The sequence below is a fragment of the Cebus imitator genome, unplaced genomic scaffold (assembly GCF_001604975.1).
Source record: "Cebus imitator isolate Cc_AM_T3 unplaced genomic scaffold, Cebus_imitator-1.0 Scaffold76, whole genome shotgun sequence".
NCBI classification, from domain to species: Eukaryota; Metazoa; Chordata; class Mammalia; order Primates; family Cebidae; genus Cebus; species Cebus imitator.
The window spans coordinates 10040326-10111878 of NW_016107391.1; the positions used below are offsets into that span (position 1 = coordinate 10040326).

Sequence of the window (71553 nt, forward strand, 5' to 3'; positions counted from 1 at the left end):
CTGGATTACCTGGGTAGACCCTACAGCCAATGACAGGTATTTTTATAAGAAACAGAAGGGGAGAAGAAGCAGACACTGAGGCAGAGGGCAGGTGAAGACAGAGGCAGAGATTCATGTGATGTTACCACAAGCCAAGGAACTCCTGAGTCACGAGGAGCAGGAAGAGGCAAGGAAGGGTTGGCCCCTAGAGCCTTCAGAGGGAACATGCCCTGGTAACATTTTGATTTTGGACTTCTGGCCTCCAGGACTGTGAGAGAATAAGCTTCTGTTGACTTAAGCCACCCAGTTTGTGGTAATTTGTTGTGGCAGCCCCAGGCAATGAATAGATTAGGAGCCCACATAGAGTCTGAGGGCCTTATGCTAAGGTACTGGATGGAGGAAGTGAAGCCACAAAGGCAGAGGTATCTTCTGGGTGGAGGCAGGTAGAGGAAAAGGAATATAAAAACAAATGAATGACCATTTCCTGCAAGGCAGGAAGACCAAAGAGACATGATCCTCAGAAGTTCTACCCCTTCTCAAGCCCTCAGAGTTTTAGGAAGATATCTAACCAATGCTGTGGTCCTGAGCTGCCAAGACTCCGAGAACCTGTGGAGGTATTATTTATGCCTTTGGAGATATTATTTATGCCTTTGGAGACTAATTCCTACAGTGTGAAGCAAGGTATTGAGGAAATATCTGTCCATTCAAGTAGTTAGCAAATATTTATCGAGCCCAGTTCTGTGGTGGGTGCTGAGAACATGGTGATAGACAAAGGCAGGCATAGTTTATGTACTCCTAGACCTCCCGGGCAGTGGGGGAAGACATTACCCAAGCGATCATTCAATTTTATCAACCGTGGCAAGTGTTATGAAGCACACAGGGACATGAAAAGCTGTTATGGGAGGTTTTTGTTGTTTTTTTTGAAACAGTCTCACTGTTGTCACCCAGGCTGGAGTGCAATGGCGCAATCTTGGCTCACTGCAACCTCTGCCTCCCTGGTTCAAGCGATTCTCCCACCTCAGCCTCCCAAGTAGCTGAGATTATGGACACTAGCCATCATGCCCGGATAATTTTTGTATTGTTGTAGAGGCGAGGTTTTACCATGTCAGCCAACTCCTGACCTCAGGTGGATCCATCTGCCTCGAAGTGATGGGATTACGGTCATGAGCCACTGTGGTCTGTTATGAGAGGTTTTGACCTACTCAGGGAAGTGAGGAAAATCTCTGCCTCTGAGGGGATCTGAAGATTTTAATCAGGGAGGGAGAAATTTTTTTTCTAGACAGGAAGTACAGCATGTATAAAGGTCTGTGGTGGGGAGGAGGAATGGCCAGTTAGAGGAACTGGAGGAAGTTCAATGTGGCTATAGAAGTGAGCAGAGGCAAAACCATGTGGAGCCTTATAAACCACTTTTCGATGTTTCAAGAGCAGTGCAATTTCCTAGCTTCAAGTAATGGGCTCAAATCTGCATTTTGAGATCATCATGGTTGTAGTGGAGAGATGAAAGGGAACAAAAATGGAGGGGCAGCCAGTCAGGAAAGTGTTGCCATTACTCAAGTGAAAAAGGATGGAGAGAAATGGGTGGATTAGAGGAGATTTAGGGGTAAAATTGAACAGACTTGGGATATAGATGAGTAGGGTCTGGGGGTGAGGGAGAGGGAGCTGCCAAGTATGACTCCCAGGCTCTGGTTAGGTAACTCATGGGAAGTATCTCCTTCAGTATAGCAGGGAAGACAGCATGTGTGGAGTGGGGAGATGTGGGGAAGAACAATAACTCTGGTTTGGACATGTTGTCATTGAGGTGCCTGTGGACACTCAAGTGGGGATGTAGACTGAACAGTGAGTTATATGAATCTGGAGTTCAGCAGTAAGGATAAGGGTAAAGAGAGAAATTTGTGTCACCTGTGTGTATAGGAAAACAATAAAGAGAAAAGGGAAATGGAAAGCCTAGACCTGAGCCTTGAGGAACCCCCAACCTTTACTAATGGGGAGAGGAGGATGCTAAAGAAGCTTGAGCAGAGGTGGCCAGAGAGAATGAGGGGAATCCAAGGAAAATGAGTGATCCAGGGGGGCAGTGGTCATCACTGGGTGTCAAGCACTGCTCAGGGACCTGGCAGATGAGGTCTGAAGAACAGTCATTGAATTTAGAGATTAGAGGCTATAGTTTATTGAGACCTGGTTTGTTGCTGTTAGGGGACTAGAAGGCTGACTGCAGGGCCTGAAGAGTGGGAGAGATGTGAGGATGAGGCGGCAGCTCTTTCGAGGAATTTTGCCGTGGTTGAGGACAGAGACACTCAGTGGTGTCGAATGAGGGTTTTGTTCCCATAGTAGAGGCTTGAACATATTTATAGGCCAATGGGAAAGAGCCAGTTGAGAGCAGGTGGTTGAGCCTTCGGGAGAGAAAAGTGATGACCCATGAGGCAAGCTCCTGAGAAAGGGGAGATGGAAGGAAGCTTCTGTGGATGTAGCAGATGCAGGAGGGTTTCTGCGTGGTTTTAGCCCGGCTTGGGCCAGCGGCTGACACAGGCCGGAATGGAGACTTATCCGTGTTTTATGTGTATTTCCAAGTGCGTGCTCCTTTCCCCAGGTCTGGGCCGCCTGCCTGGCCCGTGTGCCATAGGGAATATCCACACTGGGCCCGGGCGGAGGCTGGGCAAGCTCTGGGCTTGCTCCCTGATGAGATTCTCAGACCTTGTTTCCCCTCATTCATGAGAGGAATGTTCACAGAGCAGGCGTGGGAACCTGCCTGGCCGCCAGGGCCTCCTCCGGCTCAGGCTGAGGTGTGCTGCATCTCTGTTCTTATTCCGTTCCAGACTGGACTGGCTGAACCAGGTGTCCACTTTTTGACCGATGGCATAAAGAAAGGTTTGGGCAACCCAGTGCCCCCCAGATTGTTACCGCCCCCCTCCACCCCTACCCAGCCTTTGATGGGCCCCCTTATCAATCCATCATCCCTGCACATTATACCAGGACTACCTGAACAGGATCCCGGGACTCTGAACCCTTCTGGGAGCTCGACCCTGAGGATGGGCCACCCAGTCTTGGTCTCCAGGGTGTGGGCCCCAGGTCCCTAGTCTTCCTCAGAGTCTTCTCCACTGGTCCGCCTCCTCCCCTAATACCCAGTTCCTAGCCAGGGTGACCCCAGTCTCCTGTAACAGCCTCCCTGTGGTGGTGCTGGGAAGAAGGGGCCCGTGTTCCCGGCAGGGCACCCCAAGCAATGGGCATGAGCGGAGGCAGGGAAATCCGTCAGCCTCCAGGGGACGCTCTCCTCACAGCCCCGGCGCGGGAATCGGGTCGTGGCGACCTCACCAGGGGCCCGGGGGCTGGGAAGGAGGGCGGGCCAAGGCCCGCAGGTGGGGGCGCGCCAAAGCCAGGCGGGCGCGGACTACGTGCGGTGGGCGGCAGGCGGCATGAAGGGTGCAGGCGGCCAGCTCCGGCTCCGGCTCCGGCTCCGGCTCCCGCTCCTACGCGGTCCAGTAGCCTGGGCGTACCCAAGGGTCGCAGAGGACAGCGACCCCCACCAGGGCCCTCGGAGCTCGGAGCCAGGACGCAGGCGGGCGTGAGGAGCGTGAGGTAGAGACGTGGCTGCGGCTCAAGTGGGCGGAGCCCCGGCCGCGGCGGGAGGCGGAGCCGCCGAGGGAGGAGGTGCCTAGTGGACTGGGCGACGCCGCGGGAGGTTCTGGAAACGCCGGGAGCTGTGAGTGTTCAGGTGAGCGCCCCGCCGGCTCAGCCGCCAGATCAGCCCCGGGGCTGGGGCGTGGGCAGCGGACGCTGGACCGTGCGTTCTGCCCACGCGGGGCTGAAAGTTAGGGACCCGGGCCGGGGGTCGCGCCGGTAGCCTCCCACAGCGCACTCCGGGCCGCAGCCCCGTGTCCTCCGCCCTGTTTCTGCAGCCGTCTGGGTTCTTGTCCCGCTGCGCGCACGCCTTCCCGAGCTCAGGGTGGTGAGGTCAGCGGCACCCTTCGTGCCGTCCGCTCGGCTGTCGGGCGGGGCTGGGAACTTGGCGGTCCTTCCTTGTCGGGCTCCCGGGAAGCGGCGGCCTGACCTCCGGCTGTCCGCTGTTGGGAGCGGGGGCGCGGCGTTCGCCTGGCCCTGAGGGGCCGGTTCTTGGTGGCGAGGCCCGCTCTGCTCCCTCCCAAGGGCTGGGAGTCCGAGGTCTTGTCTGGGCAGGGTCCAGCTTGGAGCCCATTAGATGGGCATTGGATCAGAGAGACTTTTCTCATCCAGACATCCCTGTGGAACCTGCGTTGTTTTTCCTTGGCAGCCGCAGAGACCCGTGAAAATTCGTTAACTAGTTCAACAAACGGGACCTTTCTGTGTGCCAGAGACCGCAAGCAGTTGCTAACCGTGGGACAGGCGGACTGGAAGAGCTAGCGGGAAGGTCCAGACCCAGAGCAGTGTGGTGAGCGCTGTGCTAGAAGGGAATAAGGGCTGTGGGTATTTGGTAGAGGACTGGATGCCTCCAGCCAGAGGACTTCTGGAGGAGGTGACCCATGAGCTCAGAAGAAGGCTGGCAAAAGGGCAGCGTGGACAGAGGAACAGCCTATGTGAATGGGAGCAGAGACCTTGGCCAATGTCATGCCTTATGGCATTGTAGTGTAAGCAAGGTGATGGGGAAGGGACACTGTAGGGGATAGCTGTCCATGAATGCTGTCCACAAGACCCTGGAGTGAGAAGACAGTGGTGCCTGGTACTGTGTCCTGCATGTGTAAGATGCCCAGTTGACCCTTGCATCATGAGCCTGGATCAGGGCATTTCCTGCCTCAGGTATTGCTGGGCAGCCCGGGTGGGTCTCTGGCCTTTGTATTCTATTTGACCCTTTAAGATAGTGTAGGAGAGCAATGGAATCTCTCCCAAGACTGAGATTGTTGTCTTTTACTGTAGAGTGACACCTGAGATTTGTGCTTCTTGATAATAGACCACCTGGGGCCTCAGCCCCAGCCCTCTTGTAGGAGATCCTGGTCCTAAGAGCAAGGGTTGGAGAACGTTACTGTGTAGCTTGGGGCATTATTAAATGTCCCAGACTTTGCAGAGATCCATTGTTCACCTAATAATTTATAGGATGTTTTCGGGATCTGCTGCTTGTTCTCAGCCTGTATCTCATCTGACACAACAGGTTCCATAATTTAGTCTCTGTTAAATGAACCAGGATTTCCTTTGGCTTATACTTAAACTGCCCCTGAAGTGTCCAAGGTGCAGCCTCTCACTGTGGTTCAGGGCCTCAGGGCCCAGTCTGTCTGCTTCTCCCCACTCACAGAATATTTGGTCTCTGAATTCTTTTTTTTAAAGGCCTCTTTGCTCTTACACAGCCAAGAGTGTCCACTCTGTGGCCCAGCCAGTGAAGCCACGTAGCAAGGATGGAGTAAGTTGGCTGGGGGCCTCATCCCAAAGATGCTGTCGTAGTGGATCACCCTAGTTCTCCGAGAGCTCTGTATGCAGACTCAGTGACAATTAAGCTGAGGCATTGTCTGTGGCATGTGATATGCCCTTGTATCCTGTAGAAAGCTCTGCACTGGGGTACTCTAGACAGTGCTTACTTAGTCACCTATTTAGACTTGCCCCAGCCGATCAGTTCATCCCTTGAGTGCCTTCTGCCTGTTTGGCTTCTGACTAGAGTGTGCCTGGGGCTGGAATGAGGGAGGAGAGAGAGGAGGTGGCTGAGGCACTATTCTTGCCTGTGGGTAGCTCATGCTCTGAGATTGCTGCTTCATACTGACAGCTGGCCATGTGCCAGGGGAGGAGCCTGGCTGTGCTAATCAAAGGAAGAGACTGTGTGGGTGCAGCTCTGAGGAATGAGTCAGGTGAGGGAATCTAGGGTCTCCTCATTTCCTAAGAAGGCCTCTGTTTTTCACTACGCCTTCCCACATCCTTGGGAGGGTCCGAGGCTAGAGGCAAGGCCTTGGCTGATTTGTGGCCACGCTGGCTGATAGTGTGCAGAGGGCTTGGGGGTGTGTCTCTGGCTCCTGGTATCTGTCAAGAGTTTACTATTATGCAGATGGAAGTTGGCAGGAAAAGCTGTGAGGCAATCACGTGCAAGCCCAGCAGAGTGCTGGAGTGAGAGTTAAACTTCGGAAAAGTTGCTCACATCTAGCAGTTTGGACATTTGACGTTCCCTAGGGTAAGACATCAGCCTGTCCTAGAGCAAAGAGGGCTGGAAGGGCCTGTGGTCTGTAGGCTTTGTGCTAGGGACTTGGAATGAGGGATAGAAAGACAGTTTGTGTGTGTGTGTATTTTTTTTTTTTTTTTTTTTTTTTTTTTTTTTTTTTTTATCCTCAGAGCAGAGGAGAATGAAAAGTCTGGACGATATACTGGAGCCCTAGAAGAGAGGTCTTGTTCTGTGGTGTCATTGAAGGGCAGAGGATTAAGTGTTTGGGTAGAGTGATCTGTAGCTCAGATGGAATCTGTCTTGAGTCTGGTAACAGCCCAGCATCTGCTTTGGGCCTTTCAGGAAGTGCTTGCTTAGACTGTGGCCTGTTTTGTACCTGGAACTCTGAGGGCCAGGGTGTAGTGGAGATCCTCAAGCCTGGGTACTTGTAGGAGTCTGGAATGAGCAGGTCAGAGGCATATAAGTGCATGAGATCCTAGAGTATTGATCTAATCCCCTGCCTTTTGCTAGAGAACGTTCCTTGATGAGCTTTAGAGCCAGTGATTGACCAGTTCCAGCGTTATCCCCTGATGATGAGTGTACTTACATTATACCTGACTCCAGTCTCTCCTGAATTAAATGTTTCATCTCTTGTGGTGCTTCTGGGATGTGGAGATTGCCCAATTTCTGTCTTGTTTGCATCTACACTGTCCCCTAGTCTGGATCTTCTTTCTCACCCAGGAATCAGCTAATTTGGGCTAGGCAGCTGACTGCATTAGGTCCACTGATGTTTCTCTGATGCCCTTGTTACTAATGATTGACATAAATTATGCCTGGTGCTGGGCTACCTGCCAACATCTGTCATCACATTCAGTCCTCACAACAGCCCTGTGAGATATAGGTCCTAGTATTGTCTAGGACCTATATATATATGATATATATGGGGAAACTGAGGAATCCTATAATTTATCCAAGGTCACAAAGCCAGGAAGTGGCTTAGAACTGGGGTTTAACTCTTGGTCTGTTTGACCCTGGGGCAGGAGTGCCTATCCATTTGACTATACTGCCTTGCCCTGAGCTGGACTGGTTGGTTATTTGTGAGTTCTGTGATGTCTAGGGTAGAAGCGACTGCCTATCTGATCTTAAGGGACCATGTTGCTGTTTTCTGGGTTCATGTCTCATTCTTCCTCCCTTTGGTGAGATCCAGCCAGAGATGTTGTGGACCTACTGTATGAATCTTTGGTGTAACCCATGATAATGTCCTTAACCTAGGCAGGCATGCTCTTCCCGGGCAAAGTGTGGCTCCCTGTTTGGGAGTTTATTTCACTGTAAGGTAACAGATATGTTACTGAATAGGACTGGATGGCCGCAATATTTAGCAGAGTGTGTTTTGGGTTTGAGTCTTGGTTCTGTCATTGATTTGCTGTCAGATGTCAGGTATGTAGGAAACACTCAACCTTAGCTGTTTGTCTTTTATATCTCTCTTATATCTGAAATAGTTATCTAGCTTACAAGGTTTTGGTGAGAATTAGATGGCAGAAATGAAAGATTTTTGGAAACAAATAGTGGTTATCTCAGACTAGGTTCCCAGGAAACAGCCTGAGGCAGAGCTTAAGTACTTAATGCTTTATTGGAAGGTGTAATTGCAGGGCAGCCAGGGTGAGGGAAAATAAATGTGAGGTGTAGGCGGGGTGTGGTGGCTCATGTCTATAATCTCAGCACTTTGGGAGGCCAAGGTGGGTGGATTGCCTGAGGTCAGGAGTTCAAGACCAGCCTGGCCAATGTGGTGAAACCCCATCTCTACTAAAAATGCAAGAATTAGCCTGGCATGGTGGCAGATGCCTGTAGTCCTAGCTACCCGGGAGGCTGAGGCAGGAGAATCCCTTGAACCTGGGAGGTGGAGGTTGCAGTGAGCCAAGGTCTCACCATTGCACTACAGCCTGGGCGACAGAATAAAAGAAAAAAAAGTGAGGTATGGAGGAGGATGGAAGGTGGTGTTTTAGCAAGCTGGCTACTCTACACAGAGATACACTCAGTTCACTATGAGGGCCCTTTGGTAGCCACTGGGGAGGCCAGTCTGGTAATTCATCAGAGTCAGGAGATAGTGAGAAGAATCAGAGATTCTGGCATGGGCCTGCATGGTCTCCTCTACTGGGCCGAGGCAGAGCAAATGGCCTGGCACCTGGGAGATGGGTGAGACCAAGAGGGTGCAAGGTGGGACTCAAGATGCATCTTAAATATAGTGGTATATGGATTTTATCCTTTTTATGAATTAGTCTAATCCAGACTGCCAGGTCTCTGCCAAGACTGTGACCGAAAACCCAACATGGCTTTTGCGTGTCAGTTTTAACAGCCTTCTCTGCTGTTTCATTGTCTAGTTACTGAAGCATGACTTTGTGATGTTGATGGTATCCAGGTGGGGAAGTGGAAGTCAACCACTGTTCATGTACCAGATAGAGAAAGTATGTAGATAGACAGAGATAAACATCTTGGCCTTATGAGGTTCTTGGTGAAGGAGAATATTTTTCACATAAAGTAGTTGTCGAAGATACGAAACCTGGCTTGGTGAGATGAGGCTGGAGAGGGCAGCAGGGCCAAGTGATGCAGTCAAAGGACCCTTTGGGCTAAAGAGTTTGGACTTTATCCCGATGGCAGTAGAGGGCCAAAGGAGAGCTTTGATAAACCATGCTGGCTATTTGTAGAGCAGAGGTGGGAGGAAGGCCAGACGAGATGTGGAGAGGCCAGTGTAATGGGGGCCAGGATGGCTGTAGGGGAGATTAGGGGTGGCTCAGATCAGGGTGATGACTGAGGCTCAGGAGAGTAGGATGCCCTCCATGACAGAAGCTTGTGGGCCTGAATGGACATCCACATGCTTTGGTAGTGGAGTCTCCTGGAGCCTCTGGATCCTTTTAGATGGAACACACAGGTTCTTTTAGCTCTGTTGTCCTAGAGTTGAGGGTGGTGGGGGGGCCATGTCCAGTTAGATTTTCCCTCTTCACAGAAGGCAGGCAGCTTCTTGTTCAGTGCCAAGCAAGACCAGTTTGTTCTCAGCAAACTCATGTTCTGTCTCTAGGCTGTTAAATACATTGTTAAAACTCAAGCTGTTGCATTTGGGTTGCAGCTGGGAGCTTGGCAGAGGGTCTGCCTGATGAGGTAAGGAGAGAAGCTAAGGACGTTGCTGGTTTGCAGCTGGAAATATCTTTCCATGGCCATTTGGCCAGCTTGTAAATGTCTTTTCCAAAGAGCAGGCTTGTTGGGACCTCTGGTTGTATGTCTTGGAATTGCCCTGTTTTTAGAAACAGTGCCAGTCGCCTGATGGGTGAATCACTGTTGCTGGGGTGTTGGCAGGTTTTGCAGGACTTCCCTGTGGGGTCCAAACACTGGGGCTGGCAGACCCCCTTTGGAGTCTATTTGAGAAGGGCCTGCTTTGGTTTTTTTTCATTTTAAGCATATTGTAATATAATTTTTAAAATTGCTGTAGAATTTCTTACAGAAAGATTAGAGAAATAAATAAGCATAAAAAGAAAAAGAAATTACTTCACTAAGATTTAGCAAGATGTATGACCCTTTTCTTGCATCTCTCTATATGTACACATACATTAATTCTTCCTTACAAAAATGGAATTACAGACTGCATATTATTTGGGTATTATCCACTTTTCTCACTTAACAGTATGCTTTGATCTCTCCATGTTGATATACAGTATTCATTTTTAATGTACTCCATAAAAACTCATCGTATAGAAGAAATGTAAAATCTTCTATTGTTGTAGTTTCCTAATTTGAGCAAGCTTGTGGTGAAGTATTTTTTGTTGTGTTTCAGCGTGGACAGACATTGTTCTACACTCTGAGGATGCACCACAGATAAAACTCAGTATTGGTTTTATGCTCAAGGTTGGTGTTACTTTGTTTTTCAAAAAAGAGAGTTTGACATTGCTTAACTCCAGATTTATTTTGCTTGGATTTTGAGGGTTTCTGAGAAGGCTTTTGGCAGCACTAGACACTTTGTAGGGGAGCTGGGCAGGTACACATACTTTCACCTACTCTGTCTTAAGCTGTGGACATAGTTATAAGGTGGGATGGGATTTGGCCTTTCCCACATTGTGGGGCACAGTCCCTCTTGGATTCTGCCCCTTTCCATTCTGACCCTAATTAGAGGACCTTTTATACAAAGCCTTTTGAGTTAAGGGGCCCATAATTGGGAGAAATGGGATAGGGCTCCAGAGTAACCCTGCCTGAGATGGCAGTGTTGATGTGGCAGTCTGGGAGCTGCTGCTTGGAGGTGCCCAGCTCTCCAGGCTAGCAGAGTTAGTTATCCCCTTCTCCCACCAGAGCAAGACTTTGCAGGCTCTTGGTTGGTAAGTCGTCTGTGATTACCTGTGATTCTTTGAGGCTCTGCCCAAGCCCCATCTGTGATCCTTTGAGGCTCTGCCTTCAGGCTGAGATTCAAGGATGGGCTCAGTCTAAGCCAGACAGCACATTCCAGAGAAATGACAGCTGGTATTCATGTAATGAAGAAACCTGGCTTTTCCCTGAGTGCTGTAAGGTATGAACCATAGACGATAGAAGCAGAATGATTTGAAAGGAATGGACAGACTTCTTCCTCCCCAGAATTTATCTGGCCTCTAAAAAGGTATGCAGCTGGAACTGGAGACACACCTGGGGAGAGATGCTGGGTTCCCTACTTCCAACCATGTCTAGTTTGGAATTCTGCCTGAGCCCTGCTCTCCCACCACCCCAGCTCTGAGGAGCAGTCAGCTGCTCCCTTTCTGTCCACAGATAAATCCTCCCAGCTTTATGTTTTTACTGTCCCCTCCCTATACACATATAGAGGTGCTGAGCCTGAGCCAGTCAAGCCTTTTGAGGAACAAGGAACAGACACCCAATCCCTTAGATGTAAGGGGCTTGTGTAAGCAAGGAGAGAGGACTTCTGAAATCCTGGGATAGAGAAGACAGTATAATAAGGCCTTGGAGCAGACCTGTGGCTAGAACCAGGAGGGTCTGGACGACTCTGCCTTGGGGCCAGCCCAGGCCTACTCACCTTCTCTTGATGACTTGCTTTATTCTGCTGCTCTAACTCCCTAATGGACCCCTTAGCACAATACTCCCTACCCTGCAGCAGGATGCAGGTTGAAAGATAATTGTCCTGTGTATCTTAGGACCCCCCCACACCTAGATTGTGACAGGAAGGCTTCAGCTCTGCAGACATTTGGCATAGGCATGAACACATGGGGCCGTTCACTTATTCTTTCCTTCTGATAGAGGATCCCATTTGGGGATGGGAGTTGTGGTTGGCCTTCTCTGGGCCTAACCTGGAATCTCAATGGATTAGGATTTCTTCTGAAAGGGTAAGTTGAGGAATGGTGGGTGTGCTGTGTGTCTAATCAAGTGTGTCAGGCAAAAAATTGATGAACCGGCATTAGCTTGGTCTTAGAATTCTGTCAGATAAGGCTTATGTTTTTTGGAGAAGCATTTGTATTTCCTTTGTTTTGCCTGTTTTTCTCTTAGTATATTTCTATTTGAGCACTCCATTGGGATTTAGCTAAGTAGGGCAGGAGGAAGACCAGCAGAGCTAGGGTACAGATGAGTGCTCGTCCTCCAGCACAGTCTAGGCTGCATGGCTGAGCTGGGAGACGATAGCTGAAGCTTCTGTTGTGGACTGAGGTACTGCCCGTGGGGCTTGTCTCAGGTTGTGCCCAACTATTTCTGGGCTGATGAGAAGACAGTAGCTGGCCTCTCGCCCAGCCTTCGTTTTTGGCCATGTGTGGCATATTCATTTTTGCATCCTGAGTGCCTAGATCAGTGCCTGGCATCTGTAGGTCTTCAGTAAATATTTGTGAATGAATGGTGACTGGCCAGTGAGGACAGTGTCTGCCAAGGAGCCTTACTACAGGAAGAACACTGTCTGCCCAGGAGACTGTTTCCCCTGACTGCTCTCTCTCTGGCAGGCGTTAGTTTTGTTCCTCTTCTGGCTGGCCATCTATTGTACACCTTAATTTGGATATTGGTACCCTGGAGGATATTGTGTCAAATTGTCTTTCCCTTATTGTCTTTCCTGTACTGTCACCTCCTTGGGGCAGGGACTGGTTCCCCAGAACCTGGCACTGTCCTAGCATATGTGTTAGAAGGTAGGATAGAAACAAATAGCAGTCTGTGAAATAAGGAGTGGGCCAGAATCTTGGACTGACAGACCCTAGGAACCAGACCCCACTGTGATTCTGCCTTCTCATGGTACAGGTGGTTGCTGAGAGTTGCGAGGATGGACTTTCTCCATAGGGCACATAGCCTTCCAGAGCAGGGACCAGAATTGAGCACACATCACTGGCTGCCTACCCTTTGTTCTTTCTGATGGTGATCCTGAATATCCTTTTTAGCTTCTGTGTGCTAGGCCAGGATCTTGGTATGTTTGAATGTATGCATATGTGTGCACATGCCTATGTGTCTCCTCACCTAAATTATTCTTTTTCACTTTGTTGATTCAGCGATTGTCTCTGAATGCCTTTCAGACACTTCCTCTGTGACCATGAAACTCTGGGTATCTACATTGCTGATGGCCTGGTCTGGTGTCCTGAGCTGTGTGCAGGCTGAATTCTTCACCTCTATTGGTATGTGCCAACAGGACTATTGTCTGCCTGACACCTTGGCTCACATGCCATGGATGTCACTGGCTGCAGCCTATTCTCATTGAGAGTGGGGTGGCCTTAACTACTGTTTTTGACCAGTTCTGAGGAGAGTGGAACTTGAAGAATTGCGGTTTTTCCTACTAAGATCCCAATGATCTGGATGTTTGGGGAGCCAGCTGTCTGAATTGGGTCTTTCTCCTTGGGAAGTGCAGGTGGCACTTGGACTCTCTGGTCTTCTTGACCACCTTGCCCATGGACCAGAGAGTGGTTCTGAGCAGCAAATCCTTTGTGTCCTGAGGATCAAGCTTTCCTATCCTTCTGAACTTAAGTTCAGAGCTTTTTATCGTGTAATGAGCTCCCAGGATATCCATGCCCCAGTGTCATGACCAGCTGGGTAACAGTGGGAGAATGAGATTTAGGGCTGCTTTTTGAGTGGCGTCCAGTGCATTTATCTCAAACATCTCATTGGTGCCTCTGCCTCTTTATTCCTGAAGTTGAGAGATAGGATGCCATGAGTGCCTAGGCCCTCTTTAACTTCAAGCCCCCATGATCCCCAGAGAGCTGACATGTTCTTATCCCAGGGGACTTGCATCTGTACTGGTGTTCTGTGTCCCAAGGAAGGAGGCTGAACATCCCTCATCCGAGTCTCACTCTTTCTTCTCTCCCTTGCAGGGCACATGACTGACCTGATTTATGCAGAGAAAGAACTGGTGCAATCTCTGAAGGAGTACATCCTTGTGGAGGAAGCCAAGCTTTCCAAGATTAAAAGGTGTCCTAAGTCTAATTGTCCCTTTTTCCCCTCTGCCCCTCAAGGAACAAGGAAGCCATCCAGGATACCTATAAGAGGAAGCCCTTGAGAGGGTGATGTGGGGCTGGCCTGGTTACTTCATGCCAGTCCTTGAAAGTAGCTAAGTACATGGGCTAAGAAGACATTGTTTATTTTCTTTCTATTTAAGACTTTTCCCTTACGTTGGGGGTCCCAGCTCTTATCTAGATTAAAGAGCTAGAAATATCTGTGGGGAGTTACTGTATTCATTTTTCATTGCTTCTTGATGAAAAGCGCCCCAGAACGTGGCGCCAGGGAATTCTCACCAGGGAAATTATCACAGGTCAAGACCTATGTGGGATGCATTAGCCTTCCTTTTCCTCTGGTTCCATAGCTGGGCGAACAAAATGGAAGCCTTGACTAGCAAGTCAGCTGCTGATGCTGAGGGCTACCTGGCCCACCCTGTGAATGCCTACAAACTGGTGAAGCGGCTAAACACAGACTGGCCTGCGCTGGAGGACCTTGTCCTGCAGGACTCAGCTGCAGGTGAGGGACGGTGAGCAGATGCTTGAGTGAGCCCATATGTTTGTGTGTTCATGCCTGGGCTGTTGTGTCTGAGCCTGTCCTGGGTCTGGGTGTTGGTGGGCAAGTGCATTGTGTAAACAGGACCCTGCTGGTTTCATGGCTCTCTTCCTTCTCTGTGGGAACCTGGAAGTTGACTGTCCTTGGCGTTTAACATGTAATGATGGTCAATTCTTTTTTTAGTGTCTGTCTTTTCTTTTCTTTTTTTTTGCTAATGACATTTTCCCAATTGTACTTTAGTGATATATGTTTATGGGAAAGTCAGAAAACACAAAAACAAGAGAATTATAATTCTTAATGCAATTTCCCAGTAGTAAGCACTATTAAAATTATAGTTTTTTTACATAAGCATATACATTTTAAAAAATGGAACTATACACATATACCAGGGCATGCAAACTCAGTTGTTTTGAGGGACAAATGAATTAACAAGTGTCAGGTGGGCTGGATGATAGGACCAAGGCATGTTGGGGAGCATAGGTCTCATCTAAATTCATTCCTATTCACATCTTTTACAAACAAAGCATATCTGTTGGTAGATTTGTGACATAAGGAAAGACTGTTGCCCTTAATTTCCCAGCTTCTTTATATGCCATTTAATGTTCTTCTGCAATGTGATTTTAATGGCTGGAAGGTGATTACCTGTCAGATGGTGATAATCTGTCATACTGATAACACTGTCAAATGGGTCAAGTCATTGGATATGGGATTGTTTCTGAATTATCAGCACCTTTTTATACATCTCTTGGTGTATACTTCTGAATTTTTTTAGGGTAAATTCTTAGAAGTGATATTTACAGATCACAGTGTGAACTTTTTAAAAGCTTCAAACTGTACTTGGTGCTTTTATTGTGATAATACTTTTTATGACTTTCCTGTCAAGAAGAAGAGATGGTAGGGTGGGCTTGGAGGTGGGCTTTCCTAACTCCTAGCCCTGGGCTTACCCCCTGGACTCACTGGCTTTTTTTTTTTTTTTTTTTTTAAGTGACAGGGTCTCACTGTATTGCCCAGGCTGAAGTGCAGTGGCTGTTTATTCACAGGTGCAGTTGTAGCATACTACAACCTCAAACTCCTGGCCTCACGTGATCCTCCTGCCTCAGCCTCCTGAGTAGCTGGGACTATAGGCACAGAGCCACTGTACCCAGCTCTTCATTGCCTCTTTTCCCTGAGCTGTGAATGCTGATTAACTTCAGACTAGCTGTCTCTCTGGCTGAGACATTTTAGCCCATGTGGCCAGACTGGGTTGGGCTTGGGGGCAGGGTGGCCTCTGGAAAGGGATTGGTGAGCTCAGCCAGGTTGGAGCTGTGCCCAGTGAGCTCACTGCCTCCAGAAACCACGGCTGCCTTTCCCAGACTCCCGCCTCTCTGCCTGGGCCTGCAGCTCAGGACGGGCTGTTCTGCCTGCACGGAAGGAGACTAAGCCTACCCAGATGACCTCCCCTCTCCAATCTTGTTCTCCACACCCTATACTCCCACCATCATGTGGTTCCTTTGGAAAACCTTATAATTACCTGGAAGGAGATAGGACAGGCCCAGAGAATAGTTGGTTGTTTTCATCTCTGACTTTGAGTTCTTGCCACTGAAATGAGTGGGGTATGCTAACAGTGTGGCTTTTCCTGGCAGCATGTTCCCCTACTCCCACCCCACCAGATCCTAAACTCTTTAGAGTTCCTTACCATGTAGGCATGAGAACATGAAAGGCAGGGTTACAGCTTATTGGTCCCTAGTCCTAGTTATGGCTGTAAATGGATGTTTAGGTCTGATGTCATAGGTGGCAGTGGATACAGCTACTCTTGGGAAGAGGTTGGGGAAGGAATGGACTTGTTGTTCCTCTCTGATTTCTCAGAAGCAGAATCGAAGGCCCTAAGTCAGCCTGGAAAGGCCTGGCTCCCACCTGGAGCCCTGAGATTGTAGGAGGTACACATCTTACTTTACAGCTAGGGCTTGGAGTCCCAGAAAAGCCTCCTTGGAGTACTTCTATGGTCAAAGACTCTCCCAGGCTTCAGGCTATGGTCTTGAGCACCATAACTGGGGAGCCCATGACCTGAACTCATTGCAGGTCTGAGTGGTGGGAGTACAGAAGAGAACAGGCCCATTGTGGTCTCTTAGGGGACCAACTTGCTGGGCTGATGCAGCCCCACCTTGGTGCTTGGCCAGTCCAGGTGGTCCCTGAGCTGTCAACCTGGGGGGTGGGGGATGACCCCCAGGACTTTTCATCCTCACCTTTCTGGATGATAAGTGCCAGTGGTCAGTAATAAGTGGCCAGCTCAGCTGCATTCCCTTGGACTCCTCAACTTGAAATGTGGGCTGGAAGTCTGTGCTTACCTGACTAGCCCAATTATTCTGGATCAGTGTTTTCCATGGGATTCATTTTCTACTGAGTAGTTGACAGTTCCTCTCTGAGTCCTTTCCTGTGCTAGACTCAGTTATCCTCTCTATCCTCTGTTTCTTTTGTCTCCACCAGCTCTGACTGAATGCTTTGGAGCCAAGACTTCTAGACTCCTAAATATTAACCAATATGCGGGGCTGCTTCTACTTAGTTCCAAAGAGTAGTACAGGCAGTAGGTACAGTGAGGAGTAAGAAAGGAAACATTTCCATAGACTGGAGTCATTGGAGAGAACTTCCTGGTGGAAGGGGCAATAGCCTTTGAGGGAAGGGGGAGGGAAATTCCAGTAGCCAAACCCGCTTTTTGGCTGCCTCTCTGGTCCCAAGTGGAATTCTGCCCCTGGATCAAGGGTAATCTCCTGTTCTGACTCTCATTTGGAAGGTTTTATCGCCAACCTCTCTGTGCAGCGGCAGTTCTTCCCCACTGATGAGGATGAGATAGGAGCTGCCAAAGCCCTGATGAGACTTCAGGACACATACAGGCTGGATCCAGACACAATTTCCAGAGGAGAACTTCCAGGTAACTCACCACCCCAGGTGTTGCCTGTCCTGCATGTGTCTCTTCAATGGCGGGACAGGTTGGAGTCACCACCAACTTGTGGCCTCTATCCTCAGGTGCACCTCTGGTGGTGATCCTCTCTTGGTTCACCAGTTGGTGCTGGTCTCCCACTCCTATGACAGGCGTCTCCCTCAGCCCCTGCCCTGCCACCTCCCTCCATGTATTAGCCAAGGCCCTCTCCTCTTGTGTCTCAGAGAAAGCCAAAGTTGCTGCTCAGGAACCCCCTTTGCCTCTGTCCCTAGAACACCACACAGATGTGCATTCAGACCTGCTTTCGTCTCCCACCATCCAATGTCTTTTCATCTAAGGATGATCTGGGCTTACTGTCCCTCTGTTCTGAGTCTTCTTAGTTACAGTCTCTGTTCCTATGCATTCTGTCTCCACCTCTCTGGGTTCTCCCCATGAGCTCACATATAGGCTCTATTCTTGCTCACCTAACACTTGCCTCCCTCAATATCTGAGACTCTTTTGAGTCTTTGCTGCTGATTCATCTCTTTTCCCCTCCTGGTTAGGCTACTGAATAGAGTAATCTATACTTTATCCACTTTCCTGGTTTCCATATGCTCCTGAACTCATTGTATCTGGCCTTTTCCCCCACTGTTCACTGATCTGTTCTTGCAAGGTCATCAGTGGCCACTTGACTGGTAAACGCAGTGGACAGGGTTCACACATTATGTTCTTTAACTTCACAGCAGCATTTGATGGATGGATTGCCCCATTCTTTGTGATGTTCTTTCCTCCTTTGAATTTTGGGATACTAATAATCTGCTTCTCTTTTAGCCTCTCTGGTCATTTTTTCTGTCTCTCAACTGGCCCCTCTTCCACTGACTTCCCAGTGTTAGTGTTTATAAGAAGATGTTTTGAGGGCCACTAGAGACCAGTAAACACAGTGATTCCCTGTGTGAGGCCCATACAGACCCAGGTTAGTCCAGCTCCAGAGTCCCAGCTCCTCCCTTTAGACTCCATTAGAGAGAGGTCAGTTCAGGGCATCTGCAAGATCTGTTTACCCTGTAGCTTTCAGATTGGTTGCTTGGAGGAGGGAACCACACCCTGGCGTTGACCTTTCACATTCAGGTAGCAGACTGAATGAGTGTCCTGAATGGGGATATGGGGCAGAAGGGAATTATTCCCTAGGACTCCATCCTTACCTCATCTTCTCCCTGAGCACCTTCCCCAGGTGAGCCCAGCCATTTCCATTACCTAGGTGGATGACATCCAAATATGTGTCTCATGCCAAGGCTCGTCTCTTGAGCTTCTAACCAGTGTAGGCAGATGCCTGTGGGACATCTCTACTTTGATCTTCCATGGACTTCTTGAACTTCATGTGTCCTGAACTGAAATCCTCATCTCTTTATGAACACTTTACCTTCCCACTCACCCCTTTATCTCAGCAAAAAGGACCTCCATCCTCGGGCTGCCTAAGCCAAAATCCTAAGGCCCATGGATTCTACCTCTTTATCTCATGTCTTCTGTACTTACCCCCTCACTCCAGGCTCACACCCCTTTTTTCTCAATTTGATGATCAAAATACCATTTCAACTTGTCTCCTACCGCCAGCTCACTGCCTAAGGCTATCTTCCGTATGGTCTTAAGCACACATTTGTTCACATGAGTTCCTGATTACTGTGCTTAATTTCCAAGGCTAAACCCAACTCCTCCTGTGTGATCTTTAGGGTCCTGCATAACCCCATTTTCTTGGCGTCCTTGCTCATTGTATGCAGCTTTCCCTATCACATAGCTGTTTTGTCTCACTCCCTCTGTAGGAATACCTTTACCCATGTCAGCTAGGCTGCTCCATGTTTGATTGCCTGTCAGCAATCAGTTCAGCTGTCACTCTTCCAAGTGCTCTCCAGGGAGCAGACATTCGAGTTGGCTTCTGGGGAGGATGCTGAGTGCCGGGGAGCCATTCTTAGCATTCTTGGCATCTAGGAGACGTTGATAATAGCTACTGGTCATTAACCTCCTGGGGAATCATAGGAGACATCTTCATATGTCATCTCATTGAATTCTTGGCACAAACTCTTTAAAATTGATGGTGTTATATTTATTTAGAGAGAAGGGGACTGAGACTTAGAGAGGTGTGGTAACTTGTCCATGGTCACACAGCTGGTGGGCGCCCTAGTGAGGCCAACACAGATCTAGCTGAGTCCAGCTCCAGAGCCCCAGCTCAGTCAGCTGTGCTACACTGGCCCACCAGTGCAGGTTCCTGGGCCTGCAGAGCCAGAGGAGACCTATGGAGAGGGACGGGGGCTCCAGGAGCCCCCTAATCCCTGGCCTACCTATGGACTCCATCTTGTGTTTACTCTCCCCAACTTCCTATTCCACGTTACTGGTTCCTGAGCCACCAGGGTAAGCAGACCCTGATCTTTGAAGCATTTAGCCTACTGTGTAGGGGTTTTATTCCAGGCAGAAAGAGGCTTCTCTGATTTCTTTTGTGTCAGTTTTGCCCAGGTTGCTGTTAATGGAGCAGTGGGGAGTCTTCCTTGCTTTCCAGGGAGAGTCATATCCCCTACTTCCCATCCACGGGATCTGCTGTCTCGTTATTCTCCGAGGAACCACACACATAGTCTTTCCCATCTTGAGCCCACCTGAAATCCTGCATCTCCCTATAGCTGCTTCTTCATATTGGCTTGAAACTATCTTCAAGGTCATTTTCCAGCACTCCCTCTACAGCAGATGACCTTTGGGTCACAAGACCCACTAAACTGATACTCAGCAAGGTCCCTGCCACTTAACAGGCAAAGCTGGCACTGCAGCCTTGGCTCTTGGCCTCCCTTGGTGTCTCTCACACTGCTCCCGCTCCCTCTGTTTCTCCTATCTTTAGTTATTTCTCAGGGTTATTCGGTGTTCTTTCTGGGTAGATGCTCCCTGGAGCTCTGGCCTCAGCTGTCTTCTCCATTCTTTCCGCAGAGTTTCCGCAAGTGATTTTCCTCACCCATGGCTTGGTTGGCACTTGGATTTATGTTTTATATATTCGACTAATTTTTCCATCCTTCAGACTCATATGGCAAGCTGCCCACCAGACATCTTCTCTGTGGTCCACAGGACCTTCCCACTGTCCTCAGCAATGCTTCCTGGTGGGTTTCTGGGGCTCCCCCTTAAAAAGGTCCCTTCCTACTTGGGAGACAGGGAGTCTGAGGCTAGGAGGTTGGCTGCGAACCCCAGTCTGGGGCAGAGCCATCTGTCTGTGCTCACTGTGTCAGTGGCCCTTTAGGGTGTGCGGTCTAAATGTCTGATGGAGTTCTGCTTGGTAATGACCCCCATCTAGTGGCCCAGGTTTTCCTTGAAGCAGGAATCTCCTTCCCTAACCCAGAGGCTCTTTGGAGCCTGACTATTTACCTCTCCTGCTGTAGGAACCAAGTACCAGGCCATGCTGAGTGTAGATGACTGCTTTGGGATGGGCCGCTCAGCTTATAATGAAGGGGACTATTATCATACGGTGATGTGGATGGAGCAGGTGCTAAAGCAGCTTGATGCTGGGGAGGAGGCCACCACAACCAAGTCCCAGGTGCTGGACTACCTCAGCTATGCTGTCTTCCAGTTGGGTGACCTGCACCGTGCCCTGGAACTCACCCGTCGCCTTGTCTCCCTTGGTAAGGAGATTCTAAGGTAAGGTAAGATGGGAATGGAGAGTGGCAGAGGGACTGCACTGTGCTGGCCACTACCTGACCCCTCTCCTGGGACTGAGTCAGTTTACCCTGTCACTTGGCCAGTGACTAATGCCTTAGTGACTTTAGGACCAGTCCAGCGTCTTCCTGGCTCCTTACCCACCTCAGTCCTGGCCTTAGTGTTGCCCAGTCACTGACAGATACAGTCAGGCCTGTGGCACTTGTGTTCCTTTTTGATAAGGACTCCGTGTCATGCAGGACTATGCAGGGTGGAACCTTTACTGCATCAGGAGCAGCTCAGAAGTCAAGTTGTACTTCAAGATTGCTACGTGCCAAACAGTGGCAGTGCTATTAGAGGCCTGAGGTCTAATATAGGACTTATATGGCATTGATACTTTGTGTATCTTGTGCTGTTGAACTGAAGAAGGCCAAAAGCGCAGTGCCTTTAAAACTCATCTGCCTCTTTTTTTTTTTTTTTGAGGGGGAGTCTCACTCTGTCATCTAGGCTTGAGTGGCATCTTGGCTCGCTGGAACCTCCGCCTCCTGGGTTCACAAGATTCTCCTGCCTCAGCCTCCCAAGTAGCTGAGATTACAGAGGCACATGCCACTATGCCTGGCTAATTTTTGTTGTATTTTTTTTTTTTAGTAGAGATGGAGTTTCACCATGTTGGTCAGGCTGGTCTCGAACTTCTGACCTCAAGTTGTCCATCTGCCTTGGCTCCCCAAAGTTCTGGGATTACAGGTGTGAGCCATTGCACCCGGCCTCTGTTGGTTTTTCAGCTATGACAAGCATACTCTGGTTAGATGCTGTGGAAGGTAGAATGAACCATGCAAGTGAGCTGCTGGGAGAGAAACCGCTTACAGAATAATTTCTCTAAATGACCTAACAGATGTTTGTGGTTTCCTTTTCTTTCTTTTTCCTTGCTTTTTCTAGACCCAAGCCATGAACGAGCTGGAGGGAATCTGCGGTACTTTGAGCAGTTATTGGAGGAAGAAAGAGAAAAAATGTTATCAAATCAGACAGAAGCTGAGCTAGCAACCCCAGAAGGCATCTATGAGAGGCCTGTGGACTACCTGCCTGAGAGGGATGTTTACGAGAGCCTCTGTCGTGGGGAGGGTGTCAAACTGGTGAGATGTGTGTGTGGGGGGGTTCAGGGTGCCAAAGCTGTGTACCTGGACTCTGGCTCTGGGCACACAGGTTTAGGGAAAGTATTCTTCATTTTGTAGGTACTTTTCTTAGTATCACCCCCAGTTTTTCACGGCATATCCTGAGGCTGACGTGGGTATTCTCTGAGGTATAGGAAAGGAGATTATCTCCTCTCATGCCCAGGTAGAGCGTTGCTCCTCCAAGTTACCACTGAGCTTGCCTCCTTACCCCAACATGTCCCACCTTTGCTTGACTCACGGTTGTGAAGAAAATGATGAGTGGGTGTACCTCAGGCCCAAGGGTAGTCATAAGTGGAGAATAAGTCTCTGTGGTAAAGATGCCAGCATGTACTTGAACTTGGTATTGAGCCTTCGAGAGCCCTGGGATCCTAGTGCTTCCTGAGGAGGCCCAGGTGTGACAGGCTCTTGGCCTTTTCCATGTCCTGTCTGCATGGCATTCACTGGCTCCACCACCAAGAAAGGTTTCTCCCCTGTCCCAGCCCTTCAGACCTACTCAAGTCTTCATGAAAAGGGGCAGGAATTACTCTCTGCCATGGGACTTGTGGATGTGAGGTGACCTTGGGAGAGAAGAAAAATTGCGTGATTTGTGGGGTATCATTTCATGCCATCAAGCTGAAGGGGCTTTTGTTTTCTCTTTCCTTTTTTGTTTCTTCCTTCCCTTCTTTTTCCTGTTTTCTCTCTTCTTTCATTTCTTTCTTTTTCTCACCCTGTTGCCCAGGCTAGAGTGCAGTGGTATAATCATAGCTCACTGCAGCTTTGACATCCCAGGCTCCAGCAATCCTCCTGCCTTAGCCTCCTGAGTAGCTAAGCGTACAGGTGTGCGCCATCATGCCTGGCTAATTTTCTGTAGGGACGGGGGTCTATGTTGCCTAGGCTGTTCCCAAACTCAAGGTCTCAAGCTATCCTTTCGCCTCCCAGAGTTCTGGGATTACAGGCATGAGCCACCGTGCATGCCTACCTGCTGGGACTTTTGTTTTCTTCTGTGGTGGGGTGGGATGTAGCAGTTGCTGGCCGTGAGGTGAGACCAGTGTCTGCAGACAGCCAGACTTGAACTGAGGATTAGGACTCACTCAACTCAGGGCCTGTTACTCTGTGCTCTCCAGACACCCCGGAGGCAGAAGAGGCTTTTCTGTAGGTACCACCATGGCAACAGGGCTCCACAGCTGCTCATCGCCCCCTTCAAAGAGGAGGACGAGTGGGACAGCCCGCACATCGTGAGGTACTATGATGTCATGTCTGATGAGGAAATCGAGAGGATCAAGGAGATCGCAAAACCTAAAGTAGGTGTCACTATAGGTCCTTCTCGGGGCACTGAAGGGGGCAGGTCATTTCTCTTATTCCTAGCACTATGGATGGTTTGTTTGCTCACCTAGGCACCCTTTATCGATATCTAGCATGGGCTATCGTGGGGATACAGAGATGATTCAGACTCAGCCTGACCTTGTGAGTTCATGGTCCAGTGGTGAAGAAGAAGAGGGTAGCCAATGTGGACAGCCAAGTGCTATAATAGTCATGCTCAGAACAGGGCAGGTCCACACTGGTGTGTCAGTTCACCTGGTTGGGAGACTGGTGTGTTGGTGAGTTTTTAGGAAATATTCCATAGGGTGCTATGAAGCTGGGTCCTGTGGAGCTCCTGATTAGGACTGTAAATGAGGCGAATGACTTGGAGGAGAATGTACGTCTTTATGATATTGATTCTCTCATCCAAGAGCATGACATGTCTCCATTTGTTCATATCTTTTAAAGTTTTCTTCATATAAGCCTTGCATGTTTCTTAAGTTTATTCCTAGGTAGTTTCTTTGTTACTATTTACTTTATTTCTTCATCATTATTTTTTAACTGGTTACATTATTATATTAGTTTATTATATGCCAAACTGTTGATTTTAGAGATACATTTCATAATAAGAGCTAATATTTACTGAGTTCTTAACTGTGACAGGAACTTCTGAGTGCTTAACATGTATATTAACTGTTATGTCACAGTTATGAACAGCTGCTTATAATGATGTCACTGTCTCTGTTTTACCTATAAAGAAACAGATTCATACAGGTTGTGGCTTGTGGTTGAATTTACTTATTCCTTTTTTGGTTTTTAGCTGATTCTCTTGGGTTGCCTGGATAGTATTAACTCCTGGAAATAAGGAATGTTTTGCTTTCTCCTAATACTTTTTCCTTTGTTTTTATAGTCTTATTGAATTGCCCAGAACTTGTAGACATTAATTATATACAGTAGGCATCCTTGTCTCATTCCTGAATTTCCTGGAAATTGCTATGGTATTTTACTGCTAAGTATGCAGTTGGCTGTTGGTTTTGTATATATGTCATGTTTTAAAATTATTATTCTGCTTCTAGTTCGTAAAAGATTTGTTCCCATTTGACATCTTTTCAGAGAGACATACTTGCTGCCATATCTATCCCATCACTGATGATTGGGAGGGAGGATTTAGTTGGATTCTCTATTGCTCTGCTCCTGATAAAATTGTAGTGGCCAGGAGCCTGGATGCTCATGGAGAGACCTGAAATAGGTTCCTATCCTGGCCCCTGGATTTCATCTTGGAACAACCTTGGCTTGAGGTACTAGGACATCTAGGGCTTAGAGTCAGTGGTTGGCATCATTGATGTGGCTGAGGGAAGGGGTTAGCCAGATATATGGAGAATGGGGACTAGGACTCCCCTTTCTACCCCCTGGGTCAGCTCCAGAGTCCTCCAGAAAAGAAAACTACTTTCCTGGTTGTGCCAGGGTTTCCTGAGAGATTGCTTACCTGTTCTTCAGTTTCAGACCTGAGAACATTTCTGTGTGCATGTGTTTGCATATGTGTACATGTGTGTGGCTGGGCAAAGGGTAATGTTAGGAAAACTTATATTTGAATAGAAACCATGTGAAGAGCCAAACAAGGTTGGCAGACATATTTGGCTGTTCTCATGGCTTCTATTCAAAGATAAGCTGACCTCTGCTTTCCGGAGACTGTGAGGGACAGATGCTAGTCTGGCTTTGAAGTAGAGCCAATGAGCTTAACTTGGCCTGAGGAGAATGCCTGGCAGCTGTCTGTGGGGCCTCTGGCCTGCTTTCAAAATAGCCCTGTATTTCCCCAGGGGCTCAGATCCTCTTTGTGGGTGTCAGGCCAATGCTGAGACACAGATGTTTGGATGGGGTCTGGTTGTGGCTGCAGTTTTCAGAGAGGGACTTGCATGAGTTGGAGCTCAGGAAGGGCCTTGAGTAGGAGCTTGGGAGCTGTCTGTCCTGCTTGCGCTGGTCATCTTACTAGATCATGCTGCAGCAGCACAGTGTCTAGGTTGGTCTATCTCACCCCCTTACTAGCCTTCTGGTCCATCTACTCCTCTCTATCCCTTCTGCCACCCCCTGGCCCAGGCTACCATCATCTCTTACCCTGACCTCTGCCATGGCCTCCTAGCCTCCCAGTCCCCACTCTGGCCCCACTTTAGTCAACTCTCCATGAGGTATTCACAGTGATCAATTTTGCATTCAAATTTTGAGTGTCCCTCCCTCCCCTGCATAAAGCCTTCACCATTTCTTCTTGGCCACAAGGTTGCATCTAGTCCCTAGCCCCTGCTTGTCTCTTCAGCCTCTTTTGTCTTACTACTTCCTGGAACCTTTCATCCACACTTACTGCCACATCCATTTTCATCCCCAGGCCTCTGCATTGCTGCTCCTTCCCTGTTCCTGCAATGTACCTCTGCTTGGATAATTCATGTTAACCCTTCAGGCCTCAGCTAGGTGGTCTCCTCCCCTAGGAAGCTTTTCTTGACACTATAGTCTGAGCTTCCACAGGACATTAAGTTCACCCATGCTGTGCTGCAGTTACCTGGCTGGTATTTCTGCTTTCCCAACTTGACTGAGTTGTAAGAGTGCAGGGGCCATGTCTCAGTTACCCAGTACAGTGCTAGGCACAAAGTAGGCTCTTATCAATATTTATTGAAATCAAGAGGAAGTGTGTTGGGGTGGGAGTACCTGGGCCTGTGGCCCCACCCCTGTGAGGTCATTAGGACAGTCTACAGCCAAAGCACGTGGGCCTTTGCCATGTTGGCCGGCTCTGGGCAGGGAATCCTTCTTGGAATTTTACTAAGCCTGTCTGTGGAGGCTGCGGGAGATGAAGTAGGTGAGGGGAGTGTGTGTATAGTGTGTATATGTGTGAGTAGGTGGCTTCCAGGCAGTGGTTCACTTATTTTAACTTATAGAATCTTTTCCTGGTTTTATCATCTGACTTGTAAGGATCCCAAGGGAGTGAAAACTGTGCCATCTGTCTTTACTTGTTGAGGCTGTGGGAGCCCAGTGTGAGGTAGTGCAGCAGGAGAGTACTTCTTGGCAGATGAGGGGACTGAGGTTCAGAAAGATAGTGGAATTTGACCAAGTTGAGACAAGTACACAAGGCGGAGGCTCAGGGATAGTGGCACAGTCTGAATATGGTAGGAGTAGCTAAGCTCAGGCTGTGCTCAGGCAGGGGTGGTTCATGGGCCTGGCAACGAAAGGGGCTAGCGAGGCAGATGCATGGATGGACAAAGCAGGCATAATTCTGCAGTCAACGCAGATCTGGAGAGGAAAAGGGATGAGCAGTGTGTTGGAGCAGGGCAGTAGCCAGGATCTGATTGCAGATTGGGAATGTGGAGGCCTCAGACTCTTGCCCTCACCTGTCCTGGAGGATCTTGGGGCCTTGGCTAGAGCCATTGCCTGCAAAGCTTCCTCCACTAGCGTGGCAGCAAATCTGGTCCCAGTGCTCTCTGGGAAAATATTCAAGGCAACAACAAAAAAATCAAATCAAATCTTCCCTCTCTTCCTGCCTTCTAGCTTGCACGAGCCACTGTTCGTGATCCCAAGACAGGAGTCCTCACTGTTGCCAGTTACCGGGTTTCCAAAAGGTAAGCAAAGTTTCCAAAAAGTAAGCAAAGAATGGTGGTGGGTAGTTGCTCAAGCCCCAACTTCAGGACTTCTCAGTGCTTCCCCTGGGGATGGGTGGCTTGCCTTTTTCTGCCTGTTGGCACCTCCTCACCCCCTTGCAGGAGGCACCCTGTACTGCCTGTTTGTGCTGGCCCTGGCTCTGGGCACAGAGTGCAGGACCTCATGTAAGCCTGCCCTTCCATTTTCTTTTCTCTGCTCTTTTGGCCAAGCTCCTGGCTAGAGGAAGATGATGACCCTGTTGTGGCCCGAGTAAATCGTCGGATGCAGCACATCACAGGGTTAACAGTAAAGACTGCAGAATTGTTACAGGTACAGTTAGTCCCTGGGAAGTGGTGGTATTTCTGGCTAGATGGTCTTACAAGGTGTCTAGAACTGGGCTAAAAGAGGCCCAGCTGTATGACTACTACCTGATGCTGTGAATATGGAATGATCTCATTTTAGGAAACCAGAATTAATCATGCCTGCTGGCTTTCAACAATTAGTATTTAACAAATATCAGTTGAGCATCTGCTGTGTGTCCAAGTGTGCTGGAAGCTAGGGTTCAGTGGTGGTTATGGCAGGCTCATTTATGTCTTCTTGACAGCAGAAGCTCAAATGCAGAACGGTCTCAAGGACATCTCTAAGAGAGCTAAAAATGCCTTCAGAGGTCATGGTTCTGTGTCATAATCAAATACATTTGAAGGTCAAAGTGTTCTGTGTGTTTTCTCCTGCTGAACCATAGCTGAAGTCACTCCAAAAGCAGCAGCAGGGGAGTTCCCGTGAGGGACTGCCCAAGATGGGGTTGGTTAAGAATCCCAAGAAAGAGGCCCTAAATCCCTGGGTCTTCAGTCCACAGCATTTATTAGGGAACTTGCAGAGTGGGCTACAGCAGTCCTCAAAATGGGCAGCAAGAGACAAGGGTTGTTTTACCTATGTATTTCCACAGTGAGGGGGTCAGAGTATGGAGCTTTTATGAAGGTTTAGGGAATTTGGCTCAGGGCTGGGGCTAGTTTCTTTCAGTATTTTGGGCAACACCCTAAACACCTTTATCAGTGCCTGGGAATGTTTAAGACTCCAGCTTGGGTTCTAGCCTGCAGGGAAAAACCTGCAGCTGGCTGGGTCAGAGAGCTGTCAAGGCACTCTGATTTTTAGTCAGGACCAAGAAAGAAAGGCAGGGGTAGGTCTGGGGGACCTTACACTGTGATATGTAGGTAGAAGTGAGAGGCCTGGGCAGGTTAAGCTGGTACAGGTGGAGTGTTCTTGTCCAAGTACTCCCACTGGGACCCTGGATTCCTGCTTTTATTCAACGATGATTATGAAGAAACATAGCAGCACCCTGCTGAAAGGTTTTGGGTAAAGCTCCTTAAAAAAGTATCCTCTTGGGTATTGAGTTGAAATCAGCACTGGCTGTGTTCCACTTATGAATGTTGGGACTTCAGTGTTCTGTTGTAAAATTGATGACCTGAGACACTGTCAGAGAAGTTTCACTGGCATTTCTAGAGGCCCCTGGGTTTCGCTGGCCAAAGTTTCTGTATACTTAAAGATAGCAGCCTTTACCTTTAGGATTGGCATTAGGGTCTGATCTACCATAGATCTCATGAGAATATTGACTGAAGATCATTTGGAAAAGATTTTCTAAACTTTTGCCTGGACATACCCAAGCAAATCAGCCTTTTTGTTGTTGTTTCTGTGTAGCTGCATCAGCAGTTGGAAAAAATCAATTTTTAAGGTCATCTTTATGGATTTGTGTGAAGTCTACCAGAGTTTTAAAAAACATACTGATTATCTTGCAAATTGCATTGTGAAAATTTAATATTTTTTTCAGTTCAGCTCAACTTAGTGTTTTGTAATTTTTAAATAAGTTCTGCAGATAAGCACATCTATGGAGGACTTCTGCCACATCTCTCACTTGCCACATATGTATATGAGCACCACCATTTCAAGAGGGATAGGAGCTCCTGATGCACTTGAAGAGTCCCTGTTGGCATTGTCTTGATTCATATCTTCTTGGAGCAGGTTTTTTTTTTTTTTTTTTTTTTTTTTTAAAAAAAAAAAAACATCTGCCACTGCTTTCTCTGTGTCAGAGCCGGTCTTCAGGACTTTCATGGCTCTGATCAAAGACAACAGTCTGCTTGACTGATTTCATACCCTGGACCAAGAGCTGAGTAGACAAGGACCTGTGACTCTGTTGTTTCCTGGCTAGCTGTGCAGCTACACTCACTCTATCACTGTCTTACACTCACCTGTGGAAGATAGGAGTTTCTTAGCTATGGACTGACTTCTCTGCTACAATTCTGACTTTATCTTATCTGGCCTCTCATTGTGTTGTAGCTCAATTGACTGGGGCCGGAATGCCAGACCTCTTGGTAGAGTGGGTCTTAATGATTAAGATTCTTCTGGAAGATTCAGAACACAGCTGCCAAGTGGCTGACATGCCATTTTTGTTTGCATTCTTCTCCTAGGAACTGTCTTGTTATTTCCTTTGCTAGTCAGTGGTGTTGATCCTTCATGGTCTGGGGAACAGGAACCTGGATTTCAGCATCTATTCCTAAGTGCTTATTCCACATGAAATGCTTATGGTATGATAAATGCCTTGGCACCAGTAACAGCCCTCACACCAGGTCCTTTTAGGAATGCTGCAGGCCTCCGGAAAGGAGCTGGTTCTTCTATCTGTTGACATTCTTTCAGCTCTAGCTGACATGTTTTCTGTAGATCATTTGAAGGAAAAAGGTAATTGAGAATTTCTAGTGAATTGGATGAGGGTTTATCTGATAGAAAGGAAGAGATGCTGTACCTCTAGGATTCTCTAAGATGGAAGACTTCAGCTGCATGATGTCTCAGCCTCACCAGAAAAGTGATTTCTGACCTTTTTAACATTGCCTTTACTCTGGCCTCAGCATCATAAATACCCATGTCTTTCAAATAACTGACTCCACTCTTAGAATAGTAAGTCTAAAGATTTAAATGAATACCTCCTCACATGAATCAGTCTTGATGTATGGTTGCTTATTATTAAAGGTGTGAGCCTGGTGACTTGAGTTTGCCTGGATAGGGAATCTTACCGCTGCAAATCTAGATGGTCCCATGCATTTTGTACTTATTTGGGAACGGTATTAAAGAGTATAGGTACCGTGGCTTCAGAACCATGATCAAATATAATCCTCCAAACCTAAAAGATGCAACTTTTTTCACTGCCTGGGATCTGAAAGTTTAAGCAATCCATTTAACAAGGGGAAACATTGGAAAATGCAGTCATACTCTGCAGTGCCAGCAACAAGCAGTAATTGAATTTTCCTGAATGCACCAAGACAGCAGTCACAGTCATGTTGAACATTTTCTTCAAGGCCAGGTGTGCTGGCTTACATCTATAACTCAGTACTTTGGAAGGCCAAGGGAGGAGGATTGCTCAAAGCCAGGAGTTTGAGACCAGTCTGGGCAACATAGTGAGACTCCGTTTGTACCCCAAAGGCCCCCCAAAAAAAGAGAGAAACAAAATTTCTTCAAGTTCTTGACTACAGAAAAAGTTATGCTTTCTCAGCTGCTCTGGCACTTCCCTCCTTAGATGCATCTCCCGCTTTAGGGCCACCTGCTGAACCAGGCTTCCTTGCGCTGTTGACAGGATTTTCAGGTATTTTTGGTGCAGGAATCTTGAAGGCTGAAGCAGTGGATGACAGCATGTTTTTATCCATGCTTTGTATCAAAATTTTTATTTTTGTAGACACTGAAAATGATACTGCCAAAATTTTGTGCTCCAGCTAGATAATTTCCTCTCTTATAAAGTCCACAGTCCCTTTCTTTCCTGCATTTCTTTTTTTGTGTGTATGTGAAGCAGGGTCTTACTCTGTTGCCCAGGCTGGAGTGCAGTGATACAGCCATAGCTCAATGCAACCTGGAACTCCTGGGCTCAACCGATCCTCCTGTCTTAGCTTCCTGAGTAGCTGGGACTACAGGTGCATGCCACTGTGCCCAGATAATTTTTTCATTAGTAGAGACAGAGTCTTGCCATGTTGCCCAGGCTGGTCTCAAACGTCTGGGCTCAAGCAGTCCTCCCACTTCAGCCTCCCAAAGTACTAGGATTACAGGCGTGAGCCACCAAACCTAGCTTCTGTTCCACATTTCTGTAGGTCTCTGTTATTGCTAGTTTTGTAGCATTTCTCACATGACTGTTGGGATTGCAGAAAAGGATATACAAAAAATACCAACTTTCTGAGAATTTATGGTCTAGCCCCAGAGGTTTTAAAGTTTTCGTGAGACACACTAGCCAACTGTTCCCAAATGGACATTGGTGGTGCTGCTTGATCCATCAGCTTCCGTATTAGATTCTGTGCTTCATCTTTAATCTTGTCTTTCATTCTGTCTCTTGAAGCTCAGACAATAATTGTGATTTAGGACTTCCCGTTGTTCTGATAAGCTGTCCGCAAAGGCATTTACAATTTCTAATCCAATTAATGTCACCTGGTAGTTGCTCAGATGTTATTTCAGGTCAGGGTCACGCTGGGGGTGCTGACGTAGTACAGTAATTCTTGACCGTCCAGCAGCTGGCCACCCGTGTTGGGCTGTTTCGCTTGGGTGCAGAAGTACTCCATGCAGTAGACCACTGTGAGAGTCTGCCCCACTCAGTCTGACCAGGAATAGCAGAGGTGGCAGGAACAGTGTCAGTTGCTGAGTACCTCCAAAACTAGTGTTTTAAAAAAAATCCTTGCTTAAATTTGTTACTGACTTTCCTCTGGATTACTTTCTTAATATATCCCAAACAAACCAGGCCCAGGCCAGGGCCTGCCTCAAGAAGTGCTCCCTTTGCTGCAGTCTGAGCATCCATGAAGTGGCTGGAGCTTCTCCACAGTGATTATATACAGTTCATCCATCTTGTTTTGTTTGGGAAGCCACATTTGTGCTGTAGCCTTACTCTTAGAACTGTAGACTTGTTTGCGATGTTTGCTCTGCTTGTGCTGGCCAGGCATGGTTGTCTTCCACCTTAGAGAAGCTCCTCTTGGTAGTTCTGGTTGTTTTTAGGCCTGGGAAGTTGGTATCCCTGGAGTGATGGGCTGCTACAGAGCTGTTCATGCTGCTTACAAGGTCTAATGCTGTTATTTCCTACTAGGTTGCAAATTATGGAGTGGGAGGACAATATGAGCCACACTTCGACTTCTCTAGGGTAAGGCCTAAATCACGGGTGCTTTCAAAGGGCCCTGCTCTAGCTGATTTGAGAAGCGTGGAGCTTCTAGGAGCATTTCAGCCTCCACATCAGTACCTCCACCCCTTGTCCTCCCTTCACCTCTGCATCACCAGGGGAAACTCTGTTACTGGTGAATCCCAAGTCTGGAACCAGGGGTCCTGCAGAACTCAGTGGAGCCTGGCTGTCTCCCCTATAGATGTGTGGATAGTTTGTCCCCTGCCCTAACCCTGTCACCCTTTGCCCTGATTCTAAAGCAAAGAGCCTCACTAGGTCTTTGTGAAAACCGTTTTTGCCCCTTTTCCTCTTCCTTGCCAACCCCATGCCCTAGCCAGAGTTTCCTTTGCAGCCTTGGCAAATGTTCCTGGCTGATTTATGGAACACACACACTTATTACCTTCCCCTGACCCTTTTGGCACTAGTCTTGTGGTTGGTGGGTGAAGCCTGTTGTAAACTTGGGTGAAAGTTGTTGTCTGTTGCAGCGACCTTTTGACAGCGGCCTCAAAACAGAGGGGAATAGGTTAGCGACGTTTCTTAACTACGTAAGTATTGGTTCCAGGCCCACCTGTTTATTCTCACTTAATTTTATAGAATGATGAGCGAGGTGCTTTCAAGCATTTAGGGACGGGGAATCGTGTGGCCACTTTCTTAAACTACGTGAGTATGATGTATGCTGATGGGCCCTAAGGGACCCTGGGTCCAGAGGGCTGCCTTATATCCCACCCCATCAAGGCTGATATCATCTGCTATTAAGTAATGGCCAGGTCCTTCTGGCTATTGGCACCCTTCTTGGCTGGAATAGGGAGAGTTGGCCTCTGTTTCTATTCATTTTCCCTACTGCCCTTACCAGGACATTCCTGGCTCCTATTTTGTTTCCCCAATGTTTAAAATTGTGATAAAATAAACATAACATAAAGCTTACCATCTTAACCATTTTTAAATATATGGTTCAGTGGTATTAGATACATTCATAGTGTGCAAGCATCACCACCCTTCATTTCCACCTATTTTCGTTTTCTAAAACTGAAATTCTACCCATTAAGCAATAATTCCAGATTCTCCTCCGCCAGCTCCTGGCAGCCACCATTCTGCTTTCTGTCTCTATGATTTTGATTGCTTAAATAAGTGGAATCAAAGTATTTTTTTGTTTGTTTTTGAGATGGAGTTTCACTCTTGTTACCCAGGCTGGAGTGCAATGGCGCGATCTCGGCTCACCGCAACCTCCGCCTCCTGGGTTCAAGCAATTCTCCTGCCTCAACCTCCTCAGTAGCTGGGATTACAGGCAAGCGCCACCATGCCCAGCTAATGTTTTGTATTTTTAGTAGAGACGGGGTTTCACCATGTTGACCAGGATGGCCTCGATCTCTTGACCTCGTGATACCCCCGCCTCGGCCTCCCAAAGTGCTGGGATTACAGGCTTGAGCCACCGCGCCCGGCCAGAATCAAAGTATTAATACTTGTATTTTTGTGTGGCTGGTGCATAATGTCCTAAAGGTTTATACATGCTGTAGCATATTCTGTCGTCTTTTTTTTTTGAAATGGAGTCTTCCTCTGTCACCCTGGCTGGAGTGCAGTGGTATGATCTCAGCTCACTGCAACCTTGGCTTCTCAGGTTCAAGTGATTCTGTTACCTCAGCCTCCCAGGCAGCTGGGATTATAGGCACTAGCCACCACGCCTGGCTAATTTTTATATTTTTAGTAGAGATATGGTTTCACCATGTTGGCCAGGCTGGTCTCAAACTCCTGACCTCAGGTGATCCACCTGCCTCAGACTCCCAAAGTGCTGGGATTACAGGCGTGAGCCACTGCTCTGGGCCATTCTGGCTCATTTTTTGATGGGCTTAGTGCTAGTTTGGGCTTTTGGGTTGGGTGCCTCGAAGGGTTCCCTCCTTGGCAGCAGAGTGAAGGGATAGCCTTAGCTCTCCCTAGATGAGAGGCACCTTTGTTTTCTCTAAGGCTTAGTGGCCTCATTCCTACCTCTTGACTCTGTTCCATCCATTGGTTGTAAGGTTTACCTTTCACATGAGAGCCAGCTCTAAAGAGGCATAGAGGTAGTAAAGTAAGAGAGACAGAAGCCTGTGTCCATTTTTTTCTTTTATGTTTTTATTGTGTGGTTATTACATGCTGGGGATTGTGCTGTGTACATGCCGGTAGGCAGGACGTATGTGATCTCTCTTGTGTTGCTTGAGGTCCAACATGAGAGACTTATTTTAAATATCAGAGCAATTCTTCATCTTTTTTTTTTTTTTTTTTTTTTTTTTTTTTTTTTTTTTTTTTTTTTTTTTTTTTTGAGACAGTTTCCCTCTATTGCCCAGGCTGGGGTACAGTGGTGTGATCTCAGCTTACTGCATCCTCAGCCTCCCAGGTTCAAGCATTTCTCCTGCCTTAGCCTCCCATATAACTGGGATTACAGGGGTGCACCACCATGCCTAGCTAATTTTTGTATTTTTAGTAGAGATGAGGTTTCACCACATTGGCCAAACTGGTCTTGAACTCCTGACCTCAAGTGATCCATCCGCCTTCACCTCCCAAAGTGCTGGGATTACAGGCATGAGCCACCTTGCTCAGCCTAAACATCAGGGAGATTATTATGTAGTTATGGAGATAGGTGCTGTGAACCCCAGGCTTCTGGTTCAGTGGAGGCCTCCCTTGGGAAGTAACACATCAGTTGAGACTTAAAAGTTGAATGGAAATTAGCTGCTAGAATATGGTTTCTGGCAGAAGAGAGAGTGTATGTAGTCCTATAAGAGAAAAGGAGCTTGGGAGGCTGGAAATATAGAAAAAGGCTGGCGTGTCTGGAGAGAGAGAGGCTAGTTAGACTGACAGGGCCTTGGGGTTCTAGAAAAAAATCTGGGTTTGATCCCCAGGGCTGTGAGAAGCCATCAGAGCTTTTTGTCTTACTCATTTACCATATGTCTGTCAAATGCACTTCAGTGAGTCTGGTATGTATCCTGTGGAAATATTTTTTAGCTCCAATTTTTATTGCATTAGGGACAAAAAACTTAAAGTAAGAGAGCCAGATGGGAAAGAAGTAGTGCTTTGGGCATGAGTCAACGCACACTCTGTGGGCATGAGTGCAGCTTTGCTAGTGTGGAACTTGTGTTCAATGTAGCTTAAGGCCTTACCATGGGAGAAAGCAGGGCCTCTAGAGACATAGTGCCCCACCTTCCCACTCAGGTGGCCCTGGGGAGGGTTGCTACTCTGAGAAGATGAAGGTCTGACTGGAGCAGCAAACTACTAGATCCAAAGAAAAAGCTGCAGTAGGGGGCCGAACATGGTGTTGGAAACAGTAGCGAACTCCTGGTCAGGGCACTTTGCTGAGTACAGTGGCTTAGGCAAGGCCAAGGCTAGTTGGGGATTCAAGGGATAGGGGTCAGAACAGGCATTTTCTGAGTGCAGACTCAGATTATTTTCATCCAAGGACAGCCTGGATGTGAATCTCCTGTGGGCCTCAACTCTTGAGCACTCATGACATGGAGACTGTTCTAATGAATCTCACTGATTAGCCACAGGAAGAGCCTTTCTTAGCTGAAGGGCTGGCCATAGAGCAGACTCTGAGCAGTGTCACTCATGCTCAGAGGAGGGTGATCTTTATACCTCATCGTGTCCTTTGTGGCTTAGTTGCTCTGAGAGCCTTGAGTAGAAGGGCCAAGCTCTATGTCTTGTATTTCCAGATGAGTGATGTAGAAGCTGGTGGTGCCACCGTCTTCCCTGATCTGGGGGCTGCAATTTGGCCTAAGAAGGTAAGTTCTGATTCTTGTGGATCAGAGGTAGAAGCAAGGCTCAGACTTTACTTTGTCCGTGTCCCCCAGAACCATTACCTGGCCTGCCTGATGGCTACTGTGATGTGCCTTAGCCCACCTGGACTCCTACCTTGTAGCCCCAGCTTCTTCCTGGGGAGAAGGGACAGGGAGGGAAGCCCTTTCAGGGGCAGGTGAGTTCCCAGACTTCTACCCCAGAAAGGTATAAGGTTGGAGAAACCACCAGTTCTATGTCTATTGCTGGAGTCCCAGAACCCTGTCCCCCATCCATGGGAAAATGAGGGTGTTTCTGCTTCGGGTGGGGCTTCTCTGATGCTTGCAGTCAGGTCCCTGAGCACAGTCTCTAAGGATGTGTTCTGATAGGCCATCTGTTTCTCAGGGTACAGCTGTATTCTGGTACAACCTCTTGCGGAGTGGGGAAGGTGACTACCGAACAAGACATGCTGCCTGTCCTGTGCTAGTGGGCTGCAAGTGGGGTGAGTGTCTTAAGGGGTGGTATTGGTGTTGGTGGCCTCAGCTTGGGCTTTGCTTATTGGTCTTAGATTCTGATCTGTGAGACAATTGCTGCCAAATGTGCCAAGACTGTCTCCTCCTTAGGGTTTTTTTCTGCTAACCATTACTACCATCCAGCCATATAATGTCCATGCAGTGGTAAATGCCAAGGCAGCTGGTTGGGAACATTCAGGGATACACAGAGAGCTGAAGAAGTCCTGAGGAAGAATAGCTGCATAAGCACCATAGGCCCAGGACCCTCTGGCAAGGCTTCTGAGGGAACAGAGTGGAGAGCTGAAAGCAGTGAGGGGAAAGAGTATCTCAGGCAAGCAAGGATGGAGGCACAGGCTAAAACCAGCATGTGGGTGTGGGGGCTGGCTCCCTTGTCACTTGAAAAAGGAGAGGCCTGTGGCACAGGGACCAGGAGATGAGGCCGGAGGCTGGGACCAGACTGCAAAGGCTCAAGCTTGAGCCTTACCCTGGGAGCAATTGTGGTGAGCCTCAGAGAGGCTCGAACCAGGATGTGACAGGAAGTATTTGTAAGGAGATGAGTGTGTAGCCTCCTTGGAGAGTTTTGAAGATAGTGATAGGTTTGCAGAAAATTAAATCAAAAAGAAAACAAGGCAGTTGCTGAATTCAGGGTAAAAAAGTTGTACAAGAAAGGAAATGTAAGTATAATCTACTAGATGGCTCAGGTGTAACACTTACATGATATAATTATATACACACTGAGTATTACTTTAACTAAAACTTTTGATTTACCTGTACTGGAAAGATGGGATGGGATAAGTACGTGTTTTAGGGGTAGAATGAAATAATTCAAAAGTTGAAAATCAAGGAATAGAACTGTAAAGCATATAACCTAGAAAAATGAGGTTAAATAATCAGAAGAAACAGCTAGGGGAGTTTAATGTTCCCTGGGAGTGGGGATTAGGGAGGGGAAGGAGAGGCTTAGGAGATTGCTGTTTATCATTATAAGTCTTGTAGACAATTTTATTTTTTTCAATGAAGTACATGTATTACTTTATATTTTAAAAGCTCTGGACTTCAATAGTGCATTGAAGCAAAATTTTTATTCATTATGAGAGAGTCTATAAGGAATGGAATCATGGTTCCTGGGTGTTTGAAGATATGGCGTGAGGTGACTGGCAGCAGCTCTGCTGCTCTTGTGCCCATGGCATACAGGCTGGATCTGCTGGCCCACAGCTCCTGAGGCTAACATCCAAGGCCTCTGCAATGCTGATAGGCTCCCTCGTCCTCACACCCTACCTCTCATTTTCCACCTGCCACCTCCCAGTCATATCAGGCTTCTTGAGTCCTCAACACACGTCGGGTGGCTCCTGCCTTGATTACTTTCTCATCCTGTTGTCACTCCTGGGACCTTCTTGATGAGAGAACCATCTGGGTGTGTCCATCTTCCCTGCATAACTTCTATTTAGCTTTATATTCTAGTCCAGGATTTCCTCTTCCCTCTAAGAGCAAGAAACGTGTGCAGGCTGCCATGGGAATAGAACCAAAGGGCATTGAAGGGCATGGGCATCAAAGGGCATGGTTATATGCCTTTAGGCACTATTCCCATGGCAACCTGCACACATGTATCTTGTCTCACTGGCAGAATTTCATACAATTACCTGTTTACATGTGTCTTCCTCACCAATTCATCAGCAAATTGAGGCCTGAGACCATGTCTTGTCTTATTTGTGTCTGATTCCAGGGCACAGTGCAGGGGTCATCATGAAGGAGTCATTCATTCAGTATACTAAACTGACCAATAGGATTATAACATACTTGCTTTCTGTCCACAGTCTCCAATAAGTGGTTCCATGAACGAGGACAGGAGTTCTTGAGGCCTTGTGGATCAACAGAAGTTGACTGACATCATTTTCTGTCCTTCACCTTCCTGGTCCTGCAGCCCATGTCATCTTCAAGTTCAACGTGACAGATACCTTTTATGTTCCAGTTTCTATAGGCTGGTTTTTGGAGAAATGAATGTTTGTCTGGAGCAAAGGGAGACCATACTAGGGCGAATCCTATGTAACTGAAGTCCCAGCCCTTCCATTCAGTCTGTGCCATCCCTGGCCCCAAGGCTAGGATCAAAGTAGCTGCAGCAGAGTTAGCTGTCTAGCGCCTAGCAAGGTGCCTTTGTACCTCAGGTGTTTTAGGTGTGAAATGTTTCAATGAACCAAAGTTCTGATACCTTGTTTACATGTTTGTTTTTATGGCATTTCTATCTATTGTGGCTTTAACCAAAAAATAAAATGTCCCTGCCAAAAGCCTTAAAGAGACTTACTTGGAGTATTTTTAAGACTGGAAGCTTTTTACCAGGTTCATCGTTTACTATGCATCACCCCCATGCAGGAATAGTCTGGATAATGAATGCTTTAATATCAGAAAAGCATCTTGGGTCTTGGGTTTCAGACCTAGTTTCAACACTTGTGTCTCCTCTAAGCATCAGTGTCCTTTTCTGGAAAGTAGGGTAAATAGTTTCTCTTTGTCTTCCAGAGAACATAGCACATGTGTTCATGATTGTGATGCTGTTGTATAATTTATTTTTAAATTTTGAGATAAGAATTGTTTATGATACATATATGTATACTTTAAGAAATATGAAGGTGAGCAGGAGCACCTGTGTCAACACCAACCAAGTGAGAGAAGAGAACATTTTCAAGTCAGTACCTCAGGAGCCCCTTGGGAACCCCTCCTAGATCACATCTCTTTCACTGCCCCCAGCACTTTGGAGATAACCATTGTCTAGTAATGTGTGGTAGTCGTTCCTTTGCTTGCCTTTATAGTTTTACCACCTATGATTAGATCCCTAAATCAGTAGTTGTTCTGTTTTCCCTGATTTTGAACTTTTACTAATAGAGTATGTATTTTTGAGTATGTGACTTCTTTTGTTCAACATTGTTTTTAAGATTCATCCATGTTGCTGTGTAGCTGTAGTTTGTTTTAATTTTTTTTTTTTTTTTTTTGAGACGCAGTTTCGCTCTTGTTACCCAGGCTGGAGTGCAATGGCGCAATCTCGGCTCACCGCAACCTCCGCCTCCTGGGTTGAGGCAATTCTCCTGCCTCAACCTCCTGAGTAGCTGGGATTACAGGCATGCACCACCATGCCCAGCTAATTTTTTGTATTTTTTTAGTAGAGACGGGGTTTCACCATGTTGACCAGGATGGTCTCGATCTCTTGACCTCGTGATCCACCCGCCTCGGCCTCCCAAAGTGCTGGGATTACGGGCTTGAGCCACCGCGCCCGGCCTAGTTTGTTTTAATTTTTATAGTACATTCAGTTTTCTTGATGCTTATTGTAGGACTGTACCATAATACAGCCAGTATACTGCTGATAAACATTGGAATTAGTTTTGGTATTTGTATGTTATAAATGATGCTATGATAAACATTTTTATACATGATTCCTGCTGCACATATAAACACATATTCCTGTAGGATATATATCTAGGAGTGGAAATGTGAAGTCTTAATGAGTGTTCAACTTTACCAGATAATGTATTCCAAAGTGGTTATTACACATTCTCACCAGGAGTAAATGAGAGCTCTTATTACCCCAACCTTTTCCAACATCTAGTATTTTCATACTTTTGCATTTCAGCTAGTTTTGTACATGCTATGGACTAAATGTTTGTGTCTCCCCCACTCTAAATTCATATGTTGAAATCTTAACCCCTAATGTGATGGTATTAAGATGTGGAGCCTTTGGGAGGTAATTAGGTCATGAGCATGGAGCCCACCCACATGATTGGGATTAGTGCCCTTATGAAGAGATCCCAGAGAACTCTATCCCTCTTTCTGTCATGCGAACACACAGGGAGAAGTTGCCTGTCTAGGAACCAGGGGGCTCTTACCAGAAACAAACCTACAAGCACCTTGATCTTGGACTTTCCAGTTTCCATAACCATGAGAAATAAATGTCTTAAATTCAATGTATTTTATTATAGCAGCTCTATCTAAGACAGTACATGTATAATGTCTACTTTAACATTATTGATAATGTTGAGCACATTTTCATGTTTATTAGTTATTAGGTTTCTTCAAGTCTTCTTATTGATTTATAGAAATTTTAAAATATGTACACAAGCTCTTTGTTACATATTTTGCAAATATCTTCTGTGGTTTGTCTTTTCACTATTTTAGTTCTGTCTTTTGATAAACAGAAGCTTTTAATTTTTATGTCAAATGTATCAAGTTTTTCTTTTTGATTTATGCTTTTTATGTCTTAAGAAATCCTTCTATACCCCAAGATCATGAGGACGCTTCCTGTGTTCTCTTCTGAAGGCTATATGGTCTTTGTCATTTAGTTTTATCTTTATACATGGTATGAAGTGTAAAGGCCTACTTTTAATTTTTTGCATATTTTATTATTGTTAGGATAGGATGGGGTTTTGCTATAGTAATAAATAATCACTAAATCTCAGGAGCTTAATATATAAAATTGTCTCGTGAGAAACCACTGGGTCTAGGGTAATTGCTGTCTACTGCCATCTAATCTCCCTCTAGTGGCTTCCATTGGTAGAACCTAACAGGAAGCCAGCTGATAAGGCAATCTGGGAAATGTAGTTTAAGGAGTGGCAGCTATAGAACAGTAGAGACTACAAGGATGAGCTTGCAGCTGAGAACAGAAACATGACTGGCACACTAGGTGGTTTGTGGGTTTTTTCTTCTATTTGAGATTTTTTTTTGGCTTCTTGAATTTGTACAATGGTATCTTTAATCAATTTGGGAAAATTAAAATTAACAGATTTTCAGCATTGTCTGTTTTTTCTGTAACTGATTAAATGTAACTTAGATCATATAATGGTATTTTATCTCAATATTTTATATTTTTATATCTATACTATATTTTGGGAGGATTTTATAGTTGTTTTGTACAAAGTTTACTAAATCTATCAAGTGCATCTAGGAGTCTTTAAAGAACTTTAAGGATTTTAAAAATGTAATTTGTTTCCTGGCTTGCACCATTTCAGTTGAAAAGTCCACTGTCTGGTCCTTTGTTGTTCTTTTGAAGGTAATTTTGTCCCCACCTGGCTGCTTTAAAGATTTTTTTTCTTTTTGGTTTTCAGTAGTTTTACTATGGTGCACTTAGTGTGGATTGCTTTTTGTTTTCCTGCTTGACTTTTAACTTCCTGAATTTCTGGGTTGGTGTCTGATCAGTTTTGGAAATTTCTCAGACATTACATCTTCAAATATTGTTTCTATCCCATTTTCTCTCTATCTGCTCTGAAATTTCAATAATCTGAATGTTAGAACTGTTCAGGGTTCTAGATGTCTCCTGTTCTTGTGTCTCTCATGCATTTTTCCTTGTGTTTTGAGACTAGATATTTTCTATTGATCTGTCTTGCAATTCATTTATTATTTTGCTGCTAAACTCATCTATTGAGTTCTTAATTCATTTTTCTTTTATTTCTCAGTTCTAAAATATCCATTCATGTCTTTTTTTTTTTTTTCTTGAGATAGTCTTGTTCTATCGCCCAGGCTGGAGTGCAATGGCACGATCTCAGTTGTGGAGAATCTATCTTCTGTTTTCTCTGTGTTTTTCTTGGACTGATAAATCGGTTATGTGAATTTTTTTTGTCTGATAACGCCATGGTTTAGATTTTTTGTGGCTCTCTTTCTATTGTCTTTCCCCCTCTTTAGTTTCTGGTCATTTGGTGCACTCTGTTGGTATGCCTGGTGATTTTTGATTGAATGTGTATGACAAATTGTGGAGGCTCTGGATGGATAACCTCCTGCACAAAGGGCTCACCCTTTCCTCTTCCATTCAGAGTGGGGATTGATCACCTTAATCCAGTAAGGACCTGAGCTGACTTAATTAAGACTGGGTGGTAGTTTTCTTAAGACGTGCTACCTCTGGTTTACCCTTATTTCCCTCCTTATAGGATGTAGTCCTCCAGAGTTTTCTAGTGTGTTCACTAGAAAACCTAGTGGGTTCACTGGATCTATTCCCATGGGTAAGTCCTCAACTCTAATTCTTGTCTTCTCAGTACCAGACTCTGCCCAAAAATTTATTCTCCTTTTCAAATAATTTGAATTTTTGAATCTAAGCAAATATGTTTTGCTTACCTTCTTAGCTTTCCATTCTGCACAGAGTCAGAATTCAGAAAATGCCTCAGTGGGTAAACAGGCTGAGTGGCCAAGTTCTCCACTCCTCCTTCTTAATCAATATTCTGAGAAACTACTGGCTAATTTTGGTTTTTCAATGTCCTTTGACAACTGGCAAAAATTCTGTTGGTTTCTCTGCCTCTTAGTAGTTGCCCATTGCTCTGGAATGCATCCTCATTCTCACCTCATGGCTACAATCAGTAAATTATTTAAGGATAAAAGAGACTGCAGACTTTTGGCTCACAAGATTTATCCTTCTTCAGGATCCTGATGCTCAAACACTTTTTGCTTCAGCAATTCATTGATGCCTTCTAACAATTTTCAGAGATTTTATTCAGCTTTCATTTAAGAACGAAAATTGATCTACCATAAGCTTCTCCATCTTGGAAGTAGAAGTCACCTATTCTTTTCTTAAAAAATTCTTTTTCTTGTACTGATAAGAGAAAACCTTATCTTTGATATGTTTCTTTGTTATCTAGTATAACAAGATGCTCCACACTCATCTTGAGCATTTCTCACATTAAGCGTGAAATCAGCCATTAAAGAATCTTCTTATATGTTGATGTCTGCCTATTAATCCCAGAATGGTGTTGGGAACAAACGTGGTATAACTGCTACCTTACAGACAGGGCATTGCTTTCAGTAATCCTTATTAACTTAGCTTGGCACTAATATGTTCACTATGGCAGAAAAGAGTTATTGAGCATTTCATTATGCGTTTGGTACTGTGCTAGGGATGTTACAGTTTGTTGCATTCAGCAACTCTTCAGAATGAATAAAGAAGAAGCTAAACGTCAGATGGGTTAGGTAATACACCTGAGGTCACGTGATGTCTTATTGCTGGTAAGCGGAGGACCTGGGAATGAAACTCTGGCAGCTTCCAAAAGCCTTTGCTCTAAAACAAAATTTATATTTTCATGCATTTAACAGTTTTAAAGATTTGATGGGAAACATAAAGACTGTCTTTACCTCTAAAGAATTCTGAGCAATGGAAAGGACTAATAAATAATGTGTGAAATGTGAGAAGTCTAATAACAGAATGTGCTTGAGGGGCACAGTAGAGTGAGGGTCTACTTTAACCAAGAAGTTGGCACTACAGTGGGCCCCATAAGAGCTGGGTCTTGAATTATAAGCAAGAATTTGTTTACTGTGTTATCCTACTTTAAAACACATGCATGTAGCTTAAAAAAATACAGGACAAAGGATATTACCCTGAATAGTTTTTGTCTCACCTTACTGCCCACTCCTAGTCCCCCCTTCCTAGAGGAACCTTTTCAAATTATCTTTGTTTTAATTTTTTCTGGCCATAAAATGATTTTTACATTTTAGAAATTTGAGAGATGATCATTTAGTTTATATTCACTATCTCCCATAGTACCTCCCCCTGCCTTTGCCATTTTTTGATAGTTATGTTTTGTATAGCCTTCTCTTGTTTGCCTGGCAACGTAAATTTTTTTGTTTGGTTAAAACTAAGATGGTATCTTTGACATTTGGTATGTGAGATGAAGATCTAGACTAGAATTTTCCAAACAAATGATCACTATTGTCTAGCCAAGTTGATACATAAAATTAACTATCATATGCCTTTTCACCTCTCAACTCCTGGTCATTATGCTTTGGACATTATTTTAGTAGCCATGGTAAGTTACTAAAAGTTAAAAACACAAATGTTATGTTTCTTTAGTTGAATTAGTCACTATAATGTTGACATAGCTAATCATAAAAAGGAATTTGTGTCTTATTTGTCTAATAGAATTCAAAATGAATTTATAGTGTGTATAATTTGCTAGGGCTACTATAACAAAATACCATAGACTGGGTGGATAAAACAACAGAAATTTTTCTTACAGTTCTAGAGGCTGAAAGTCTAGGCTCAAGGTATCAACAGTGGTGTTTCTTCTGAGGCCTCCCTACCTGGCTTGCAGATGGTCATCCCTTGGTCTATGTGTTGTCTATGTCATATCAGATTAAAGTCTGCATATATGAACTCATTTTACTTTAATTATGTCTTTAATGCCCTGTCTCCAAATACAGTCACATATTGGGTTAGGACTTTAACATGAATTTTGGGAGAACACATAAAGCTATTAGGAAATCATTAGATCTGATATAATACTGAGACTAAAAGAAGCAAAATACTCTTTGTACATCAGATATAGCCCATCATGAACAAATGTATCTGATTATTAAGTATGTTTGCATAAGAATAATGTCAAAGCACTAGAAGTTTTTATTTTGAGAAAAGGGATATAGGCTCTCTTATGAAACTATTAATAAATTGAAAAAAGTTGATATTGAACATGAAATATCTTTGAGGCCATGGATATAATTGAACAAATACGGCAGGTATGTATATAAGTGTGTAAAAGCCATTTCCCCCAAAATGGTTATGCCAAATAAGTTCATAATCTTACTGTGCAAAAATGCTGCTTCTGTGAATTCAAATATAACCTTTTCAGTGTGTCCAAATCATGTATAATCTTTTATGAATTTATTGAACAGTGGAATATTATGCTTCTAAAAACTACATTGAAAACAAATCCTGAGAGGCATCAAAGTCAAATATGATCAAGGTACTTCACACAAAAATGTCTGTCAAATATTAAAAGAACATAAAATGACACAATATCCTGAAATAGGAACCATCTTGGTGTAAACAGATTACAAATTTTCATGCAACTTATCTATGTGGGATGGTATTTTGAACTAAGTATAATAGAAAAAGGTTTATGAAAAAAACTATATACAAAGTTGTATTCTTAATAAAAGGCCTATTGCTTTGCTTATAACAAATGAGAGAAAGTAACTCAAAGTTATGTTTGGTTAATGTAAAATTTTAAAAGATTAATATACTTGAATAGAAAAATATTGAAAATGTACAAATCACTGGATGAGCATATCAATTATTGTGAGAAGTGTTTGTCAAATAGAAATTAAAGAGATTATAGATGTCCTAGAGATGGAGATATGAAAAATCAAATGAAGTCTTTTTGTATTTTTACTTGGAGAAATTTTCTATGAATACATCTGATTTACAAAAAGCAGCCATTGGTTTGACTTACCTCTTAAATAGTGTAATGATTTAAATCCTATAGCAATTTCATCTGAAATAGTCATAAATAGCATGTAATATCAATAGTTTACATGAACAAATGTGACCCTGAAAGAGCCATTCCTTCAAGATGGATCTCAAGTGGCTGACTGGGCCTAAATTTAAAGTAGAGCCAAGTTGTTGACTAGAGGCCACAGACCTATTCTGAGTTTCCTGAAAACCCACACTTTGGAAAGTCCAGCGTGCACCTCCCTTGCGGCTCAGCTGTATCAACCAATCAGAATTGTGTTTTCATCCTTCATTTGCATAAGTGGACCTGATTTGGAACCAGGGCAAGAACTTTTGCTATAAAGCTAGAACCCTTCCTTTGTTCTTTGGACCACACTTCCTTTTACACTGAAGACTGTGTTGTACTCCCTAGTTTGCAAACGATTCACTGGAATAAAGTCTCTTTCTTCCAGAAAACTTACGTTCACATTTGTTATATAAAATGATGTTTGTATCTTCTAAAACTGATTTGCAAATTTTTCTTCGTGCATTCTTACCCAAATTTTAAAATGGTCCTGAGAATTTTTTTAAAACATTATCAGTCACACTGTGATATAGTTTGGATTTGTGTCCCCACCAAATCTCATGTCAAATTGTAATCTTAAATGTTGAGGTGAGGCCTGATAGTAGATGATTAAATCATATCATGGAAGTGGTCCTTCATGAGTGGTTTAGCACCATCCCCTTGGTGCTGTTCTCTTGAAAGTGAGTTATCGTGAAATCTGGTGGTTTAAAATGTGTATACACTTTGGGAGGCTGAGGTGGGAGGATTGCTTTGGGCTCAGGAGTTCAAGACCAGCTTAGGCAATATGGTGAAACCTCATCTCTACAAAAACTACAAAAAATAACTGGACAAAGTGGCTTACTCCTGTAGTCCCAGCCACTCTGGAGGCTGAGGTTGGAGAATTGCCTGAGCCGGGGAAGTGGAGGCTGCAGTAAGCCAAGATCGTGCCACTGTGTATCAGCCTGGGTGACAGAGACCCTGGACCCCCCAAAAAAGTAGCACCTTCTCTTTCTCTCTTGCTCTCACTCCTGCTCCAGCCACATAAGACATGCCTGCTTCCCCTTTGCCTTCAGCCGTGATTCAAAGTTTCCTGAGACCTCCCCAGAAGTGGAAGCTGCTACACTTCCTGTACCACCTGCAGAACCATGAGCCAGTACACATCTTTTCTTTATAAATTACCTAGTTTCAGGTATTTCTTATGGCAATACAAGAACAGACTAATACACCATGGTATCCTATAAAATCCCGAAGTTAATTAAAAATTATTTAAGATCATGTGACCAGCACATTTCTAGGAGTGAAATAATGGCAATTATGATTATTGACATTTATCAAAGCTGTATAACTTAAAAAAAATTTAAGATTGTCACTTGGTCAAAAGGAGTAGATTTTGACAATTTTATCTATCAGTTTACTTCCATTAAAGTCATTGGTATAAAATATTTAAACTTAATGGGAATTCTAATATACCAACTTTCAATATTGTCAGCGAATTTAATGTTGTAAAAAATTAACAATTAAAAATACATGAAAACATATATACAAAGCATATGTTTCTTCCTTTTGCCTCAGGCTCCAATACGACTTGGCACAGCAATGCTCTTAAGTTTCCAAACTTGGCACTTTGACTCCCATATTAGGTTTGCCAGATTTAGTAAATGAAAATACAAGTAACACCCAGTTTAACTTTAGATAAATAACGAATACTTTTTGCATAGAACATATGCATACTAAAAAGTTATTTGTTGCTTATCTGAAATTTAACTGAGCATTTTGTATATTATCTGGTAATTCTAAAAATAATGATCTTACGTGGTTGAAAAAGCTGCCTGCGTCTTGGTACAATGTTACTGTTGAACCAACACTGTCTTGCCCCTTTGCTGGTTATGCAATTACTGAAGCGCACATGCGGGAGTCATATGGCTTCTGTGTCACACTGTCCAGCTTGTAGGTATGTCCAGTCCTTACCAGATCTAGCAGAACACAGCAGCCTCACTCCATCCAAGGAGAGACGAACGAGCATGTTCCCCACTGCCATGACCCTCTCCCCAGCTGCTTCTGCTTCAGTCACACTGACTGCCCCAGCATATTCGTGCTGTTGGTTCCTCTGCCTGGAAGGTACCTATCCCAGGTAGTTTCTACCTTCATTCCTTTCAAGACTGATCAAAGATTACCTTATCCAAAAGGGTTCTTGTCTTGCTGCTGGGCTGCTCAGGCTGGTCTGGAATTCCTGGCCATAAGCGATCCTCCCAAGAGGCTTTTTTCTTTTTGAGACGGAGTCTTGCTCTGTTGCCCAGGTTGGAGTGCAGGAGCGCAATCTCGGCTCACTGAAACCTTTGCCCTGAGGGTCCAATTACAAAGGATTTGGACTCTCATTTCCTCCCTCCCTCCCTTCCTTCCTTTTTTTTTTTTTGATGGAGTCTCGCTCTGTAGCCCAGGCTGGAGTGCAGTGATGCCATCTTAGCTCACTGCAACCTCCGCCCCTTGGGTTCAAGCGATTCTATTGCTACTGTAATCACGAGTAGCTGGGATTACAGGCGTGCACCATCACGCCGGGCTCATTTTTGTATTTTTAGTAGAGACTGGGTTTCACCATTTTGTCCAGGCTCGTTTCCAACTCCTGACCTCAAGTGATCCGCCCGCCTCGGCCTCCCAAAGTGCTGGGATTACAGGCGTGAGCCATCGCGCTGGGTCCTGTTTTATTTTTCTTCATAGCACTTATCACTGAGGTAAAAGGCAGGACTTGATTCCAGAGGTAGGCGTCAGACACTGGCCCAGATTCGCTAAAACAGGACCAGGGTCAAAGTAGCTTTCAATCAGACAGCCCACCAGGGTGCCACGTCAATTTGCGGCTGCCATGACAACACCCAGGCGTTAGGGCCCCTTTCCAGGTAATGACCCAATGACCCCAAAGCTACTACCCTTTCTCTAGAAATGTCTGCATAAATCTCCCCTTAATCTACATTTAATCAAAGGTAGTTACAAATATGCCTGCAAAAACTGTGGGGTAGCCCTGCTCTGCCTGTTCAAGAAAGCTGTTTTCTTCTACCTCTGGCTTGCTCTTGAATTCTTTCCTGGGCAAAGCCAAGAACCCTCGTGAGTTAAGCTCCACTTTGGGGCTCACCTGCCCTGCATCATTGCCACGCATTAAGTGATTTGTGTATTGTTTGTGGTCTGTCTCCCCCACGGTATAGAAGCTCCTTGAAGGAAGGAATTTCGTTTTTCCACTTCTTTATCCCCAGTGCCCAGAATGGGCATTTGGAAAGCATCAACCATCCTCTCTTGCTCAATGGGCAACTGAAATGGCACTAGGAGCTCAGTACCCAGATAAATGACACCCCCCCACCCCCGATAAAGGACACCACCGCTTCCCCCCACCAGCGCAGGCCCGGAAGGGGCGGGGCTGTGCGAGGCCACGGGAAGGGGCGGGGCTGGCAGGGCCAGAGGTTTCTGGAAAGACCTTTCACCTGTGCGAGGTGGTGAGAATGGCGGCGTCATCGGACAACAGTGGGGCCACAGGATGTGAGTGTCTGTGGCTTCCCTGGCTTAGGGCTTTGGCCGGCCTCTCCCTTCGGACCTGGCCAGGCAGAGCAGCCGCGCAGGACTAGGTCGCGAGGCTTCTGGGGTCAGTGGGGCTCTGTCCTGTAAGGCGGACTCTCCCCAAGGACGGAGTCAGAGGCTGGTGAGTCGAGGATGTGCCCTGAGGGAGGGTCTGGGTGCGTCAAATGATGTCTTGAACATAAATATCTAAGGCTGACGCTACTTTGAAGAGTTTTTCTTAACTTTTGTGGATTCTTTAAACTCGGGGGAAACTTTTTTTTTTTTTTTGGTAAAGCATTTGGGGGTTATGAGAAGATAAGTGGTAGGAAAGGCCATGGGTATTTGGCAAGCTCGCAGTTTTGTGTTTTGAAGGCACTTTTCAGTGTCTTTCTGAAAGTGCATTTATAACACGGTCAGCCCCGTTCCTACACCCACAGCTCAGTCTTCCCTGCTCTTACTCTCTTCTCCGAAAAGTCCGTCTCTTTCTGTTGATGAAATTTGCAGCCAACAAGGCCTCACAAAAGTAATGACCCAAACTGCTTTTGTACCCAGAGGGCTCACAGCTGTCATCTTGCCTGCTTCCTTGATTTCAGGAAGCTTAAGGCAAGCTGCTTATGCTATATTTATTGTCCTCAGCTTCCATTCTTAATTTTTTGACAAAGTGAATTTACCCCAACTAATTCTCTGGAATTGTCTGGTAAAGTGTTCTGGGTCCTCCTAGTGGCCAAACCCAGTAGACGCTTCGGACGGTTTTTTTTTTTTTTCCTTCCAGCAAAGCACTTGTGATTCGAGTTCCCTTTTATTCCCAGCCTCCCTGGCTCCTTTTCATCAGAGTACGTTCTTATATATATGTTCCCTGGTCTAGTTTCTGTTTCCTTTTCACAGTAGTACTGTATACTATAGGAGGAAGGATCTTCCACTGCTTTAACTTTTATATGCTCATGATTTATTGTCTTTTTGCACTAAAATCTTTCTCTTGAGCTCTATTCTAGACCCTTATATCCAGCTCTGTAGTGGCCATACCCACCTGGACCAACATCTAAAATAGGTGTCACAAATTATTCAACAAATGATCACAAATAGAGCCTGATGTAGGAAAAATACAATTACAATGACTGTCAACTTTTGGGGTGACAGACCCTCTTGAGACCCATGTGAAATTTCAGGGTCGTTCTCTCTTTAAAAAGTGCACACAGATTTTTGCCTATAGGTTCAAAGCTTCCTAGACCATCTGTAGTTCAAGAATTTGAGTCTTGGTTTAGAGCTTCCTGAAATGATAATGATAAAATGAAAAAGTGTGTTTTCATAGGTAACTATCAGATTTAGAAACTTACAATGGGAATGCATTGTATTCCAGACTTCATCAAACATTAACCCTAATTAATCACATCAGGCTGTTTTATGGAAAAATTGTTTTTAGAAATAGCATCATACAATGAAAAATCTGGAGCTGTGGAATTAAAATATACCCCAGTAGACTCCCTGTAGCTAAAATGAGACATACCAAAACCCGAATCTAATGGCCGCAGCAAGCTGAGGGCTTGGTCATGTATCCTTGTATTACTAACTGCCAGGACATTTTCTTTCCTGTAATTAAGCAGAAACCAGGTCCTGAAAAACTTCACAGAAACAACTACAGCTGGAAATTTCCCAGGTGACCCTGATAGACTACTACCTGAAACCAGCCGACTGACCCCTGGCTGCCCACCATGGTCCTGCCACAACTCTGATGGGAGAGAGGATTGGCCTTACATTCTTTTCTGATAAACAGCCATAGACCTCAAGCCAGCCAGTTTCGGCCAGCTTATGGAGACTGCACACAAACTGTCTTTGTGCCCTGTAGTTCACCTTTTTGATGGAAAGAGCCAAATTAATCTTACTTTAATGCTAAAACCCCACCCCAAAGTGAACATGGAATGTATGTTACATATATGTTTACCCACTGCACACGTTTGACCTCTCTTGTGAATATTTATAGACTCCTTCAAACCTGCTAAATATAATATGTAAGGCTATCCATCATGTAAGGCATAAATAGCAGCTTCCTCTTCCCTTTTGGAATACGTCCTTTCGGCTTTCCTGGGAGGTTGCATTCCCCAAATTGCAGATTGTTTCTCCCTCTGAAAATACAGTTTTTTTCCTTTTCTTCCTCTGTGCATCTCATGGTCTTTTGTTAACATTTCAAAGAGAGTTTCTAATTAACTGTGGGTTGCATGTTTCACAGTCCAAATAGCCTTAGCCTGGCAGAGACTAGGGCCTGCTTCAGACCATTTAGGAACTTCTTGCCATTAAGAGTGTAACTCGGCTGGGTGTGGTGAGTCACACCTGTAATTCTAGTACTTTGGGAGGCCGAGGTGGGCAGATCACTTGAGGCCAGGAGTTTGAGACCAACCTGGCCAACATGGTGAAACCTCGTCTTTACTAAAAATACAAAAAAATTAGCTGGGCATAGTGGGACACTTCTGTGATTCCAGTGACTTGGGAGTCTGAGGCAGGAGAATTGCTTGAGCCTGTGAGTCGGAGCTTGCAGTGAGCCGAGATCACACCGCTGCACTCCAGCCTGGGCGACGGAGCACGACTCACTGGGGAGTGGTAAGGCTGGTGCCTTGTAGGAGCCCTGAGTGATCAGGCAGTCGTAGAAGTGCATGAAGTCCCAGGAGTTTCTTTCCAGCAGAACTTTCCTTCTTTATTTGTTGGGCCAGTGACTTCTCAGTTCCAGATTTATCACCTTGATGATCCATGAGTGCTGCTTTGAGATTGACTCCCACGCTCTCTTGAATGAAATCTATTTCATTTCTTTTCTTCTTGTATTGATGTGTTACTTAATATTTATTTTTTAATAAAGGTGAGATCCAAGGAGACATTTTCCACTTTCTTTAAACCCTTCTCTTGGCTGCCATGATCCAACTGTCTTCTGGTTTTTCTTCTATGTCTGCCTACAACTTCTCAATATTGTAGTCTCCTGTGACCCACCTTTCCCAATCCTCAGTTATGGCTCAGAGTTTCTTTATAGCCATTTTTTTTTTCTCTGAAGGCTCATGACTTCCAAATATTACCTATGTACTGATAACCCTTGAGTCTTTAATTCTAGCTTTTCTCACTTTCCAGCTTGCAGCTCCAGCTCTACTTAGATGGCCCACAAGTTTTTCCATTCCCTTAAATGGTTGCTCTTTCTGTTTCATCTTTGCGAATGGCAAAAATGACTGATCATTCTCCTAGCCTCAGCTAGGAGAGGATTCTCTCTTCTTTCTTCACTGCTCTTGATAACTATTCATATGAACTTCCTTTTTCACTTTGGTTGGTATTTTTTCCTCACTGTTCCAGGAAATTGGTGCTTTGTTTCCATGTTGCTCTTAATATTTAGAGCAACCTTAGAGTTTAGGTATATAGTTCCCATTTTACTCACGAGCAAACAGGCTTACTTTTAAAATTATTAATTACACAAAGAAAATGTATGTGCATGTTACCTCTAAGCAAATTTTAGGCAAAACAGAAATAGAATAAAATGTTACAGTGCCCCCTCCCTCCCATTACTCTCCTATCTCTTTAGCAGTGGTTCTCAGCTGAGGAAATTTTGTCTCCTAGGGCATTGGTCCCCAACCTTTTTGGTACCAGGGACCAGTTTCATGGAAGACAATTTTTCCACGGATGGATGGTAGTGGAGATGGTTTCAGAATGAAATTGTTCCACCCCAGATCATCAGGCATTACATTCTCATAAGGACCATGCAACCTTCATCCCTCACATGTGCATGCATAGTTCACAATGGAGTTCTTGCTCCTATGAGAAGTTAATGTCGCTGCTGATCTGATAGGAGGCAGAACTCGGGCAGTAATGCTCACTTGCCTGCTGCTTACCTCCTGCTGTGCAGCCCTGTTGCTAACAGGTCACTGACTGGTACTGATCCGTGGCCCAGGCATTGGGGACCCCTGCCCTAGGAGATATTTGGCAAGGTCTGGAGACAATTTTAATTGCCTTGACTTAGGGGACACTACTGGAATCTTGAGAGTGAAAACCAGAGATGCTGCTAGACATCTACAGTGCACAGGATGGCCCCAGCACTGCAAAGAATTCTCCTGTCCCAAATGTCAGTAGTGCCCAGGTTGAAAAGCTGCTGTGGAGGTAATCTGTTGTATATCATTTTCCATGACTATACTGTCCAATATCGTAACCACTAGCCGTATGAGGCTGTTTACACTGAAATTAATTAAAATTAAATAAAAATTCAGTTCCTAGGCTATTAACTACATTTTTAAGTGTTCAGTAGCCACACATGGCTACAGAATTAAACAGCATAGATCATAGAACACTTCAATTATTGCAGTAAGATTTGTTAGACAGTGCTTTAGGTATAAATCATGCAAATAGATTTTCTGTTTCACATAAATAGAATTATATTATACATACTGTTCTATAGTTTTGTTAATATGTCTTGAAGACTTTTCCATTTAAGTGTATATAATTAACTATTTAATTGTAATGGTCTGTGATATAGTTCAGTTTTATTCATAAATTTAATTTATAACAGCAATGTAGTTTAATTTTGCCTTTTTAGAAGTTCATGTGCATGGACTTATATAATACATATTCTTTTATCTAGTTTATTTTACTCAATGCTATGTTTTTAAGATATATCCATGTTATTTCTATATATCTATAGTTCATTCCTTTTAAGTGCTTTATAGTATTCCATTGGGTGACCATACCATTTTTTGTTTAGCCATTTGGCTACGGTGGGCATTTGAGTTTCTTCCAGTTTGGGGATATAATGAATAATTCTAGCATGAATATTCTGTACTTATTTCCTGCATGTATATTTTTATGCAGTTTAAACATGGAAATGGAATTATTGGTCCATTGAAATTTACTAGATTTTGCCACTTTGTCAAAATAGTTGCATTATTATTATTATTTTTGAGATGGAGTCTCTCTCTGTCCCCAGGGCTGGAGTGCACTGGTGTGACCTTGTCTCACTGCAACCAACACCTCCTAGGTTCAAGTGATTTTCCTGCCTCAGCCTCCCGAGTACCTGGGATTACAGCTGTGCACCACCATGCCCAGGTAATTTTTGTATCTTTGATAGAGATAGGATTTCACCATGTTGGCCAGGCTGATCTTGAACTCCTGACCTTAAATGATCCACCTGCCTTGGCTTTGCAAAGTGCTGGGATTACAGGCATGAGCCACATTGCCCAGCCGCATTTTTATTCTTAATAGCAGTGTGTGAGAGTTCCCCTCTAAACTGCATCCTAAGCAATATCTTTGTATTTGTCAGACTTTTAAAGTTCAAACTTCTGGTGGCATGTGGTTGTATCCCATAGTTTTATTTTGCACTTCTTTGATTATGAATGATATAGAGTACTTTCAGATATTTATTAGGCTTTTGAATATGTTCTTTTGTGAGTTCTTTTTGAGTCTCTAGACCATTTTTCTATTGAGTTATTTTATTAATTTGTAGGAAGACTTCATATAATCTGAATACAAGCCTTTTATTGGTTGTATATGTTGCAAAGATATTCTCCAGCTTTAGTGGCTGCTTGCCTTCTCTCTCTCTCTTAATGGTGATTTTTGATTTGTTTGTTTTGAGAAATACCAACCTTTCTTCCTAAGATTATTCAGTAACAGCAAAGTAACAGTGAGAAACTACTGTCAGTTTAAGTGGGTTTAGCTCCTCAGTTCTAAGGTATCTAATCACTTAAATATAATCTGGAAAAAAACCCAAAAATATTTCTCTAAATCATAGTTATTGTAAAAAAAAAATGAATTAAACCTTCTCTGCTATTCTCTCACATTGTATTCCAATTTTGGATGTAGCCAGCAGTAAGATAGCAGATGTCTAGATTTGGACACATCTCTTAAATATTTAGAACGTTGGTTTCTTCAGTGGGAAAATTCTTGCCTTACCTACCTTATAGACTTTGTTGCTATATCAATGCTAGTCGTTACTAACTTAGAAGATGATTATACGTTTTTAAAAAGCTCTTCCTGTTCTGGTTGCACAATAAGATACAGACTCCACCATATACTGGATGACCTAGAGCAAGTTAACTGAATGACACTGTGCATTAATTTACTTTGCTATAAAAATGAGATAATATAGCAATTCCATGTTGTTATTACAGCTATTACTCAGAACAATTGAGAAAATTTGTAAATAAAAGGACTAAGCAGATGATTTAGTTTTCCTAATTGGCCAGCTCAAAGGAGAGAGTTATAAGGGCTATAGAGTTCTAGATGAAATTATAACATCACCTCAAAGAGAGAGCAACTTACCTTTGGTCAGGCTTTCTTCCTGAAGTATTTCTTGGAAGAGGGTGAGAAGAGTGGTCATGAGCCTGTCTATTTATTTCAATGGGCTAAGCATAGATGTCTTTGAGAGAAGACTTCCTTGGTCCTTTAGGTAATGTAAGTCCTTCAACTTCATTCTTTTTCAAAATTGTTCTGACTATTCTGGGTCCCTTTCATTTCCATGTGAATTTTAGGATCAGCTTGTCGATTTCTGCAACAAGCCCACCTAAGATTTTGATAGGGATTACCTTGTTCTTGCTCTTAGGAGCAAAGCAGCCCATCTTTCACCGTTAAGTATGTTGTTGTGAGATTTTTGCATCTGTCTTTATCACATTGAGGCTGTTCTCTTCTATTCCTAGTCTGTTGAGAGGATTTTTTTTTTTTTTTTGAGACAGTCTCACTCTGTCACCGAGGCTGGAAGGCTGGAGTGCAGTGGCGTGGTCTCTTTCTCTGCAACCTCCGCCTTCCAGGCCCAAGCAGTTCTCCTGCCTGAGTCTCCCAAGTAGCTGGTATTATAAGTGTGCACCACCACACCCAGCTAATTTTTGTATTTTTAATAGAGACAGGGCTTTACCGTGTTGGCCAGGCTGGTCTTGAACTCCTGACCTCAGGTGATCCTCCCACCTTGGCCTCCCAAAGTGCTGAGATTACAGGTCTGAACCATCATGCCCAGCCTAGATTTTTAAAACAAATTATAAATGGGTGTTGAATTTTGTCAAATGCCTGTCCTGCGTCTGAGGAAATAATCATGTGTCCTTGTCTCTTACGTTAATTGAATGTTAAACCAACCTCATATTCTTGGGAGATATCCCACTTGGTCATGGTATATACATCCTTTTTACATATTTCTAGACTTAGTTTGCTAATAATTAAGAATTCTCATGATTATGTTCACGAGGGTTTTGTAGTATTATTTTCATATGATGTCTTTATCTAACTTTGCCATTAGGGTAATAAGCATCTTACAGATTTAGCTGGGGATCTATCCTCTCTGCCTCTGTTTTCTGAAGACTTTGTGAAGAATTAGCATTGTTTTTTAGTTCAGTATTTGGTAAAACTCACAATGAAGTTATCTGGGCCTAGAATTTTCTTTATGGGAAGATTTTACATTTCTAATTCAATTTCTTTAGTTTTTATAGGTCTATTTAGATTTTTTTTATTATTGTTTTCAGTTCATTTTGGTAATTTTACCTTTCTGTGAACTTTTCCACTTCATATTAGTTGCCTACTTTGTTGGCATAAAGATGTTCATAGCATATCCTTGTAATTTCTATACGGTTAGTAGTCTGTTATCTCTTTAGTCTCTTTATTTTTTTATCTTCTCTATTTTTGTCTTGTTCAGTCTAAGGGTTTGTCAATTTTGTTGATCTTTTCCAATGATCAGCCTTTAGGTTTCTTTGTTTTTCCCTATTGTTTTTCCATTTTCTATTTTGTTGATTTCTGCTTTTAACCTTATTATTTCATTTATTTTATTTGGTTTGATCATTTTAACTTGCCCCTCTTTTTTTAGTTTCTTAAGGTGAAAACCTGGGTTATTGATTAAGGACTTTTTAATATATTTACTATGCTTTAAGTTCTGGGGTACATGTGTAGAATGTGCAGGTTTGTTACACAGGTATACACGTGCCATGGTGGTTTGCTGCATCCATCACCCCGTCATCTACATTAGGTATTTCTCCTAATGCTAACTGGAGACTTTTGTTTCTGATAAGGCATTTAAAGCTATACATTTTTTTCTAAGTACCACTTTAAACTGCATTGAATAAATTTTAATATATTGTAGTTTTGTTTTTATTTAGTTCAACATATACTTTAGTTTTCATTGTGAATTCTTCTTTGATCTATGGCTTTTCTAGAAGAATGTTTTTCAGCTTCCAAATATTTGAAGATATTCAAGATTTATTGCTGTTTTTGATGTTTAATTCCATGTGGTTAGACAGCATATTTTGTGAGAATTACATCTGTTAAAATTTATCAAGTCTTGGTTTGTGACCTAGCATATGGTCTATCCTGGAGAATGTTCTGTGTGAGCTTGAAAGGAATGTATATTCTGCTGTTTCTTGCTGGAGAATTCTATTGGTGTCAGGTGAAATTGGTTGATAGCATTGTTCAGATCTTCTGTATCCTTGCTGATTTTCTGTGTCATTGTTTTACCAATTAATAAGAATGAGGTATTCAAATATCCAGCTATTATTGAATTATCTATTTCTTCTTTCAGCACTGTCAGTTGTTGTTTTATGTCTTTGGGGGCTTTCATTAAGTATACATCTATAATTGTTACATCTTTTTCATATATTGACTCTTGTTACCTCTAGTAATATTTCTTTTTTTTTTTTTTGAGACGGAGTTTCGCTCTTGTTACCCAGGCTGGAGTGCAATGGCATGATCTCGGCTCACCGCAACCTCCGCCTCCCGGGTTCAGGCAATTCTCCTGTCTCAGCCTCCTGAGTAACTGGGATTACAGGCACGCGCCACCATGCCCAGCTAATGTTTTGTATTTTTAGTAGAGACGGGGTTTCACGATGTTGACCAGGATGGTCTCGATCTCTTGACCTCGTGATCCACCTGCCTCGGCCTCCCAAAGTACTGGGATTACAGGCTTGAGCCACCACGCCCGGCATTCTAGTAATATTTCTTGCCCTAAAGTATATTTTGTCAGATATTAATACAGCCACTCCATCTCTCTTGTGGTGGTTGTTTGCTTGGTATATCGTTTACCCTCTTTTTTTTCAGACAGGGTCTCACTTTATTGCCAGGCTGGAGTGCAGTGGTGTGATCTCGGCTCACTGCATCCTCTGCCTCCTGGGTTCAAGGTGTAAGCTACTGTGCCAGGCTTACCTTTTTTATTTTCTTTTTAACCTTAAAAGCTTTTTAGAGTATTTGAATCTAAAATGTGTCTTTGCATGTAGTATGTATTTGGATCTTGTGTTATTTATTCAATCTGTAAAGCTCTGAGTTTGCTAAGAAGAATTAAGGTGGTTCAGTGATAGAGAATCTCGGAGCAGAAGGGTTTCGGATAGAATGTTCAGGGATGACCTCTTTGTAAAGGTGACATAAAGCCGATACTAAAGATTAGAAGGAATCAAAGTGTGAAGAGGGGAAGGGAAAGGAAAAAGCATTGTAAGTCAGGAGAACAGACCCTGAGTGATAAGAGAGCTTGACATTTTTGAAGAACTGAAAGAGAAAACTGGTTCATAGTGAGCAGATGAAGGGTGGGGTGACAGTGCAAAATCTTGAAGTCTATGGTCAAGATTGTATTTTATTCAAAATGTAGTGAGAAGTCATTGAAACTTTTGAAGAGTAGAAGAAACTTGATCCAATTTGTGTATACTAAATCCGAATCTAAACCTTGGTAAGCAAGAAATAGTGTATTGTAAATTTTTTCCTAATTCAAATTAAATTTGACTTAGAGACTCTTCCCTGCTGAGCTTGATGAGGAATTTACCATCAGTCACTTTTAGGACTCTGCTACCTCAGAAGTTCCCACCAACCAAGCTAACAAGGTTGCTAGAAAATAAAAGGAAAACTTCTAACTTTGAGTTTGTCATAGTCATTGAGATAGTATGTGGATGTTTGTCCATATCCACAGAGTTTCCTTAAAGGATGGCAGTTTTCTGCTTTTCTGCCCTATGGAGTTCATGAAACTGTGAAGATGATAAGTCCTGGTACTCTTTAGAACTATCACTTATTAGGTATAATTTTTTCTTAGGAATGCTGACTGTGAGTGTGGTACTCACTTCTCTTAACTATACTTTTTTCTTTTTTCCTCCCTCTTCTGACCTTTTCTTTGTTTTGAGAAATTACTCTAGAATTCTTCTCTTCTCTTGTTACCATTAAAAACTTAACAGGATCTTACTTTGATTTTTACAAAAGACAGGAAGTATAATTATCTGGATTAACTACTTCTATGAAGAAAAATAAAGCAGCCTAACAGGGTAGAGATTGATAGAGCCTATGATCTTAGAGAGACCAGGAAAGTCTCTTAGTAGGGTCATTTGAGTAGAATCCTGAATGCAGTAAAAGAAAATAACATTTCACAAAAAGGGAATAACAAATACAAAGTATCTGGGAATGGAGAGTGGTTGGTGTTTTTGAGGAAAAGTAAAGGTCAGGTTACTGTGGCTGGGGTGAATGAGCAAGGTTAAGGAGGTTTGGTAGATGAAGTAGCCAGATGACAGAGCATGCAGAACCTTGAAGTTCAGGGCAAGGATTCTGAGGTTTTACTATGAGTGAGATCATAGAAGATCACTTCTGATTACTTTGTAAAGAGTAGACTATAGAGGGGACAAGGGCATGCAAGAGAAAAACAGACTAGACACCTAGATATTGAACTTACTAAGTAAAGACATTAAGCCAACTGTTATAAATATTTTCAAAGAACTAACGACGACTATGTCTAAAGAATTAAAGTTTGATAATGATGTCTTACTTAATAGAAAATATCAATTAAAAGATATAAATTATTTTACAAACCAAATAGATAATCTGATTGAAAAATACAATAACTGAAATATAAAATTCACTAAAATAAAAGAAAATTTAAAAAAATTCCCTAAAAGGACTCATCATCATTTTTGAACTTGCAAAATAAAGAATCAGTGAACTTAAGATCACCCAGTCTAAGGAACAGGAAGAAAAAAGAATATAGAAAAATGAGCAAAGCCATACAGACGTGTGAGAAACCATCAAGTATATCAATATATGCATGAGGAGAATCCCAAAAGATGAGAAGAAAAAGAAAGGGGCAGACAGAATATTTGAAGATATTATGGCAAGAAACTACAAATTGGATCAAAACCACTAATCTGCACATCTGAGAAACTCAGTGACCTCCAAGTAGGATAAACTGAAAGAGACACATCATAGTCAAACTATTGAAAGCCAAATATCAAGAGAGAATCTTGGCTGGGCACATTGGCTCATGCCTGTAATCCCAGCACTTTGGGAGGCTGCGGTGGGCAGATTACATGACCTTGCAAGTTTGAGACCAGCCTGGGCAACATGGAGAAACCCCGTCTCTACAAAAAATACAAAAATCAGCCAGGTGTGGTGGTGCATACCTGTAGTTCCAGCTATTCAGGAGGCTGAGGTGGGAGGATGGCTTGAGCACAGGAGATGGAGGTTGTGGTGAGCCAGGATTGTGCCACTGTACTCCAGGGTGTGCAATGGAGCCAGACCTTTTCTCAAAAAATAAATAAATAAATAAATAAATAAGAAAAAAGAAAAAGGATCTTGAAAATAGAGAAGGCAGTAAGGCATGTTCAATAAAATTAACAGTTTTCTTTTCGTTTGAAACTGTGGATACTACAGAAGGCAGTGGGATGATATATTCAAACTGCTAAAACAAAAAGACTGTAAACTCGGAGTTGTATATTCAGCAAATCTAGTCTTCAAAAATTAAGGTGAATTTAAAACATTCTCATGTAGACAAAAACAGAGAATTTTTCACTAGCAGACATGCCCTACAAGAAATATTAAAGGGGGTTCTTTAGGTTGAAATGACAGAACACTAAATAGTAACTTGAATCCACACAGATAAATAGAGTACTGGTAAAGATAACTCTACAGGTAAATGTAAAAGTCAGTATAAATATATTTTTGTTTGTAACCTTTTTCTTCTCTCTGATTCAGAAGACAACTACATAAAACAATAGTTATAATTATATATTTTATGATGTATAAATATATGCTTTGAATGCCAATAATAATAAAAGGAGAGGAATAGCATTTCTATATATTATTGAAATTAAGTCAATATTACTCTGAGCTAGATTGATTTAAGCTAAGATGTTAATTGCATTCCCCAGGGCAAATACTAATAAAAGAACTAAAATATAGTGGTAAAATAACTAACAAGGGGATTAAAATGGTACTCTAGAAAACTATTTAACACAAAAGAAGGCAGTAGTGAAAGGACAGAGGAACATAAAAGCATATACAGAAAACAGCAAAATGGCAAATGTAAATCTCATCAGTAATTCCAATAAATGAAATGGGCACTATAGTCAAATTAACAGAATGAATAAAATAACATAATCCAACTATATGCTATCTATGAGACAAATTTATATTCAGAGAAACAAAAAGGTTGAAAGTGAAAAGATGGAAGAAGATTTAGAATACAACAATTCTCCAAAATAGAACTGGAGAGGCTGTACTAGTATTAGACAAAATAGACTTAGAGACAAAAACTGTTACTAGAGACCAAGAAGAACATTTTATATTAAAAGGGTAAGTCCATCAAAAAGACATAACAGTTATAGATGTATGCACCTAAGAGCAGAGCCTCAAAATAAATGAGGCAAAATGCAGTAGAATTAAAGGGAAACAAGACAATTCAACAATAATTGGAGGTGGCAATACCTAACTTTGAAAAATGGATACAACGTGTAGGTAGATGATCAGTGAGGAACTAGAAGACTTCAATAACACTATAAACCAACTAGGCTAATAGACATCTATAAAACACTCTACCCAACAGTGTAGTGCACATTCTTCTCAAATACACATTTGAAATTCTTTTCTCCCTTTCTTTCTTTTCTTCTCTTTTCTTTTTTTTTTTTTTCTGGACAGGATATTGCTTTGTGGTCTAGGCTGGAATGCAGTGGCGTGATCACAGTTCACTACAGCTTCAAAGTCCTGGCCTCAAGCAATCCTCCTGCTCTAGCCTCCCAAATATCTGGGACTACAGGTGTGCACCACCATGGTTGGCCAATTTTTTAATTTTTGTAGAGACTAGGTCTCACTATGTTGCCCAGACTGGTCTTGAACTCTTGGCCTCAATCCTCCCACTTGGCTTCCCAGATATGGAATTATAGGCATGAGTCACTGCAACCAATCTGGAACATTCTTTAGTCAGTCCAGATCACATGTCAGGCCATAAAATAAGTCTCAATAAATTTTAAAAAGTTGAAATTATATAAAGTATGTTTTAACTACAACAGTATAAATTAGAAATCAATAACAGAAGAAAATTTGGGAGATTCACTAATACGTGGAAATTCATTAACATACTCCTCTATAACCAGTGGGTCAAAGAAGGAATAACAAGAGAAATTAGAAAGTATGTTGAGATGAGTGTAAATGAAAATACAATATACCAAAACTTAGAGGATCTAGCTAAAACAGCACTTAGAGGAAAATTTATGGATGTAAACACTTATATTTAAAAAGGAGAAAAATATCAAATTAAAACATAATCTTTTACCCTAGGAAATTGGAAAAGAAGAGCTAACTTGAGCCAAAGCAAGCAGAGAGAAGGAAATAAAGACTAGAGCAGAAGTAAATTAAGTAGAGAATAGAAACACAGTAAAAAAAAAAATAAGTACAATCAAAAGTTGACCTTTTAAAAAATCAACAAAATATACAAACCTTTGGCTAGATTGGCCAATAAAAAAATAAAGAAGACTCAAATTACTAAACTAGTAGACGGAAATATTGGACTAAATCTTATTGACCTTGGGCAGGTAATAGTCTCTCATATATGACATGAAAAGCATACAGAATCAAAGACAAATTTGATATAGTGGTTGCAAATATATATCGGACTTCATCAAAATTGTAAAATTCTGTGTTTTACAGGACACTGTTGAGGAGGTGCAGACAGACTCCAGAATAGGTAGGTGGGGGTAGGGAGCAGGCAGCAGGTATTTCCAAATCACATATCTGATCTTGTATCAAGAATATATAGAGAACTGTTACAACTCAACAGTAAAAAAAAAATCCAATTTAAAAGTGGACAAATAATTTGAATAGAAATTTTCTCAAAAAAGATATACAGATGGCCAATAAATACATGAAAAGATGCTCAACATCACTAATTATTAGGGAAATGCAAATCAAAACCACAGTGAGATACCACTTCCTATCCACTAGGATGGCTAAGTAAGCAAAGACTGATTTAAAAAAAATTATTATTATATTTTAAGTTCTGGGGTACATGTACAGATTGTGCAGGATTGTTACATAGGTTTACACATGCCATGGTGGTTTGCTGCATCGATCCCCCTGTCATCTACATTAGGTGTTTCCCCTAATGTTATCCCTCCCCAATCCCCCCATCCCCTGCTATCCCTCCCCTAGCTCTCCCACCCCCCAACAGGCCCCCGTGTGTGCTGTTCCCTTCCCTGTGTCCATGTGTTCTCGTTGTTCGACTTCCACTTATGAGTGACAACATGCGGCGTTTGGTTTTCTGTTCTTATGTCAGTTTGCTGAGATTGATGGTTTCCAGCTTCATCCATGTCTTTGCAAAGGACATGAACTTGTCCTTTTTTAAGACTGATTTTTTAGAATTATTTTTGCATTTTCAAGCCCAGCTGTGGTGCTGAGTACTTAATTTGAGCTGTATTGAATGCATAATTGAAGTTATTGAAGGAAGAAAGGAGGAACTAATGAATTAAAGCAATTGATTATATTTTTTCTCTGTGGTGCTGAGGATTAGCCCCAGAGCACATATGTAGAATATGCAGACAGATATACTTGGATTCTGTATGAAGATAAATCTTAATTGCCATGGGCTAGCAAGATGGCCAGATAGGAACAGCTCTACTCTGCAGCTCCCAGTGAGATCAATGCAGAAGGTGGGTGATTTCTGCATTTCCAATGGCTCATCTCATTGGGACTGGTTAGACAGTGGGTGCAGCCCCCAGAAGGCCAGCTGAAGCAGGGTGGGGCAGTGTCTCACTTGGGAAGCACAAGGGCTCAGGGAACTCCCTCCCCTAGCCAAGGGAAGCGGTGAGGAACGGTGCACTCCAGCCCAGATGCTATGCTTTTCCCATGTTTTTCACAACCCAGAGACCAGGAGTTTCCCTCAGGTGTCTATAGCACCAAGGCCCTGGGTTTCAAGCACAAAACTGGGTGGCCATTTGGGCAGACACTGAGCTAGCCTTAGGAGCTTTTTTTCATACTCCAGTGGCACCTGGAATACCAGTGAGACAGAACTGTTCACTCTCCTAGAAAGGGAGCTGAAACCAGGGAGGCAAATGGTCTAGCTCAGTGGATCCCACCCACACAGCCCAGTAAGCTAAGATCCACTTGCTTGAAATTCTCGCTGCCCCCACAGCAGTCTGAAGTTGACCTGGGATGCTCAAGTTTGGTGGGGGGAGGAGTGGCCACCATTACTGAGGCTTGAGTAGGCAGTTTTCCCCTCACAGTATAAACAAGGCCACAGGGAAGCTCAAACTGGGTGGAGTCCACTGCAGCTCTGCATAGCTACTGTAGCCAGACTGCCTCTCTAGATTACTCTCTCTGAGCAGGGCATCTCTGAAAGAAAGGGAGTAGTCAAGTCAAAGGTTTATAGATGAAACTTCCATTTCCCTGGGACAGAGCACCTGGGGGGAAGGGGTGGCTATAGGTGCAGCTTCAGTTAACTTAAATGTTCTTGCCTGCCAGCTCTGGAGCAGCAGATTTCCCAGCACAGTGTTCAAGCTCTGCTAAGGGACAGACTGCCTCCTCACGTGGGTCCATGACCCCCATGCCTCCTGACTGGGAGATACCTCCCAGCAGGGGTTGATAGACACCTCATGCAGGACAGCTCTGGCTCGCATCTGGTGGGTGCCTCTCTGAGGCAAAAGTTCCAGAGGAAGGAATAAGCAGTAATCTTTGCAGTTCTGCACCCGTCACTGGTGATACCCAGGCAAACAGGGCCTGGAGTAGACCTCCAGCAAACTCCAGCAGACCTGCAGTGGAGGGGCCTGTTAGAAGGAAAACTAACAAACTGAAAGGAATAGTGTCAGAGTCAACAAAAAGGACATCCACACAGAAACCTCATCTGAAGGTGACCAACATCAAAGACCAAAGGTAGAAAAAGCCATGAAGATGAGGAAAAACCAGTGCAAAAAGACTGAAAATTCCAAAAAGCAGAACACCTCTTCTCTTCCAAAGGATCACAACTCATCACCAGCAAGGGAACAAAACTGGACAGAGAATGAGTTTGACGAACTGACAGAAGTAGGATTCAGAAGGTGGGTAGTAACAAACTCCTTCAAGCTAAAGGAACATGTTCTAACCCAATGCAAGAAAGCTAAGAGCCCTGAAAAAAGCTTAGAGGAATTGCTAATTAGAATAACCAATTTAGAAAAGAACATAAATAACCTGATGGAGATGAAAAATATAGCACAAGAACTTTGTGAAGCATACACAAGTATCAATAGCTGAATCAATCAAGTGAAAGAAAGGATATCAGAGACTGAAGATCAACTTAATCAAATAAAGCATAAAGACAAGATTGGAGAAGAAAGAATGAAAAGGAATGAACAAGTCTCCAAGAAATATGGCACTATGTGAAAACACCAAATCTATGTTTGATTGGTGTACCTGAAAGTGAAAGGGAGAATGGAACCAAGTTGGGACACACTCTTCAGGATATTATCCAGGAGAACTTCCCCAACCTAGCAAGACAGGCCAACATTAAAATTCAGGAAATACAGAGAACACCACAAAGATAGTCCTCGAGAAGAGCAACCCCAAGACACAATTGTCAGATTCATCAAGGTTGAAATGAAGGAAAAATTGTTAAGGGAAGCAATAGAGAAAGTTTGGGTTACCCACAAAGTGAAGCCCATCAGACTAGCAGCAGATCACTCTGCAGAAACCCTACAAGACAGAAGAGAGCGGGGGCCAATATTCAACATTCTTAAAGAAAAGAATTTTTTAGCCCAGAATTTTATATCCAGTCAAACTAAGCTTTATAAGTGAAGGAGAAATAAAATCCTTTCCAGACAAGCAAATGCTGAGGGATTTGCTTAAAAGAGCTGCCTGTCTTGCAAGAGGTTCTGAAGGCAGCACTAATATGGAAAGGAAAAACCAGTACCAGCCACCGCAAAAACATACCAAATTATAAAGATCATCGACAGTATGAAGAAACTGCATCAACTAATGGGCAAAATAACCAGCTAGCATAATGACAGGATCAGATTCACACATTTCAATATTAACCTCAAATGTAAACAGGCTAAATGCCCCAGTTAAAAGATACAGACTGGCAAATTTGATAAAGAGTCAAGACCCATTGGTGTGCAGTATTCAGGAGACCTGTCTCATGCAAAAACACATATAGGGTTAAAATAAAGGGATGGAAGAATATTTACCAAGCAAATGGAAAGAAAAAAAAAAAATAAAAGCAGGGGTTGCAGTCCTAGGCTCTAATAAAACAGACTTGAAGCCAACAAAGATAAAGGCAAAGGAGGGTATTATGTAATGGCAAAGGGATCAATGCAACAAGAAGAGCTAACTATCCTAAATATATATGCACCCAATACAGGAGCATCCAGATTCATAAAGCAACTTCTCAGAGATGTACAAAGAGACTGAGACTCCCACACAAAAGTAGTGGGAGATTTTTAACACCTCAGTGTCAATATTGTATCAACAAGAAAGAAAATTAAGAATATTCAGGACTTGAACTCAGCTCTGGACCAAGCAGACCTAATAGACATCTACAGAACTTTCCACCCCAAATCGACAGAATATACATTCTTCCCAGCACTATGTCACAGTTACTCTAAAATTGACCATATAATTGGAAGTAAAATTCACTCCTCAGTGAATGCAAAAGAACAGAAATCATAAACAGTTTCTCAGACCTCAGTGCAATCAAATGAGAACTCAGGATTAAGAATCTCACTCAAAACTGTACAACTACATGGAAACTGAGCAACCTGCTCCTAAATGACTACTGGGTAAATCATGAAATTAAGACAGAAATAAATAAGTTCTTTGAAACCAATGAGAACAAAGACACAATGTACCAGAATCTCTGGGGTATAGCTAAAGCAGTGTTTAGAGGGAAATACCCACTAAATGCCCACAAGAGAAAGCAGGAATTATCTAAAATCAACACCCTAACATCACAATTAAAAGAACTAAAGCAGCAAGAGCAAACAAATTCAAAGCTAGCAAAAGTCAGGAAAAGAACTAAAGCAGCAAGAGCAAACAAATTCAAAAGCTAGCAGAAGATGAGAAATAACCAAGACCAGAGCAGAACTGAAGGAGATAGAGACACGAAAAACACTTCAAAAAAATCAATGAATCCAGGAGCTGTTTTTTTTTTTAATAAAAAATTAACAAAATAGATCAACTTCTAGCTAGACTAATAGAGAAGAAAGAGAGAAGAATCAAATAGACACAATAAAAAATGATAAAGGGGATATCACCACTGATCCCACAGAAATACAAACTACCATCAGAGAATACTGTAAACACCTTTACACAAGTAAACTAGAAGAAATGGGTAAATTCCTGGGCACATTCACCCTCCCAAGACTAAATCAGGAAGAAGTCAAATCCCTAAATAGACCAATAACAAGTTCTGAAGTTGAGGCAGTAAATAATAGCCTGCCAACCAAAAAGAGCCCAGGACCAGACAGATTCACAGCTGAATTCTACCAGAGATACAGAGGAGCTGATGCCATTCCTTCTGAAACTATTCCAAACAATAGAAAAAGAGGGACTCCTCCCTAACTCATTTTATGAGACCAGCATCATCCTGTTACCAAAACCTGGCAGAGACACAACAGAAAAAGAAAACTTCAGATCAATATCCCTGATGAACATCAGTGCAAAAATCCTCAATAAAATACTGGCAAACCGAATCCAGCAGCACACCAAAAAGCTTATCCACCACGATCAAGTTGGCTTCATTTCTTGGATGCAAGCCTGGTTCAACATACACAAATCAATGTAATCCATCACATAAACAGAACCAGTGACAAAAACCACATGATTATCTCAATAGATGCAGAAAAGGCCTTCCATGAAATTCAACACCCCTTGATGCTAGAAACTCTCAATTAGCTAGGTATTGATGGAACATACCTCAAAATAAGAGCTATTTATGACAGACACAGCCGATATCATACTGAATGGCCACAAGCTGGAAGCATTCCCTTTGAAAACCAGCACAAGACAAGGGTGCCCTCTCTTACCACTCCTATCCAACATAGCATTGGAAGTTCTGGCCAGGCAAGAGAAAGAAAGAAAGTGTATTCAAACAGGAAGAGAGGAAGTAAAATTGTCTCTGTTTGGAGATGACATGATTGTATATTTAGAAAACCCCATCTTCTCAGCCCAAAAACTCCTTAAGCTGATAAACAACTTCAGCAAAGTCTTGGGATACAAAATCAATGTGCAAAAATCACAAGCATTTGTATACGCCAATAATAGAGAGCCAAATCATGAGTAAACTCTCATTCACAATTACTACAAAGAATAAAATACCTAGGAATACAACTTAGACGGGATGTGAAGAATCTCTTCAAGGAGAACTACAAACCACTCACTGCTCAAGGAAATAAGAAAGGACACAAAGAAATGGAAAAATATTCCATGATCATGGATAGGAAGAGTCAATATCATGAAAATGGCCATGCTGCCCAAAGTAATTTATAGATTCAATGCTATCCCCTTTAAGCTACCATTGACTTTCTTCACAAAATTAGAAAAAGTTACTTTAAATGTCATATGGAACCAAAACACAGCTAGTATAGCCAAAACAATCCTAAGCAAAATGGACAAAGATGTAGGCATCATGCAACCTGACTTCAAACTATACTACACTAACCAAAACAGCATGGTACTGGTACCAGAACGGTATATAGACTAATGGAACAGAACGGAGGCCTCAGAAAAAAATGCCACACATCTACAACCTTCTGATCTTTGACAAACCTGACAAAAACAAGCAATGGGGAAAGTATTCCCTATTTAATAAATGGTGTTGGGGAAACTGGCTAGCCATATGCAGAAAACTGAAACTGGATCCCTTCCTTATACTTATACAAAAATTAGCTCAAGATGGATTAAAGACTTAAACCTAAGTCTATCCATCTGGCAAACATCTAATATTGAGAATCTACAAGGAACTTAAACAAATTTACATCAAAAAACTTACCAAAAAGTGGGCAAGGGATATGCACAGACACTTCTCAAAAGAAGACATTTATGTGGCCAAAAAATATATGAAGAAAAGCTCATCATTACTGGTCATTAGAGAAATGCAAATCAAAACCATAGTGAGATATACCATCTCATACCAGTTAGAATGGTGGTCATTAAAAAGTCAGGAAACAACAGATACTGGAGAGGATGTGGAGAAATAGGAATACTTTTACACTGTTGGTGGGAGTGTAAATTAGTTCAACCATTGTGGAAGACAGTGTGACAATTCCTCAAGGATCTAGAACCAGAAATACCATTTGACTCAGCAATTCTGTTACTGGGTATATACCCAAAGGATTATAAATCATTCTACTATAAAGACACATGCAGACATATGTTTATTGCAGCACTATTTACAATAGAAAAGACTTGGAACCAACCCAAATGTCCATCAATGATAGACTGGATAAAGAAAATGTGGCACATATACACCACGGAATACTGTGCACCCATAAAAAGGATGAGTTCATGTCCTTTGCAGGGATGTGGAAACCATCATTCTCAGCAAACTAACACAGAAACAAAACTAAACACGGCATGTTTTCATTCATAAGTGGGAGTTGAACAATGAGAACACATGGACACAGGGAGGGAACGTATCACACACCGGGGCCTGACGGGGTGGGGGGCTAGGGGAAGGATAGCATTAGGAGAAATACCTAATGTAGATAACAGGTTGATAGGTGCAGCAAACCGCCATGGCATGTGTATATCTATGTAACAAACCTGCATGTTCTTCACATGTATCCCAGAGCTTAAAGTATATATATAAATCTTAAATGCCAAAAAGTGGAAGGAGCTTCTTGACAGGTAGTACATTCCATTTCTATCCAAGGAGATGTTCTGGCATAAAATAGGCAACCAAGAAATGGGGATGCTACAAGGTCATCTCATTTTTATTGAATTCAGCAAACTTAAAATCTCTTACATGCTAGGGTGCTGTACTAGGCAAAAAAAGTGAAACATTTATGGCCTGTTCCCAGAATATCTTATGTCTGTTTGGGGATGGTGGTGGTAGGCTAGGTATTTAAACAGACATTTTCAGTGGATTGTTTGGCAAGTAATATAATGGAGGTTCAGAGTATTGTGAGAGCTCAGGGAAATGTACTCAAATGCTGGATTTATAATCACTGTAGCTGACCAAAGGGCAACTTCTAATTTGACTGCAATATGTTTTCTTTTAGTTATACCGTCATAAAAACCTGTTTTAGATTCTTGGGAAGATTTTACACTCTTTTTTTTTTTTTTTTTTGAGACAGAGTCTTGCTCTGTCACCCTGGCTGGAGTGCAGTGGCATTATCTTGGCTCACTGCAACCTCCACCTCCTGGGTTCAAGCGATTCTCCTGCCTCAGCCTCCCAAGTAGCTGGGATTACAGGCTTCTGCCACCATGCCCTATTAATTTTGTATTTTTATTAGAGACACAGTTTCACCATGTTGGCCAGGCTGTTCTTTAACTCCTGACTTCAGGTGATCCACCCTCCTCTGCCTCCCTAAGTGTTAGGATTACAGGCTTGAGCCACTGTGTCCAGCCGATTTCACACTCTTAGACTTTGCTGCACTAACTCATGTTTGGAAAATCTTCTGTTGACACAATTGCCAGTGCCCTGTCTTTGACTTTGGCTAGCATAGGAGAGTCCTTTATGACTGCCATAAAAAAATAAGCTTTATAAATTCAATTATTTTGGTAGGAGCCTTGGACTAGAGTTAGATGTCTAGGCTCTAATTCTGATCTGCTCCTCTTTTTCTATGTGACGATGACCTAAGTTCTTTGATTACTTTGGGACTCAATTTTCTTTTCTGAATACTGGGAAACCAAAATCTTGCTTAGACTTTTCTCTTGGGTATTGTAAAAGCACATAAGATGATAATACCTGTGGAAATTGTCAGGGAATGTATAAGTTATCTGGGACTCTAGTGTACATTTAAACTACGGTTAGTACATGGTATAAAACATAACATTGTCTTGAAAACACATTAGGAAGCAGATGTGATCAGCATGAAGGTGAATTGCGAATGAGATAGGACCCCTGGCTGCCTGTCTGTGCTAGGGTCCTTGGCACTAGTGGGTGAAGAAAGGTGGGGTGGGTTTTCTCCACCCTAATCTTTATTTTTCTCTCAATTCTAGTTCTGGACAATGTTCAAATTCTACACAGGTTTGTGAGAGTAGTTTGAAGAAAGGATTTGCAGAGCTTCTCTAAGTGACCCCCCTGATTGCTAGCCGTTTCCTACCCTCTCTTCTTTCTGATGTCCAGACTTGTCTCGCAAACAAGTCCAGCTGAATTTGCCAACTTTATGAACTTGTTGGAGGAAGAAAGTGCAGGAAAGCTTGGATACAAGGCATCAAAGACCAAAAAGGAGACATTGAGTAGCGTCCTTGAGGATTCTCTGGACCGTCTGCAAAACTGGGAGGTCTGTGAGAGCCTCTGCTGTGGAGGGTGTATCAAACACGTTGCTATGCTCTAAATGTTTGTGTCCCTCTGGAATTCATATGTTGAAA

At 43.5% G+C, this 71553-nt stretch overlaps 1 protein-coding gene across 7 annotated transcripts; it reads left to right on the top strand.

The window, feature by feature from the left end:
• The first annotated feature begins 3484 nt into the window (after positions 1-3484).
• Positions 3485-38354, top strand: P4HA2 (prolyl 4-hydroxylase subunit alpha 2). 7 transcript variants are annotated; one of them, XM_017532467.2, is made up of 16 exons: positions 3618-3685; positions 4241-4378; positions 12568-12666; positions 13357-13453; positions 13845-13996; positions 16800-16937; positions 20330-20569; positions 21519-21712; positions 22855-23031; positions 26558-26628; positions 26878-26977; positions 31749-31802; positions 32303-32362; positions 35495-35563; positions 35961-36057; positions 37879-38354. In XM_017532467.2, the coding sequence occupies exons 3-16, from the start codon at positions 12585-12587 to the stop codon at positions 37947-37949; spliced, it is 1602 nt and encodes a 533-aa protein (XP_017387956.1). In that variant the 5' UTR covers positions 3618-3685; positions 4241-4378; positions 12568-12584; the 3' UTR covers positions 37950-38354. The 7 variants fall into 7 exon arrangements, with proteins under 7 accessions (XP_017387955.1, XP_017387952.1, XP_037595860.1 ...); XM_017532464.2 differs by lacking the exon at positions 32303-32362 and adding an exon at positions 32412-32477; XM_017532466.2 differs by lacking the exon at positions 4241-4378 and having other exon boundaries at positions 3485-3685.
• The last annotated feature ends 33199 nt before the right edge of the window (positions 38355-71553 follow it).

Excerpts from the sequence above, each read along its gene's own strand:
- P4HA2 (XM_017532463.2), top strand. The coding sequence starts at position 12,585 with ATGAAACTCTGGGTATCTACATTGCTGATGGCCTGGTCTGGTGTCCTG. Across the intron at positions 16,938-20,329 it reads TTCCAGAGGAGAACTTCCAG|GAACCAAGTACCAGGCCATG; the intron begins GTAACTCACCAC and ends CTCCTGCTGTAG. Across the intron at positions 26,629-26,877 it reads AGTTACCGGGTTTCCAAAAG|CTCCTGGCTAGAGGAAGATG; the intron begins GTAAGCAAAGTT and ends CTTTTGGCCAAG.